The 68,341-nt window shown below is 33.7% G+C and overlaps 4 protein-coding genes across 12 annotated transcripts; 1 reads left to right on the top strand and 3 right to left on the bottom strand.

Moving 5' to 3' along the window:
- Positions 1 to 14,232: 14,232 nt before the first annotated feature.
- LOC114175941 lies at positions 14,233 to 19,371 on the top strand. The gene is made up of 7 exons (XM_028060796.1): positions 14,233 to 14,512; positions 14,604 to 14,736; positions 14,891 to 14,994; positions 15,871 to 16,042; positions 16,148 to 16,288; positions 16,386 to 16,608; positions 16,697 to 19,371. Exons 1-7 carry the CDS (start codon positions 14,481 to 14,483, stop codon positions 19,063 to 19,065), a joined length of 3,174 nt encoding a protein of 1,057 aa, XP_027916597.1. The 5' UTR covers positions 14,233 to 14,480; the 3' UTR covers positions 19,066 to 19,371.
- Positions 19,372 to 20,359: 988 nt separating this feature from the next.
- Positions 20,360 to 31,336, bottom strand: LOC114177843 (DEAD-box ATP-dependent RNA helicase 1). 3 transcript variants are annotated; one of them, XM_028063420.1, is made up of 9 exons: positions 31,097 to 31,336; positions 30,155 to 30,342; positions 29,583 to 30,072; positions 29,176 to 29,339; positions 28,071 to 28,242; positions 27,678 to 27,865; positions 27,183 to 27,387; positions 23,735 to 23,840; positions 20,360 to 20,589 (listed from the first exon to the last, which is right to left on the bottom strand). In XM_028063420.1, exons 2-9 carry the CDS (start codon positions 30,265 to 30,267, stop codon positions 20,525 to 20,527), a joined length of 1,503 nt encoding a protein of 500 aa, XP_027919221.1. In that variant the 5' UTR covers positions 30,268 to 30,342; positions 31,097 to 31,336; the 3' UTR covers positions 20,360 to 20,524. The 3 variants fall into 3 exon arrangements, with proteins under 3 accessions (XP_027919221.1, XP_027919220.1, XP_027919219.1); XM_028063419.1 differs by having other exon boundaries at positions 28,071 to 28,245; positions 31,073 to 31,332; XM_028063418.1 differs by having other exon boundaries at positions 28,071 to 28,245; positions 31,097 to 31,331.
- Positions 31,337 to 32,393: 1,057 nt separating this feature from the next.
- On the bottom strand, positions 32,394 to 35,291 carry LOC114176764. The gene is made up of 3 exons (XM_028061912.1): positions 34,924 to 35,291; positions 34,366 to 34,431; positions 32,394 to 33,000 (listed from the first exon to the last, which is right to left on the bottom strand). The coding sequence occupies exons 1-3, from the start codon at positions 35,134 to 35,136 to the stop codon at positions 32,503 to 32,505; spliced, it is 777 nt and encodes a 258-aa protein (XP_027917713.1). The 5' UTR covers positions 35,137 to 35,291; the 3' UTR covers positions 32,394 to 32,502.
- A 4,055-nt stretch (positions 35,292 to 39,346) lies between these two features.
- Positions 39,347 to 47,177, bottom strand: LOC114175055 (putative hydrolase C777.06c). Of its 7 annotated transcripts, XM_028059810.1 has the most exons (9): positions 46,861 to 47,177; positions 46,539 to 46,677; positions 46,223 to 46,350; positions 43,287 to 43,434; positions 43,092 to 43,197; positions 42,296 to 42,354; positions 40,924 to 40,959; positions 39,829 to 39,938; positions 39,347 to 39,630 (listed from the first exon to the last, which is right to left on the bottom strand). In XM_028059810.1, exons 1-9 carry the CDS (start codon positions 47,013 to 47,015, stop codon positions 39,573 to 39,575), a joined length of 939 nt encoding a protein of 312 aa, XP_027915611.1. In that variant the 5' UTR covers positions 47,016 to 47,177; the 3' UTR covers positions 39,347 to 39,572. The 7 variants fall into 7 exon arrangements, with proteins under 7 accessions (XP_027915611.1, XP_027915612.1, XP_027915613.1 ...); XM_028059811.1 differs by lacking the exons at positions 39,347 to 39,630; positions 39,829 to 39,938 and adding an exon at positions 40,436 to 40,734; XM_028059812.1 differs by lacking the exons at positions 39,347 to 39,630; positions 39,829 to 39,938 and adding an exon at positions 40,436 to 40,716.
- Between the last annotated feature and the right edge of the window lie 21,164 nt (positions 47,178 to 68,341).

The raw sequence follows: 68,341 nt of genomic DNA, 5'->3' as shown, positions 1-68,341 counted from the left end.
CGAACGGGTGTCTACGGTTTCTTCGAGAAGTAAAAAAACTATAGTTGACACCTGTTGTGTGACCTGTGGGCTTTACTCGCTCTCCTCCTTAATGGTGGTGGGGATGTCCACCCTGGAGGGGTTGGGACCAGGCCCTCCAACTGCCTTGTCCGCTTCGATTTTCATTTTAAGCCAAGAGTTCTCTTTCCTCAAGGCCTCCATTTAATATATGTTCCTCTTCTTATACTCTACGAACTCCTGTTGCATTATGGCTTGGGCTTCCAGGATGCGATATGTCTGATGAGGGACCTGCATCTCCAACTTCAGTTGTTGGGACTCTGGTAGGTACCTTTGCTGCTCTGCTTCTTGTGGATACCACTCTGTCTTAGTAAGGTCGGGCTGTGAACTTGCGAAATACTTTTCGACCCCACGGTGGGCGCCAATTGTTCTTATAGGAGCAAATTGTACTCCACATATCTGTTGAATTGCTCTAGTGCTAAGTTGCTGGCTTGATGGCTTCCTAATCTGTTAAAGCTCCAATGACGACGTAGGGACGTCCGCAAAAGACACTTCGATGCTTAAGTTAACATTGGTGATGTCAAGGGTTCAGAGAATATTTAATGCGTGATAGGTTTGGAATAGTTTATAAAAGGAGGGAAAAGAGGAATAACTGACTATGACAGTTATAACCTCTGTAGAGTAATTCTGTTTTCGTTTTTTTAAAACTGTCATATAACTGATTATTATAAATAATCAGAGGTTATAGGAAAAAGGCAATTTTTGGTTTTTTCCTGAAAGGATTGGTAGGAGAGTGAGGATCTCTCAAAGCTTCCTCAGTTGTAATCTTGAGTTCTGGCTTCTTCTCTTTTGGCACAAGCAGTGTTGTTCAATAAAAGTAATCAAGAATTAATCTTGATTGTTCTGTATTACTAATTGTCCCTATCAATTGGTATTCAGAGCGCCTTCTGGGTTCTGTGGGAAGGGTTCGTTAGAGCATGGTCCATACCAGAATGGAGTCATGCATGGATGGGGTTGAACGCATGATCCAAGAAATGGCTCAAGATCGGGACAGACAGGAAAATGAGGCTCATCAACGGTTCCAACGTTTAGAAGACATGATTCGTGGTCTTATCGTGGTGGTGGAGAAAATATCGTCAACAGGAAAATCGGATAGTGATGACATTTCAGTCACAAATGGAGTACATTCTTCTTCTTCGTCCAGATGGAGAAAACTGGATATTCCAGTTTTTATAGGAGAGGATGCTTATGGCTGGACCAATAGGTTGGAGCGCTATTTTCGTTTAAAAGAGGTAACAGAGGACGAAAGGATGCAGGCAGTTCTTATTGCTTTGGAAGGAAAGGCTTTGAATTGGTTCCAATGGTGGGAAACGTGTAATCCCAAGCCTACATGGGATGCTTTCAAGATTGCAGTGATGCGTAGGTTTCAACCGACCATGTTGGATAATCCGTTTGAGATTTTGCTTGGCTTAAAACAAACAGGTCAGGTTGAAGAGTATATTGAAAATTTTGAACAATATGCTGGGTTTTTGAAAAACGTGGAGCAAGATTATTTGGTAGGCATTTTCTTGAACGGGTTAACAGAAGGTATCAAGGCGGAAGTGAAGCTACATGAACCAAAATGTCTTGCTGAACTAATGATGAAAGCTAAAATGGTGGAGGAAAAAATTAGAGTCATGGTAATGGGGGATCCTGCTTTATCCACTACTGCAACTTCATTTAAAAAGTTGATACATGAATTGCAGCAAGGGGACCAGGGGTTTTTGGTGGATATGGTTCAGAATCATGACGTTGTGGATTCCACGGCTTGTACAAAGGAAGTGGAGCAAGTGTTGGCATCCTATGGTGTGGTTTTTCAAGAGTTCTAGGAATTACCTCCTACCCGAAAACAAGATCATGCTATTCATCTCAAGGAGGGAGCATCCATTCCAAACTTAAGACCATATAAGTATTCGCACTCACAAAAGAATGAGATTGAAAGATTGATTGGTGATATGCTGAATGTTGGTATTATTCGGCCTAGTATTAGTCCTTATTCCAGCCCTATTATCTTGGTGAAAAAGAAAGATGGTGGATGGAGGTTTTGTGTAGATTACAGGGCTCTTAACAAGGTAACCATTCCAAATAAATTTCCTATTCCAGTCATAGATGAATTATTGGATGAACTGGCTGGTGCAACTATCTTTTCTAAGCTAGATCTCAAGTCTGGTTACCACCAGATTCGTATGAAAGAAAGTGATATTGAGAAGACAGCTTTTCGAACCCATGAGGGCCACTATTAATTTCTAGTCATGCCTTTTGGTTTGACAAATGCGCCAGCAACATTCCAATCTCTAATGAATGAAGTTCTCAAGCCTTTTTTGCGAAAATTTGTGTTGGTGTTTTTTGATGATATCTTGGTTTACAGCACTTCTATGGATCTGCACCTCCAACATTTATCACAAGTTCTTCAACTACTATGTGATCATCACTTAAAAGTTAATAAAAAGAAATGCAGCTTTGGCCAAGACAGCATTGAATACTTGGGCCATGTGATCTCGAGAAATGGGGTATCTGCTGACCCTAAGAAGGTAGAAGCTATGTCTAAATGGCCTAGACCGAAGGACGTCACTGCTTTAAGAGGTTTTCTTGGTCTCACGGGCTACTATAGAAGGTTTGTTCGAGATTATGGTAAAATTGCGCAACCTCTAACACAATTGCTTAAAAAGGAAGGTTTTGTTTGGTCTAATGAAGCACAACACGCCTTCGAAGCATTGAAGACTGCTGTCTCCCAATTATCCATACTAGGGGTGCCCGATTTTTCCAAATCTTTTGTGGTTGAGACTGATGCTTCCAGTAAAGGGTTAGGAGCTGTGTTATTACAAGAGGGCAGACCCTTGGCCTTTTGGAGCCAAGCCTTGACAGAAAGGGGTCAAAGAAAATCAGTTTATGAACGAGAACTCATGGCTATCGTCCAAGCTGTGCAAAAATGGAAACATTACTTGATGGGTACTCACTTTACCATTGTCACTGATCAAAAAAGCTTAAAGTTTTTGAATGATCAGAAATTGTTGACAGAGGAACAATTTAAATGGGCTTCGAAGCTCATTGGGTTGGATTTTGACATCAAGTATCGACTTGGGAAGGAAAATATGGTTGCTGATGCATTATCCCGACAAGTCTTCTTTAACATTTATGTCCTACAACCTCAAGAGTGGGACGATTGGGATACAAAAATCCAAAAGGATGTGAAAATGAGCAGCATTATGCAGAATTTGTTAGTGGATCCTACTGCTCATGCACAGTTTCAACTAAAAAAGGGGAAATTGTACTATCAAGGCAAACTTGTTTTGCCTAAACATTATAGTCGAATCCCTACTATCATTAAAGAGCTTCATGAATCTCCATTAGGTGGTCATAGTGGGTACTTTTGCACTCTTAAACAAATTGCAGGTGTTCTATATTGGGAGGGCATGAGAGGAGATATTAAGAATTTTGTGATGTAATGTGACACTTGCCAGAGGAATAAAACTGAGACTCTAGCTCCTGCTGGTTTACTACAACCTTTGCCAATTCCAACTCAAGTTTGGAGTGATATCTCCATGGATTTTATTGGGGGTCTACCTAAAGCATAGGGGATGGACACTATTCTTGTAGTGGTCGATCGCCTCACTAAGTATGCCCATTTTTTTGCTTTAGCACATCCTTATACTGCTGCAGATGTGGCTGCCATTTTTGTTAAAGAAGTGGTTCGGTTACATGGGTTTCCTTCAACAATTGTTTCAGATAGGGACAAACTGTTTTTAAGTCAATTTTGGAAGGAATTGTTCAAAACAGCAGGTACAAAGCTCAAATACAGTACAACATACCATCCCCAAACGGATGGTCAAACGGAGGTGGTTAATCGTTGTTTGAAAACTTATCTAAGGTGTATGACAGGATCTCAACCTAAGTTATGGCCTAGCGGGTTACCTTGGGCCGAATTCTGGTTTAACACTAATACCATGCTTCCTCAAAAATGACACCATTTAAAGCTTTATATGGTCGCGACCCACCCTTGCTTTTGAAAGGGACAACCATTCCTTCTAAAATAGAGAGTGTCAACCAGTTCCAAGATGAACGTGATGCGATTTTGAAAGCATTAATGTCCAATCTCTGTTGAGCTCAAGAGCAGAATCGACTTCAAGCCAACAAGCATAGAACAGATGTTACATATCAAATTGGTGATTGGGTGTTCCTTAAAATACAACCTTATAGGTTTAAATCTTTGGCCAGACGACCTAATGAAAAACTGAGTCCTCGTTTCTACGGGCCATATCAGATTTTGGAAAGTATTGGTCCAGTGGCATACAAACTACTCCTTCCAGCCCACAGTCGTATTCACCCAGTTTTTCATGTATCCTTACTAAAGTCTGCTGCCACTGCTATCCCCACATCACAACTTTTACCCCCCATGCTTTCTGAAGATTATATATTGGAGGTGACACCTGAGAAAGTGTTGGATACTCGCTAGGATGCTAAAGGAGATTTGGAGGTTCTTCTAAAGTGGAGGCATCTTCCAGATTTGGAAAACAGCTGGGAGTCTGCCACAACCATCCAGCAAGAGTTTCCAGACTTTCACCTTGAGGACAAGGTGAATCTGCAGGGGCGGAGTAATGATAGGTTTGGAATAGTTTATAAAAGGAGGGAAAAGAGGAATAACTGACTATGACAGTTATAACCTCTGTAGAGTAATTCTGTTTTCGTTTTTTTAAAACTGTCATATAACTGATTATTATAAATAATCAGAGGTTATAGGAAAAAGACAATTTTTTGTTTTTTCCTGAAAGGATTGGTAGGAGAGTGAGGATCTCTCAAAGCTTCCTCAGTTGTAATCTTTAGTTCTGGCTTCTTCTCTTTTGGCACAAGCAGTGTTGTTCAATAAAAGTAATCAAGAATTAATCTTGATTGTTCTGTATTCCTAATTGTCCCTATCAATGCGTAATCAATGCATAGAACAGTGTGCTATTTATATCTTTTTTACCTCTGGGTCCTACCTGGAGTGCACTTTTGGGCCCAAAATACCTCCTTTAACTATTTTTGGATCTAGTGGCAATGGGTGAAATTACAAGAAGAACCTTTAATAGTTACCGATAGGCAGCTTATGAGTAAATATGGTTGGATACCGCATATTTCGTGGAGGATTCTAAACATACAGTATCTAGTAAACGAACATGTGGGATTTGAGTGCTAGATACTTTTGGGTCGCGTAGTTAGCTAAGTGGATAGGGATGATTACCTCTTACTCGTACAACTTCATAGTGTATTATTTATGGAAGTTTCCTTATTGCATGTCAGTTGGACGCTTAGGGCCACCTACTGCGTACTGGTGTATTCCTCAATGTAGGGTAAACAACATAAGTGTTAATGGCTGCTTACTGTGTACTAAGGGGTTCCTTAGTACAGAGTAAGTGACCTTGAAGGTTACTGGTGACTGCTTACTGTGTACTACAGAGTAAACAGCCTTGAAAGTTGTTGATGGTTGCTTATTGTGTACTAAGGGGTTCCTTAGTGTGGAGTAATCGACCTTGAAGGTTGTTGGTGGCTACTTACTATGTACTACAGAGTAAGCGACCTTGAAGGTTGTTGGTAGTTGTTTACCGTGTACTACATAGTAAGCAGCCTTGAATAGGGATGGCAACGGGTCAGGTACGGATAGTACCTCCCCACAACCCAACTCACAAAAAAAAATTCGCCCTCTACTCGCTCTTTTACCTACATACCCGCAAATATTTAAAAAATACATATTATAAATTTTTAATATAAAATTATAAAAATAAAATAAAGTATAATTAAATTCAATTCAATTTTAATTTTATTTAAATATAACCTAATAAAATATAATTTTAATCTTAATGTTAATTAAATTTAAGTTAATAAAATATAAATTAAATTTTAATTTTAATGTTTTACGGATAACGAGTACCCGCGAGTACAAATAGTATGATACCAGTACCTAATCTGTTTATAAGCAGGTATTAAATTTACCCACTACCCGCATGTACTAACTACCTGTCGTTGATTTTATCCACGAATATTTGCGGGCGCGAGTATTTTTGCCATCCCTAGCCTTGAAGGTTGTTGGTTGTTGCTTACTGTGTACTAAGGGGTTCCTTAGTACTGAGTAAGCGACTTTGAAGGTTGTTGGTAGTTGTTTACCGTGTACTACAGAGTAAGCAGCCTTGAAGGTTGTTGGTGATTGTTTACTATGTACTACAGAGTAAGCAATCTTAAAGGTTGTTGGTGACTGCTTACTGTGTACTAAGGGTTTTTTAGTATAGAGTATGCGACCTTGAAGGTTGTTGGTGGATGTCTACTGTGTACTAAGGGTTCCTTAGTACAGAGTATGTGGCCTTGAAGGTTGTTGGTGACTGTCTACTGTGTACTACAGAGTAAGTAGCTTTGAAGGTTGTTGGTGGTTTCTTACTGTGTGCTAAGAGGTTCCTTAGTATACTTGTACCTGGTTCATGATATAGTTGGAACATCAGACATAACTGCATATATTGTTAAATAGTCAAAATGGTTAAATAGTCAAAAGTTGAAAACTTGAGTAAAAATGGAAAAGACTAATCACTTATAGATGAGAGGAATATCAATTTTTTTTTTCATTGAGAAATTGCAGGAATTGATAGCCATCCATCACTGGCATTAGTCGTTCAATGAAGATCAAATGAAATTTTAATTCTCTTTTCAGCACAAGATTGACAACAGTTGAAGAATTAGAGCATGTTGTAACTACACAGAAGTCAAAAGCATAAGAAAAGAACACAAATACGGGCTGCATGATTATGAATAGAATGCGGGCTACATGGTTTCTTGATTACTTGAAGAACACTGGTGTCACTTTCAATTATAAGGAGATTAAGAATCGATGGAAATTCTGGAGAAGAATTTCCGGCCATCTCTCCACTATCACCTTAGACTATAAAGGGAGAATAATAAAAGGCATCAAAAATTTGTCTCAATTGTCAGTGTCTCGATCCATGATAGTCTTAACTACATGAAATTTCTATCACCATTGATTCCATCTCGCCATAACTTACAAAAGAAAAGAACTAAAGACAAAAAACTGTAGACATTAATTTTAATCCTCATTGAAAGATGCCACGAAAGCGAGTCCGCAATCATATATAGAAGGCATATATCGTATAATAGATCCTCAAATTTTCAAGTAGTTGAAATGAACACTAATCTTGTCGGAGGTACGCTCGATTCCTTTTTTCTACCGTCGATCGCCGTCTATTTGTGACAAGGAGAACTTTAGAAAAAAATTTGCAGATTATAAAAGTTCTTGAATAAATAAAAGGGGCTAAACCGAAGCGAGGCTTTGTAGGCTGGGCCTATCTTTGATTACGTCAGAGATGACCATGGGCCGGAAGTTAAAATCACAGGGCTGATTCTTTTTGTACCTCCAACAACTTTGGCACTCTCAAATTTTCCAAAAATATCAAAAATAATTTTTTAACTTTTTATCCACTCATAATCTCAATTCTTAAAAATAAAGATACTGCACGTCAAAATCTGATTAAAAAAATTATATAACTGAATTTCGACATCCAAAATATAAATATATAACAACTCTTTTATGTTTCTAATAATTTATTTTCACATTAAGACAACATTCTAAGTGTTCACCATGTAAAACAAATGTCATAAGTGTTTTCTTTTGAACTAAGTATTCAGAATATTGATTTGGACTTTTCATTACACAAGTCTTTTTCACAAATAAACAAAAAAAAATCTCAAGCAACATATTCAAATAATTCATAACAACTTTGTCAACTCTTTATTAGACAATTTTACAATTTTATCTAATAAATATGATAGCAAGGTTGAATCTCCCCTGAAGCAAGCATGCGAATTTCTTGTTTTTGCGAATAAAGATAACGATATGGACGAACTTTAATAGGAGCAGAATTAGGCAACAAAGTAATAGCATGATCAATAGGACGCTCCAGAGGTAAGGTTGAAGGCTCCTCAAATAAGAACTGGAAACGTTGCAGTAAGTCAGATAATTCCATATTATCAGTGGGTATCACACAAAACAGCTCAACCGAGGAAGGCACGATTGGTAGCATAATGAGATGAAAACATTCGACAATCTGCCCCCATTTGGACAATCGACGTAAATGATGAACCGAAATGGGTAAAGATGTTGTATTAATATCACCTATCAATTTGACCATTTGGCCGGACCACATAAACTACATCGTAAGCTTCTCATAGTCCGTTAAAACAGGACCCAAACTGCGAAGCCATTGTACCCCAAGCACGACTTCAGGTCCACAAGGATCAATTAAATGAAAATCAACCAAAAAGGCGTGATCCTGGATTACGAGCGGAACTTGAGTGCACACCTAAGAGCAAGTTAGAGCATGGCCATTATCAACCAATACTAACAGTGGGGTGGTGGTACTGCAAGGAAGACCCAATGCATGGGCGCGCTTAGATTGAAGGAAATTATGTGAACTTCCGCTATCAATCAAAACGCGAACACAATGCTTTAAGATTTGTCCAATAACACGAAACATTTTCGAGTTAAAATGATACGACAATGCATTTAGACTTAACTGAGCGGAGTCAGGTAGAGGTGAAGCAGTATTTTCGGTTACAGGGGAATCAAAAGGTATCTTCTCTTCATCGTCGTGCACTAGAAGGAAAAACGAGATTTGCAACGGTGACCAAGACTGTATTTTTCATCACAGTTGTAACATAAACCACGATCACGTCGATTTTGCATTTCCGTAGCGGACAAACGTTTAAATGGGATAGCTAGCGTAACCGGTTGGGAAAGCAAAGGTGGTTGTTGAGACGGCAGTAAGGAACGAGACATCGATAGGGGACGAGACACCGATACAGTGGGATTCCGAGGAGGAGGTACCATGGAATTGAATTTATCCTCCTGAAGTTTGGCCAACTCCGCCGCTTCCGAAAAAGACACCGGTTGGAAGGCGAGAACCTCACGTTGATTGTCCAGACGAAGTCCAGAAATGAAGCACTCAAGAAGAAACGAAGGGGGAACATCCATGATCATGTTTGCCAGTCCTTCAAAGTCGTTTAGATACTGCAAAACTGACCCAGTTTGAGTAAGCTTACAAAGACGCCCTTTAACATTGTGAAAGCGCGATGGGGCAAAGCGCGTTTCAAGAGACTGTAAGAAATCTGGCCAAGAACGAAGGAGGTGATTCCGCTCCAACCACTGAAACCAACTAAGGGCGGGACCATCCATGTAAAAGGAAATGATCTGGAGACGCTCGAGGTCTGGAATTTGATGATAGTCGAAGAAACGAGTGACTGAAAAAATCCAATTGAAGGCATTGGAACCATCAAAACGAGGGCAGTCCAACCGAACTTTAGGGGTTTGCTTCGAAAACGATGCGTGGGGGGTTGGTTTGTTTTGGAGAGACGCAACCTCTGAAGAAAGGTCGTCAATGCGCTTTGTCAAACGTGAGACCTGCTCAATCAATAGGTCGATGGCAGAAGGCTGAGGTGTCGTCATTGAAAGCACCAAATGATAGCAAAAGGGAAAGAAATCTAGTATTCGAGGTACCAGGCCTCTAGAGAGAAAAGAGAATTTCAGTGTAAAAATATTCTTCCCATTCAAAGGTTCATTACATTGCTTTTATCTCATGCATAATGGTTTCCGCATATCACGGTAACCATGTAACAGAAAAGATTCATATTTCATAAAAGACAAAATAACAATTTAACTCTCTCAATGCACGTAATCCTCCCAATTTGATGGTCTCATAATACGTCTTTTGGGCCTAGTGCTGACACTTGGATTATTAGCTTCAATTGGCCCATTCTCTTCCTCAGTGACTGTTGTATCAAAATATTACACACCTAAAAAAAATATAAAATAGATCAACATTTAGGAAGAGCTTGTTTGAACTTATAAATGTTACTTCTTTCGGGTATAGGGACTTAGCACCTATCTAAAATACTCAAATTGATCTTGGTTCTCTCTTCTTCGTAACTTCGTCCGTTCGATCTCTTTTCTATCTTTCGTTTGGTTGTCTAGACGATCAACTACTTGTGGATAAGATGCTTAAGTCACTTCAAGTTCGTTTAGGTGAAGGCAATTAACGTTGTAATAAATGCGAAGTAAAAGTCCCTACCAACTTACCTTGAGCTCTTATTTATAGTTTTTTTATATGGGTATGTGATTATGGTTCTCTTACTCATGGCCCAATTGCTTTTTAAACTTGATTACTGACTTGTTTTATTTTAATCTTTAGGTTTTATCTTTTGGTGCATCTGGTTGACCGATCGGCCATGTCGTTGTTCCCCTCATAGTTGGACTAGAATGACAAATTATGGTCTTTGTTCGTCGACATTTACATTGAAAAGGGTCTCAATGTAATTTTCAATTAACTATGACCGCCTGACCAAAGGTCTGGCTGGGGATGTTGATAAGTCATACAGTACATTACTAATACACTTATAAACATTTAAATACTTTTATTTCATTTCAATATAATTGGTAAAACAAGTTGAGAAAACAGGTTTTTCGTAATTTATTCATTAAAATTAACAATCAAATTTACGAACAAGATGCCATTTGTGAGTTCGGCTTGTTTCATTTCTGATTAGAAATGATCACATCATTAGGAATTTGGTCTAGGAAAAGAAATTGTAAAACGCATTCATATATTATGTTAATTATAAGTTGTCTTAAAAAAAAGTCATTCGCTAAATCCATCAATAAAATACAGAGAGGATTTTAAACCGAATTTTTTTACTTGTCTTATTTGAGATATTTAGGTTATTAGTTCAGCTACACAAACTAAAACAATGAAATGAGTCGTGTCATGTGAATATTAATTTTTCTAATTTTTATTCCAATTTTTTTTTTATTAACAAACATTAATCTTATTTCTATGTTATTTTATCATTCAGAAGTAATTTTTGCTTCTATTTTTTTCACGGCTTAATTATTCTCTGAGTAAGAATGTTACTATAAAAAAAACTTGTTTTTAATAAATGCTCAACACAAAATAGTATATAATCAATAGTATTTTAAAAAATAAGAGGAAAGGCGCAATTAATAAAAATGTCGTTTTCTTATTTTTTTATTGAAATATATTTTTGGTGTATATATGAAATTACAAATTTATATACATTTCATTCATCCAGAAACTTGAGTATTTTCTAGCCTTTAAAATATAATTAAGGCTCAAAGTTAGGTTTGAATAAAATTGAATTCTGGGGCTAATAAATGGCAACATTATATAACATTTATTTCATATTATTATTTTTAAGTTTTGAATTGGACTTCTTAATTATAATTTATAAATAAGTTGTTGTTTGTTTAAGCGTACGCATCGGGATTAATGAAGAGATTTTCAAAATTCCAATCTCACTTGAGATTGAGATTAGTTCCTCGAAGATTAATAATATTTTTGTCAAGAGGTTCAGAGACTTTGTCGTTGCGGAGAAGTTATGTTTTCTTAACTTCAATAACCTTGTAGAATCCTCATACACGATTATAAATGAAAATATAACAATTAAATTTTTAGAATATAGGATTAAAATATTTATAAAGGGCATTTATTGAAAATATAAAATTAGATAAAAAAATGAGTGTTTTATCATTAAAAAGATAAAAACTATGCATGCCATTTATTGAAAATATAATAAAAATATACATCTATCTATCTAAAAGATATAAAAAGGTTTAATGCCCTTGGTTCCTATTTTGGAATCAAAATCTCAATTTGGTATCGAATTTTTAAAAGTCTCAATTTGATCCCTTTTTTGTTAAAATATCTCAAGTTTGTCCTTCCTGTTAAGTTTGGCTAAACGCCGTTTGTGGTTGCTGAGGTGAATTTTTGTTATTGAAACGTGTCAATTACACATGGAATGACGTGCAAAAATATTTTTATTTAAGCCAATAACAATGTTGGATTTGGAATCCCTAAATTTCTTTTCATCTTCTGCTATCTTCCCTCATGAATCCAACCAATTGTGGGTCATGTTCAAGTTCAAATGTTGGAGGAAAGCACAAGTGTAGCGTCAATTTTTGCAATGGTGGTGGGTGTAGGCATCAATGTGACACCCATTTGCTATTGTGGTGATAAGGCTGTGTTAAGAACTACAAAAATAGCCAAGAACAAAGGAAAAATATTTTGGGGTTGTCCAAACTTCAAGGTAATGTTAATTTGTAATTTGTGTATTGTTTTTGTTTAATGTTTTTGTGTTTTTTGATAAAGACAAACGTTAATGATATATTTGCATCAGAGTGGAGGTGAAGAGTGTGGTGGGTGCAATTACTTCAGCTGGTTTGCTGAGTATGGGATCAGAGAAGGGGGTTTTGCAAGCACGGTTGTGATTGAAAATAAATGTTGTGGGGATGTGAAGAATGAAGAAAAGGTTGGTGGCAATGTGAAGATTAAAGAAAATGTTGTTGGGAGTGGCACAAATGAAGCGTCAGCTGGTGGCAGTTTCAATTCCCAAGAAATGAGCTCTAACATAGCAATGTTTACCATGTGCATGGCACCATGATCATCACTTAAAAGCTCTAACCTATCCTCCAAAATTGAACCACCTCCCACACATTACCACAAATCATTCCCTTTAACATATCACATCTCCCTCAAGATACTTAACACCTCAAAATAACTCCAGTGATCCAGGTCACAAGACAGGATGAAAGTTTCCCATTATCATATATAAGTCTCCCCTCATTCACAAACTTCCCTTCGTGATGGAACACTACATCAAACTTTTCGTCCTCCATTTATAATATTCACAAACTACACCTATATAATATTCAAATACCGACAAACATTAAAAAAAATTTAAAATACAAAGTACACTAACACACAATATCACTTTCAAATGGGGGGACCACAATGAAAAAAGAAATGAGCACATGCCATGACACAAACCCATACTGAAATAAGCACAATATTCCATAATACACTACTATTGACCGACAAAACTAACATTTGCTTTCCAAAAAGCACAGTTTGCAACATCATCACCAAACAGCACTGAACAAAAGCACCAAACAAAAACACTGAACCAAAAAAGGGAAAGCGACTAACCTGAGAATGATCCACTGATTGAAATCAATGCGCAATCTAATGACACAGCAATCCAATACGTGATGACTATGGGAACCAAACAGAGAAGTGCACTCGAAAAACCTTCCAATCGCACAATCCCCAAATTTTCCCAACCTTTCTAATTTTAAAACCCTAAACCTAATTTCAGTAATCTAATATTTAAAAAAAAAAAATTCCCTACGTAAATTACAAACCTAATTTAACTTACCTATTAATTTTAAAAAATAAAAATTACCCCTACCATTCCACGTCACTGTTTTTCCTGTCTTGTCGCTATTCCACACTGATCAACCTTGTCATGTCACTATTCACCTAACGCCAGTCAGACTTAATAAAAAAGGACAAATTTGAGACTTTTTACAAAAAGGGATCAAATTGAGACTTTTAAAAATTTAGGGACCAAATTGAGATTTTGACTTCAACGGAACATATTATAAAAAACATACAAATATCATTTTATTAAAAATACAAAAAGTAAACATTTATTTTAAATCTAAAGAACACGTAAGAGATATTTAATGAAATGTTCTAAAAGGCGATTACAAATTTCTTGAAACGATGGATCAACTATTTTACCGGTCAAACAAGGAAAATGAAACACTTTTTTATCACATTACTTCTCATCCATAGTTGACTTTTTTAAATTTCTCAATGAAAAATGGTTTCAATTCAGTAATGTCGTGTTTAACTCACTCGTGAGTACGAATGAAAAGACGTGTTTTTTTCTTATAACTTTTTGTTACACGACATCGTGGTCGGAACCTACCAAAACTCAATTAATTATAAGGTTTTCTACTGTATGCTTTTCTTAATATTTTAAAACTATTTCTTAAAATAAAATATATATATTATTCATGTAAAATAATTTAATACTGTTAGAATAAGTTTATTCCTTTTTATTGTAATTATCTTAAAAATATAAATAATAGTCATGGCTGAATAAATTTTAATATTGTATCAATAAATCGTAGTCACTAAAATAAAAAATAAATATATTTTGCATCTTAGAAAGATAAAAAAAAAAACTTTTGAGTATTTTCCGTAAAAAAAATAAAAGTACTTGAAGAAAACAAAAAAAAAAAAGAATTGAGGTCCATTATTGATTTGGATGCGGCTTCCCGTAGGTAATTATTCATTCCCTCCCTATGGCGTAGAAAGTAGGTTTCTTCCCCTCGTATTCGTTTGTCAGGTTTCGACGAAAGTTCAATTGCAATAAAATTTTCACTCGTTTTCCCTCGTTCTTCGCCTGCAAGATCCTTTTCCCTTCTTCTTCCTCTTCTGCTCAATTACTTCTTATTTTCTTTCCACCGCCAAACCAAACCTCATCACTGTTAATCTTTCACTAATAAACAAACAGAAGAATCTTTCATTTTTCACTTTCTTGCGCAAATTATGTTGCATCGAAGCTTCAAGCCCGCAAAGTGGTACGTCTTTGATCGATTGTGATTTCAATAAGTATTGTTTTGATTGAAGAGAGTGAGAGCCATAGATGATTTTGTTGAATTGAACCTGCAGCAAAACGCAATTGAAGCTCGCCGTTTCACGCATAAAGCTTTTGAAGAATAAGAGAGAAACACAGGTGAGGCAACTCAAGAGAGAGTTGGCTCAATTGCTCGAGTCTGGTCAGGACCGAACTGCTAGAATTCGGGTGAGGATAACAGCATAACGCCTTTTTCCTTTTTCATCGAGTTTATGTTGTTTTTTTCCCTCTGTTTTCTGTTTGATGTCACGATTGAGGTTTTTGATTGCTTTCATTTTTGGGGATTCTGATTGTGTTGACTTTTCGTCTGGCTTGTGTTTAGGTTGAACATGTCGTCAGGGAGGAGAAGACGATGGCAGCTTATGATCTCGTTGAGATATACTGTGAACTTATCGCTGCACGTTTGCCCATGATCGAATCGCAAAAGTATTTTAACATAGCTAAATTATCAGTTTCTTTTTAGCACATTTTCACTTTGGTTACTTTATTGATTTCACTTTGCTGAACAGTTTGTGTGTGCTGATATAGGTGGAGGGGACACAAACTTTTCCTCTTCCCTTTTGTAGATTTAACTGCACTGAAGTTATGTTACGTGATTTAGGCAATACTACTGAGTATTTTTCATGTTATTATTTTGTTATGGTTTTTCAACCGTAGGTGCGATCACGTTAGGAAAAACTATTTCTTTTATACTTGTAACTTAGAGAGCTTAATTATAGAGAATATGGTATTTGTTAGTTGAGTTCATGTCAGACTTTCATAGATCTGGCAGAATAAAATTAGCTAAATAAAGGGAAAGGACCCTTGGGTTTAGAATAACATGTCACTATTTCTGTCATGGTAAGTATGATTTCGGATGAAAACTGTAGCATTTATATCTAGATATAGGTTTGATCAATGAGTGTCTTTTTCCTTTTTTTTTATCTTTATGCTGTGAGGTAGTATGGATGAAAATGAACAATGCATTTGGTACAGATACAGTAGCAAAGCCCCTCAGTGGAGAATCGTCCTCAACTAATTATGTAACATGCCAGTGCCACATGTTAGCTTCATTACCAATGACTTTAGGCATGACTTACACAATTTGCGGTGTTTTTGCTGTTAAAATCATGTCTTATATCAGTCATTCATGTAAACGTTTGAATGCCCACATATATGTCTTTATGTCTATTGCTTTGACATTAATGTGGGTATCTGAAGCCATTATTGCGTGCGGTTTTCGGATTCTGAAAATATAAGTTTGTTCATTATGATTGAGCACTCTCATTGCATTGATGTTATTATCATTTTTAAACTTTTCAGAACCTGCCCCATTGACTTGAAGGAAGCGGTTTCAAGTTTAATATTTGCATCTCCAAGATGTTCAGACATACCAGAGCTCGTAGATGTGAAGAAGCAATTAACGTCCAAGTACGGAAAAGAATTTGTCTCTGCAGCTGTAGAACTACGCCCTGACTGTGGTGTAAGTCGCATGGTAAGTATTTCTACCTGCTTGAAGTTGGATGAGATAAGATCATTTTAAGTTGGATGAGATAAGATCATTTTAAAGCTTATTCCTAATTTAATTCTGTCTTTTCAGTTGGTTGAGAAATTGTCTGCCAAAGCACCTGATGGTCCAACCAAGATGAAAATATTGGCCGCAATTGCTGAGGAGCATAATATCAAATGGGACCCCAAGTCATTTGAAGAAAATGATGTAAAGTCTTCTCAAGACTTGTTGGTAGGCACTACTCATTGTTTTTTGTTTTTGATTTATTTTGATATAAAACGTTTGTTGGATTATTTAGTTTGATTTATATGTGTATATGTATATTAAGGTTGGGCCAAGTACTTCTGAGAAGGCTGCTTATGCTGAACTTTCTCAAATCCACGTTCCACCTGTCCATGATGAAATGGGTCCTTCCAATGTACGTGCTTCCTCACAAGTTAAACCAATGGGTCATGTATCTACAAATTCATATGAGCAGACTGCAAGTGCTGCTGCTAGGAAGGATCAGTCGACAACATCACGTGTTTCTGATCAAGAAATCAGATCTTCAGGTATTTTTTTGTGAAAATGATGCTTACACCTTGTTTTCTGGGCTTTTGTTTTGTCTGGTACTTGAATATTTGGGATTCTTTCTTGCAGGAACTGGAAGTCAAGAAACTGATTTTGTAGATTCATACTCTGACAACAGGAGTGCTTTTCCTATGAGTAGGCATAATTGGAACATGGAATTCAAGGATGCTGCCTCTGCTGCTCAAGCAGCTGCAGAATCTGCTGAACGTGCTAGCATGGCTGCAAGGGCAGCTGCTGAACTTTCAAACCGTGAAAACATGGCAAGGCAGTATTCAGGTGGATCGCATAGTTCTTCTGGCAACGGGTTGAGAGATGAAAGACCCCAAGGATACGCTTTTCATGATGACAAAAATATTTCTACAAGTTCTGTTCATGGTAGCTTCCATAGAAGCAGTTCTGAGACACACAATGAACAGATTTCTACTAGAGAACAAGATGATATGGTAGGAGGACACAGCGAATATTTCAGGACCAGTAACGAGAATGTGGTAAAACATTCCCAGTCAGCTTCATTAATGTCTGGTGGTGCTTTTGGTAACGATAAACCTTTTACAGATGGTTCTCAAATGGCTGATATATATCATCATAGGAACTCATTTGAGCAAAAGAATAGTGTCTTACATGAAACGAGTTTAAGAATGCAACCAGGTAGAAATGAAGAAGATTTTGTGGCTGACCTATATGATGACAGTGATTTGAATACTGAAAATAATTATCACTTTGGAGATGCAAGGACAAATAAACCATCTAGAAAGGCTTCCGCTTCTCATCTCGTTACTCCCAGTGATGATCACAGTGATAATTTGGACTTGAATGGCTGGAAGACTGGGAACAAAGCTGTGGAAGACCTTTTTGTTGATGATGAAGCAAACACTCAGAGAAACTTTACAGGAACAAGTTCTTATAATGATACCTCTGTTCTGTTCGATGATTCTGAACCAGAGGATGATGATGACTATAAGTTTGATGTTGATAAGAAGTACAATAGGGAAGGATCTAGTTTGTTTCTCTCATCCCCTAGTAGCAGATCACAAGTTGATTCTTGGAGGCATGAACAAAACATCGATGAAAAAGTGACTAGTTTTAGTACACAGTCACATTTTAATGAGGTTCCTGAAAGATTGACATCTGCAGTTTCTTCTGAAAAAGAAGACTTGTTGCCCGTCACTTTTGATGATTCAGATGACCCAGGTTCAGATAGCGATGTCGGTTTGGTCGAGTCTAAGGCTTCTGGGCTCTCTGATTATGGAAATTCTTCCCTTAATGCAGTTGCAAGCCATGGGAATCTAGGGTCCTCATCAAGAAATGATAAAAATATGGGCAATGACAGAAAGTCTTGGTTGTCACCTTCAGTTGGTTCAGATACCATCGAAGAGCATTTTGAAACAAGGGTAGACACCACTACTGTGTCAGAAAAGAATTTGGGCTATGATGACTTTTCAGCCAGTCTGCCATCTACAAAGGAAAGAAGCTCTACATCGGGTTTGGATCATGAGACAAATAATGGTACTGAAACTATGGAGGAATTTCACACAGAAAGGGGCGAGGAATTTGGCTTTGGTACCTTGACGGGTGGTCTTCGCAATAAAGGTTTCAAGCGGCCACCTTATATTAATAATACGTTGGATGGTGTTTCATCGTCATTGGGGAACACTTCAATCCGAAATGAAAGATCTTTGCTTACTGGGAGTGCTTCAATCGGTTTTGATACTCCTGTTCAGGACAAGTACACGAGGGAACTGAGCAGAGGACACAAGAATGCGTCCTCGGAAGTGCACAACATATCTTCTGATCCTGATAGTTATCGCGTAGTTGCAAATTCACAGGAGACTCCCGCTACTACTACTAAACCTCGCATTCAGAAAGAGCAAAGTGAAGCAAAAAATAAATCAAGCTCAAGGGTCTCTGTTACATACTTTGATTCTGATAATAGTGTTTTTGAAGATGAACTTCCTAAAGAAAATTCACCTGGTTTTGCCCGTCCTGTCAGTGGAATGTCTCGGAGGACATCAACTTCTCCTAAAGCCAGCACAGGTTTAAGTTCAAGGGATGCTCCTTTATCCAAGGCATCTGTGCCTCCTGCTGCAACACTTGGATGGAAATCTTCAAGAACTTCTTATGAGAATACTGATCAAAATGCTTCATCCATGACGAGAAGCTCTGAAAATTGGACAGGATCGAAGCCTACATCAGCCAAAAGCAAAGCAACTGAGCCAGTTTCAGAACCGAAAAGATCCTTGCATGGGGAAGTTTCGAAATCGCCTGCAAAGTTACAACCTGCCAGTTCTCGTAAAACAATGATACAAGATAATAAAGAGGACCAAGATGATTCAAATGGAGATGCTTCTAATCCGAAGGTTGGGCACGTTCATCCAAAGTTACCCGATTACGATTCTTTTGCTGCCCACTTCTTGTCTCTTAAGAAGGGTCGTCCTTAAATTCTACTTGCCTCAATATAGCAACATAACTACTGGTACATAATCTTGATGGCTTATCTTTCTTTTGCAGCCTGTATTGTTAAACTTAGATGCGTGATTTAATAGTCAAATTATTTGAGGAATAAGGATGGGATTTATATTTTTTTAGAATAAATTGAGTCAGAGTGTATAGGTTTCACTATCTCATATTTGTTACATCACAATTTGAGGACTACTGCACATAGTTGAATATTTCACTGTAGATGTTTACCTTATGCATTGGATGTTCATTCAATTTAGCTGATTAAATGCCACATTCATTTATGCACTTCTGTTTATTAACTCTGTTCACTTCCGACTTAATAAAAATTAGTTTTACTAAATTGAATAAATTATGGTTTCGCCAATACAAATTTAATTTCTTTGTCAGGTATATAAACTATATTTTTTCAGAATTAATTTTTTAAAATGTTTGTAAGTTTGTATATTATAACATTTTTTTATCCGTGAAGTAATACATTACCATCAAACTAAGTACTTTTAATTTATATTTTTGTATAGTTTAACTAATATTAAAAATATTCACGTGATACATTTGGTTAGAACTCTATAAATGGAATGTCTTTATCAAAAAATCTAGGTGTGATATTATTCTACTAATTTTTTTTTATTTAATATGTTTAATCATCACTACCCCTTTGAAGTTAAAAATTTTGATGGATACCGAAACAAACATACTACAAGATTAAAAAAAACTCAAAATAAAGATATAAAACATTTAAGGTATCAAGTTATTTTGGATAAACGGAAAGCATAAAAGGAATTATTAATCAAATCACACGGGAAATCATTTTTTTCACGCACTTAATCAATTAAGATTAAACCATATCTTCTTCTACCAATCATCTTTTCTATAGAGAATAAAAATTAATTTTCAAATTTATTTAATTTTATTTTTGAATTAATTGAAGAACTTTTTTTAAAAAAAACTGAAGTAAAACTTAAATAACCTAATTTGAGAAAGAGAAGAAACACAACACACTACTACCGAGTGGAAAGCATAACACGGGATTAAGTTCACTTGTGAAAAGAGCTGACTGTGAACATCCTGTCCTTGTACTCTTTCTAGGTGACTGTTCCAACTTTTTTACTTTGTAATTTTCATCCTTTGTTTGTTTTGTACAGAGGACTCGATGAAGGGTTGACTATACGCATACCCAAACCGGTATAAATTATTGTGTAAATTTCTTCTTTCCTTTAGCAAAAAAATGTGTCTTCTTACTATTATTATTATTATTATTATTATTATTTTAAATTTAAATGAAAATAGTAAGGTTATAATAAATAAAACAATAATAAATATCATTCTACATGAATCCTAAAATATATTAATTCTAGTAAAGTAGTGAAATAAATTAGCTTTACTATCTATATAAATCATTGGCAGTCATCCCGTAAAATACTTTTCTCTCATTCTGATCTATGCCTTGGGCTTCTTGGGCTTCATGCGACTCTCCAATATTATCTCCTTCAATTTTGATAGTGCTGCCAACAATGGAACATGTAAGAGACTTAGTGCATGTCTAGTTTGACATCTAATTAAGTTAAACCAGAATTTGTAATCTACATCCAACACATTTAAGTGAAAAATGTATTGTAAATAAAAAATAGCGTAAAGAAAAGTTATTAAGAAGTGTTTGGGTTCACCCAAGTCCTGTGTTGCTACACATAAAACAGTTTCTTTCTGCACCTCCATATGTTTCTTTATGCACACCCATTGAAATAAATTTTCCATTTTTTCCTTTCTAGTTTGTGTAATTCGAATGACAAAAATGACATTTAGATTAATCCAAAAATCATTTTTGTCTTTTCAATTATGTAATCTAGAATTCTTTTCAAAGAAAAAATGTTCTAAATTGTATAATCTATGAGTTATTTTTTTATTTTCGGACTACACTATCTAAAAAAAAGGACAAATTGAGAATTTTTGAGGTACAGGAAGAACTATATGGAAGTGTAAGAAATAGCTGCGGAGCTGACCATGATGGAATCGTGACACTGACATCCAAGTAACTTTTAAATAGCAAAAAGATAAAAGAAATCATGCATTAAGCTAGTCCAGGTCCATGCGCAATAAAATTATCATATTTTAGAAATCATATCATAGGACAAGTGTAATATTATATATTCATTCCTTTTCTGGGTATCAAAAATCATCTCAGAAGATTAATAGTAGGGAAATCAATTAACAATTTAAAATACAATAACCTATGGTATTTTTTTATCATGAAGACTACACAGACACAAAAAAACCAGTCCTATTGGGTCACTTAGAAATTTTAAAACGTTTCTTATATGTTGGTGGTATTTTCCCTCGATTTTATTTTTAAATTTTTAATGATCTTATATATATTGTATTTTCTTTTGTCCACAATACTTTTCCATAACCCATCATGGCTTTCGATTCTTTCCCAACATTTTGGGGCTGTATATATTTTCTGTTATCCCATATCAATATTACGACTTCTCAAAATCTTCTTATCACTTCTTCTCATCCAGTGTTCTATATTGTAACAATCAAAGCACTTTTCACATAGTTACCATTTATGAACGAACTAAATATCTAAACATTGATTGTCATATATTTCGGCAGAAGACTCAATAAGGATTAATGCATGTGCTCCCAATCTCATCCTCTAACAAATTAGCATACATTTTCTCTAAAGGTCTCCCACCTAAACATTTTGCCAAGAAAAGGACGATTCACTGCTAATAAGACAAAGTTCATACATGAGAATCTTACCTAAAGCTACCAATAATTTTTTAAGAGAACAAATAATACCAATTTTTTGTTATTTAATGAAGTTTGCTAGTGTAAAACAAAAGATTAAAATCCATAACACAATATGGCTAAAGGAAGTCCAACAAAAGCTCTGGACGAAATCTAAAGAAATGCTAGACACAAGCTATTAAGTCAGACGAGTCTCAAGATGTGCTAGAAGGCTATCAAGATTAGACGAGTCTCCAAATGTGCTAGACGCAAACTATTAGAATCAAATGAGTTCCAAGGTGCGTTGTATGCAAGCTACAAGACCAAGACGCTTCTAACTTAATAAGATGACATTCAAACATAAACTTTTTAGACACATTCTGCATGCATGATTGTCTTATCCCAAGACAAAAGTCTCACTCTCCAAAGAAGATTTTGACTCATGCACACCCTAACCTGAACTTGCATACTCATTTTGGTGTTGAGAGTATAGCAGAAATAGCAACAAAGAAAAAGGTTGTCCCTCACCAAACAAAACGTTCAACAATAAAAGTTGTCAACGTAAAGTCATGTACATTTAGAGAAGACTTTGATATAAAGGACAAAGAAAAAGCACTTAGTGCCAATAGTTCTTTTTGTGATGCTAATAAATAGAAGAAACCCAATGGAAATCAAAGTTGTTGAGAACTTTGAGTGTTGTTGAAGTTGTTAAACATTATGGAAAACAAATGTGAAACAATCTATACATGCCTTACGTGATTCATATTTATAGCTTTCAAGTGCTTTTGTAAAGGTTCATCTTCTAGAGTGAGAGTGTTCTTTGTAAATCCTTCACAGTTGTGAAGTTTAGACTCTAAAAGCAAGGAGAGTTATCATTTTACATCCTTTGTTAAGAGTTAACCTTGTATTCAAAACAAATTTTGTTACATAATCTAGAGAGGTTGTGTACTCTGCTTGAAGGGGCATTGCGTACTCGGTGTTGAATCTTAAGCATAGATTAGATGATAGTTAGATCGGCATGGTGTACTCATTGTAAGTCAATAGTGGCTTGGTGCACTCATTGTAAGTTAGGAGTTTCTCGTTGTAAGATAATGAAAGCTCTGCTCTAAATCTAAAGAGTATTAATGTTTGTCTTAGTGTACTAATTGTAAGTCAAGAGTGGAACACCTTGAAGTTGGCAAAGGAAAACTAAATGTAGTCCAAGTTTGTGGAGAACCAAAACGTTTTGTTGACTCTTTCTATTACACGGGTTTTCAACTCTGTCATCTTTAAGATGTTTAAGAAAGTCTTTGTAAGCTTGTTTGAAAAACTGTTTGAGGACCCCCTACAATATCTAATAGCCCTTATTGCAAAAAACTTCTAAGTAGATTTTGAGCTCTATTCAAAACCCCATTTCTAAAGCTAAACCTTTTATATCAAATTTATCCAAGCTAGAGCTGGCTGATAACTTCTTATCTCTACCTTGTAAGGGGTATAAGAAAAAAGCCCAAGTTATAAAATCAGCCCATAGACGATCAATGGGCCCAAGATCAAATCCAAGTTTCCAAAATAGTCTAGGAATTTCTTTTGTTATGTTTTTAGTGAGCTGCATTAGACTGTCATTTTTGTCTCCTAGATTCCCCTCTTATCCTTTTGATGAGCTGCAATAAATCTAGGCTGTATATCTTTCTTTTTTATTGCAATGGTGACTCAATTAAAAATAGAAGCTTTCACCAATACTGTGCCTGGCTTTTTGTCCCTTTATCCCATGTATGCATATTTGTCATAGCACATGAAGCTACAACAATGTCAATGGCCTATTGAAATGATGTCCAGTCTATCCACCCATGGCAATGGTTGAGAAAGGTGCTTGTGCATTACATGGTTGAGAGAAAGGTGTTTGTGCATTACACACCAAAAGTGGAATTTTAAAATATTTACCTGATTGGTAGGTACTATGAAGTTCTTCAATCAAATGGGATGGAACAGTATGCTCAAGACATGCACTAGCCTCAGCCTTTTTCATCAACTTCTTAAACCGTCCAACCTGGAATAGGACAAGTGTTGACAAGAATGATTTAAGAAAAACAATATTCAGACTCTAATAATGAGAAATTATATTAGTGAGTCATTGGGATGAAATGAAAGAGTATCAACATAAACTGAACTAAAGAATGATAATTATTTATTCAAGCCAAATTAGCAAGTGCTTGTATCCTTTTGATAATTCAAGACAACACAAATTAAGTTCAATCTTTTTGTTAAAAGAAATCCAAAAAGATAGTGAAGATACAAAGAGCCAACCAGCCAAGATATCTTTCTTAATTCATTTACAAGAAACAAACAACACAACAGAAAGAAAACATCAATGAAGCATCCAATGATAACAACAGTCCTAATCCACTAAGTGAGTTTGGCTACTTGAAACGCACCATGCAATTGAACTAGGTTAAAAATTCAATTCTCAGGAATGTAATTCTGCATCTTTGAGAAAAACAACATATACATACATACATACATATATATATATATATATATATATATATATATATATATATATATATATATACACACACACATACACACACACCATGTACATAGCACCAAGCATAAGTCACTCACCTAATCAAAATTAGTGATCAGCTTAGTTGATTAGTGAGTAAAAATAGTTACTAGAAAAAGAAAGAAATTGTTGAATTTATTTGTAAAAAGAACAACTATTAAAATATATATGTATATATCATGAGCATAGTACCGAGCATAAGCTATTCAACTATCAACCTAATCTATATTAGAGATCAACTTAGTTGCTTGGTGATTAAAAAAACCTACTGGAAAAAGAAAGTAATTGTTGAATCTACTTAGTATCATTATGAAGTCGCAATTTAGCCTCTTTCATGGCTCAAATTCAAAATTTGGAACAATTGTCTGAAACAACCTTGCTATTTACCAAGCTTTGAGCATGCGTGAGTTATGCTTCACGACTCATGTTTGACAAAATGTCAGACAGAAAAATAGTATTTTTCTTTCCAACGAAACATAGACAGTGTGTTTGTAGTGCAGACAGAAGGGAAGAGTCATAAGAAAAAGGATGAAGACATGCTCTATGGATTTTCACAACAAAGATATGGACATAAGTTTCTATGTTTTCAAGCCAACTGTGGTAATTATTGACCATCTTGTTTGGCTTAAGTAGTTGCTCAAAGAGTTACAGTTTGGAGATGTTAATCAAATGACACTTATATGTCACCATCAAGTTCCTCTTCATATCAGTTCTAATCCTATCTTTCATGAGAAGACTAAACACATTGAGATTGACTGTCATTTCATTTGAGAAAAGATAATGTCTGGAGACATCAAGATTGAGTTAGTTAACTTAAGTGATCAGTTAGCAGATATTTTCACTAAGTCTTTACGGGACACTAGAATTAGTTATATTTGTAACAAGTTTGGTACATATGTACTAGCTTGAGGAGGAGTGTTAAGATATCTTTAATATCTTATTTTGTGTTTCTATTGTTATTATTCTTCATCTGTATTTTATGCTTAGCCCATATGTTCTTTATTATAAATACAACCCCTATGTGTATTTTCTACACAAAGGAGATTAATCTCAAACCATATTTTCTCTATATTCAACAACATAATATCCATGGACTCAGTAGTGACAACTACTAGGGACCTTAATGACCTTTCTTGTGCAGCACTAGCAATTTTTAGGTCCCGTTTTCCCAAAATAGGTGGCATAATTTCTGGCCTTTGCAAGAAAGGCCAATGCTTACCATGTGTGGTATGCATTCATGTGTGGCAGTCCCAATGCTTACAATTTTGTTACTCATGGATTCTCCACCCAGACCATAGAAAGTGGATGATGCCATATCTTAAACGATAATGAAGTATGATATTTTTCGAGTAGTTTATGTTAGTGCTGACAATGTAATGAATCTTCCCTCTAATTTTCCTCATAGGATCTTAGAAGATGAAGAAGAGAACACACGATACCTGATGCAACAATGAGAACACATCATATGTTGCAAGGATTTGTATATTGTTGTATCCTTTAAGGTAAAATGAGTTCAATGATATTGAAAACTTGACTATGCATAACTGTTGAGCTCATGTTTAAGCTAAGCAAAATTGATTTTATATGTTAATGTAGATTAAAATTGATTTTGGAGTTATATGACTTTTGTTTATAAATGTTATTATAAAAACAAGTTAATAAAACTCAATACAAAATATGTTATGAACACATCCACCTTTTTCTACTAGGGGTGACACCTGAATGGAAGTTTCAGGCCATCCACGTTACTCTTCTAGCATTTTTATCGTGGAAGTTCCAATAATGGAGGTAAATCCTGTCATGGTCATGACCGTTACCTAAGGTGGGAAGAAGCGAAAAACTTCTTCTCTAGAGGGCATTGACATAGTGATACTTAAAACTCTCAAAGGAAAACAAAAAAGATAAAATTTCTCCCATCTTAAATCCCGAGTATAAGGGAGTAGTTTGTGGAGTTTATTTGTATGAATTGGAGTATACATCAAAGAACATCATTGAAAAGTTTTTTAAATCCTTCAGCATATGCTTGTCTTTTCCTTTTCTTTTTTTATCAGTCCATCAATGATGATGATTTCACATATTTGTATGAATACTTCTTTCAAGAGTTTGATGCTTTTGTTTTCCTTTGTCTATTTTGAGTGTAGGATGTGGACCAGAATAAATGTGGTTGTCAGCCAATTTCGTGTGAATAGGTAGTTTTCTTATAAATATTTCATATTTTGTGTAAATAACTTCAAGTTGTCCTCATAATAAGTACGTTTATATATTTATTTCAACTAAGCATGTTACCCAAGTTGAATGTGTTGAATACACCTTGAATCTACTCTCCGGTCATTTAAAATCAATTTAGTTGATTGTCTGATATACTACATCTACTTGGAGTGTATCTTGTGTAGCTTAATCACTGTCATTTTCATAATCAAAGACTTGAGATTAAAACAGAAAAAGATATGCTTGAGGGCTTAATCAGACCCCTCTACTGTTCCTGATATTTATTAGATGATAAAGGAGATACAAGGGAAGTTAAAACATTAAAGGCTACAACTAGGTGCTAGGTGCAGAGGTTATCCAACACTCAACCTCTTAACTTACACATAATGATTGCCTAGATATACTAACTATTTCTACACAAAGTAAAGATTAAACATCCAATTTAATAATCAATCGTTCAACAAGAGATTAGACCATCTAACAAGAGATCATCCAATATTGTTGAATCTAGTTAGTAGTCAATATGAAATCGCAATTTAGCCTCTTTCATGGCTCAAATGTCATAAAACTCGATCTAGCACAAGAAACGACCATGAATGAGACAAGAGAACTTCATACCTCATCATTTGACATCAATGTAAAGCAACGCCCAGTCTGGCCAGCTCTTGCAGTCCTGCCAGCTCGATGAACATAAGTCTTTATGTATTTGGGCATGTGATAATTAATAACATTTCTTACCCCTTCTACATCCATTCCACGAGTCATTGCATCAGAAGATACAAGCACTTGAAACTGCCCTTTTCTGAACTCATTCAGTGTCTTGCTGTAGAGAAGTAGCATTTTTTTGTCAAAACACTGGGCCTGTATAGTTTTCAATAAATTTGGGATATATCGCTACTATTTCAAAAGTACTCTTTAGTAAGCCTTTTAATATAAGTTGTTTCAAACATATTGAGCTAATCTAAAGTCCAAACTGTAAACACACTACTCATCCAAAAAGATGGAAAGGTCTTTCAGAACAAGTTTTGCATAATGTCTAGTCTACATGGAGCGCATTTAGCTCAAAGTGTAAAACATCAACTAATTGTTTAGAGCGAGTTAATCAAAACTTACCTTCTTACACGTTGATGTTGATGACCAGAATACTCCTTGATGTCGATTTGCAGATCTCCAAAACAATTCAGCAATTTGCATAGACGATGTGTTGAGTCCACAGATCTTGTAAAAACTATGCATTTTTCTTCTCCTAGGGATTTCAAAAGGGCAACCAAGTACAGGGGTTTGACCTTTCTTTCACAGATCTGCAATACGTCAAAATATAAAAAGTACAAAGGGAACTTTTTCATTATAACCTACAAATTTTAAATTCATGAAAAATTAAATCTAGTAATTAGCTAGATGTAATACATGCCAAATTTATGGTGACAAAGACTCAAAATGATCCCAATCACACCCTCTAGAAATTTAAAAAAAAACAAAAACAAAAACTCCTAGGAAATGTCATACCACTTTGAATGATTCCAAATTTTCTGGGAGCCTATACCGCATTTTGCCAGCATTGAGGAACAAAGGGTGATGCAAATTAAGCTGAACAAGCCTTCCTGGATCTCGAGTTAATGTCGCAGACAAAACCACCTTTGCCAGCCTAGAGTAAGGCTTGGACCCTCTCTCAACACCACTACTACAGAAAAAAATCAGTCAAGCAAAAGTACGATGAGCATTCATTCGTCTATTAAATGAAAAGATAACAAAGACAATAGGAACTATAAAAACAACTAAAGATCAATTTAAGTTTTAATACTATAGTTTGACTATTAACACAGTAAAATTGTTGAATTTAAAAATCAAATATGCAAATTACACTATTAGTCTTCCAATAATTTTTTTAAAAATTGAAAGTGTTGGTGACTAAGGCAATTAATGCAACAATACAAAGTATAAAACTTCATAGCTAAAAAACTACACATATATCATAATTAAGTTATTTTATAAATATTTTGACATAGAATTTAGGTCGAAAGGTGAAAGATACAGAAAGACTCGGTGAGGAAAGGGGAATAGGGAATTACAGAATCAAGAGGATAGAAAGAAGAGGAGAGATAGAGAAAGGTCAAAGATTCTATGCACTGTTGACTATCATTTCCATCTGTCTACATTCAGCTATCTAGAATAGAACAACCAACCATATTTATACACAAAACATCTATGAGCTAACAATAGCTGACTGACCAACTTTAATCATTGTCTTATTATATTCATGTATCAAATTTTAAATTTCATCATTTGAAAAAGTTAACCAACAATTAAATGCTATTTTTAGTTCCATCATTTAAGTAAAACAACAAACACTTGAAGGCTACTATATTAATATGGATAAGAAACCAAAAAAGCACAGCTACATCTAGTAGAAGAATAAAACCATGCTTCTTTAATATATTCTTTAAGTTTCTTCAAATCAACATAGTTACTAGCACTATCAGAACTTAGACAACGAGAGAGAAACGGTTGTTCACTTAAGCAACTATATCTATCCACTAGGCAACACACAATGTTTTCCATTTTTCATTGATACGAACATTTTAAGGGAGATTCAAATGAATTTTAAACCCACCATGTTCTTCTACTCCAGGGAGAATAAGGGAACCCCAATTGGAAAACATCATCACCACCATCACCACCACCATCATCATTGTTGCTAGATTGGGTCGATTTAAGTACAGTGGGTAACCAGGACTGGTAGTCCTCCCGGAGCAACCGATCAGCTTCATCAACCACCTAACACCATTTAACTGGTCAACACACATACAAAAGAAGAAAAGCAAAAAGGTTAAGGGCCAAAACGGTTTCCATTGAGTTGAATTTCCACACAAGAAAATATTCATTTTTCCGATAAATTAAAAATCACGCCAAGTAGTACTCGTGAAAGTCAATAATATAACCACATACTTTTTTATGCGAAACATGCGATACAACAATCATTCAATTAAAGAGTGTGAAGTAACTAATTTCTCTACTCACAAGATAATGAAGATGCTTCAATGTGAAACCCCTTGACAAGTTGACATGGTCCACAAGCCTTCCGGGGGTTGCCACCAATATGTCCACCTTACTTTGAAACCAGAACGGAGACAAAAACCCAGGATCTACACCCTCCTCTTCCCCCGGTAGGTAAATGAGACTAGAAATCTCATCAGCAACCGAAGATTGACCAACAGCCAAGCCCACACGCAGGCCCAATGGCAATGCAATAGCATCGAAAACCTGTTTAACCTGCAAGGCAAGGTCGCGGGTGGGAACCACAACCAAAGCACGAAGGCACTTGACAGTGGAAGTAGGCAACAACTTTTGCACGATGGGAAGAGCATAGGCCAAGGTTTTTCCACTTCCTGTGGGCGAGTTTATACAAAGGTCTCGCTCAAAGTTACCTGGTCCAATGGTTTCTTGCCATAGCGCGACTTGAACAGAGAACAGCTCCGAGATCTCCATGTTCTCAAGCGCCAACTTTAACCTGGTGAAATTGACAATTGTGAGTGGAATTAATTCGAAAAATTGGAGTGAAATCAAAATCAATGGATTGTCGGAGGAGGTACCTGCGGTCCAGAAAAGGAATCCTGCGGAGGGAGAGTTGTTCACAACGAGTGACGTCGACGGGGTGGCGCATCCATGGTAGAACCGGCACACTTTGTTGCTTTTTATCGTCCATTGTTTCAGAAAAACCCTAAACCCTCCCTTTCGTTGTAAGGTAAGGCAGGGTCGACGGAGGGGTAGGTAGTTTAAACTGAAAATGAGTAAGAAGGCATGTCTCAGGCAATGGTCTGGAAATGTGATATTCGAATGGTCTAAAGGCACCAATGTTTTGAACACCAATAACATCAATAATTAATTCCCGGATATTCAAACATTCACACAAATCATATAATTCTTTACCAAGACCTGTAATCACAGTAATTGCAAGCACAAACACACGAGCAATCTCCTAACCAAATAAAACGAAGATCACTCACTCAAGCAGATTCGAGCATCCTGACAAACCCAAAACTCCGCCAAGCATCAATACAAGCTGAACCCAAACGAGAAACAAATAGAACCATCCAGAATATCAATTGAATCTCATATAAACATTACAACCTGATCATGAACCGAAAACTCCAATACTAACTCCAAACAGAATCGACTTAAAACCAAAATCATACACACCAAGATTATCGAACTCGCGGGTTGACTCGTAAACCCGTTCGAGTCTGCGAGTCATGACACTGTTGACGAGATAACTCGCATATAAACTCGTTATTTGTCAAACTCGGAGTTAACTCGCTGACTCGTACCAGACTCGTGAGTTTGAGAACGAGTTACCGAGTTCAAAAAACGGGATGAAATGACAGAAAAATATGTCGTTGGCATTCAGATTTTAAGCCCAAATTAAAACCCCAACGACTCAAATCGAAAATCCAATTGTAAGCAGAGATGAGGCCCAAATCCCAAACGGAAAACCCTAATCGAACGTTGACCTATTTGAGTTTGATCTTCATCACCTTCGACGCCGTAGCTCCGCTCGTCCACGTCGCAGTTCCGATCGCTTCGCGTCGCAGCTCCGTCGGGTCTCTGGTTCAGCGGCGTCACTGCTCCCTTTTCTTTTCCCTCTTTCGTTGTTCCCTCATGCGTACGTATTCACTTCTTCTCTTTCTCCTTTTACTAAACATTATATCTTGCTTTTATTTTTCCATTTCATTTTTTTTATTTTTCTGACTTTCGTTTTGCTGCTGTTACGCGTATATATATCGATATCATTTATAAAAAGAGTGAGGTAGTGTGAGGGTTTATTTGTGTGTGTTAGCGTGAATTAAGTGAGGTGTGTGGATTTAGTGTGCGAGTGAATTAGGTGAGGTGTGGGCCCCGTGAGAGAGAAAAGAGAGGGTGCAGTGAGAAAACGTGAATGTTAGTGAGGTTGAGTGAGTAGGAGAAAAAGGATGTGAATAGAAAAGTGAGTAATGGGTATGGGGTTTCTGAAAATCAAAGAAAAAGGGTAGTGAGAAAAGAAGAATAGGGTGTGATAATAGAAAAAAAAAGGCTTCTATTTTACTTAAATTAAAATACCTTTTTCGTGAAAGTCACAACAAAATCTTAATTTTGGTTAATTTTGATTTTGTGTTCAATAAATCTCAATTTTCATTAATTTTGTTCAAATTAATAAATAATTAATTTTTTTTTCAAATCTTTAATTCTCTTTTATAAACTTCATTTCATCTATTTTTAACTCTTTTTTTTGAATTAATATTTTTCTATTTACTATTTTTTTTAAAATACAATTTATTTACTCGGACGAAATACGGTGTTAACATATATGAAATGGGCTGTTAACATGTATCAACCCGGAAGGCTTGTGGAGCATGTCAACTTGTGCAGGGGTTTCACATCGAGCATCTTCATTGTCTTGTGAGTAGTGAAATCAGTTACTTCACACTCTTTAATAGAATGATTGTTGTATCTTATGTTTCGAATAAAAAAATATGTGGTTATATTATTGACTTTCACGAGTACTACTTGGCGTGATTTTTAATTTATCGAAAAAATGAAAATTTTCTTGTGTGGAAATTCAACTCAATGGAAACCAATTTTGGCCCTTAACCTTTTTGTTTTTCTTCTTTTGTATGTGTTTCAGTTAAATGGTGTCAAGTGGTTGATGAAGTTCATCGGTTGCTCCGAGAGGACTACCAATCTTGGTTACCCACTGTACTTAAATCGAGCCAATCTATAATAACATTTATAAACAAAAATCATATAACTCCAAAATCAATTTTAATCTACATTAACATATAAAATCAATTTTGCTTAGCTTTAAATGAGCTCGACAGTTATGTTTAGTCAAGTTTTATCATTGAACTCATTTTACCTAAAAGGATACAACAATATACAAATCCTTGCAACATATGTTGTGTTCTCATTGTTGCATCAGGTGTCGTGTGTTCTCTTCTTCATCTTCTAACATCCTATGAGGAAAATCAGAGGGAAGATTCATTACATTGTCACCACTAACATAAACTACTCGAAAAATATCATACTTCATTTCAGTAGAGAATCGTTCAAGATATGGCATCATCCACTTTCTATGGTCTGGGTGGAGAATCCATGAGTAACAAAATTGTAGGGACTGCCACACATGAATGCATACCACACATGGTAAGCATTGGCCTTTCATGCAAAGGCCAGAAATTATGCCATCTATTTTGGGAAAACGGGACCTAAAAATTGCTAGTGCTGCATAGGAAAGGTCATTAAGGTCCCTAGTAGTTGTCACTACTGAGTCCATGGAGATTATGTCACCAGTGCTGAACTTTACAGTTAAAGAACCATCTCTTGATTCTCCAGCATATGCATCAAGGAAATTATGTTCAACTAACACTGCCATTCTTGTTACAGTATTGGCTAGCATTGATTGCTGCAGAGGGAATTGCAAAAAGAAAGAAAAGAGAAGCAGAAGTTGAGAACATTTTATCACAGATCTCTTATTAACTAGTAATAGGGACAAAACAATGTATATAATTGAGACACAACTTTTGCACCATGTACAAAGTTCAAATCTAAATTGTAAAACATGTGTGCTGTTAATCAGATAACAAATATATACTTCTACGGTCTAACTCAAGTATTATCATACATCTTCATTTCTGTGTAAAATAATTAACCCCACATGAACTTTGAATGGTGGAATGCTTACTGCAAAAATGAAACATTGACTCACTACAGCTACATAATTAGTTTTATTTACTGTCGTGCAAAGAAAGTAGAAAACCATTCCATAACATTAATTTTCCATCACGCCTCTAATGCATGACATTAAGTAGAAAAGGCATGTTCAGAAGAACTTTTTCATCTGTAAACTAATTTTTTACAGTTCTTATATGATTTTATTTTTTTTAACTTATGTAGAAGGTAATTTTAATTTATGAAAAACAATATTTTATTTTTTATTATTTTCTTCCCTGGAAATACTTACAGAGAGCTTTTTTAAAACAAGATCAAGACATGTGAGTCGATATCTAGACTTCTTGTCCCAAAAATAATATTAGTTTGGTTATTTGAAAACAAATATTTAAATAAGCCTTGGAGGAAGTTTGATGATTATAAACATATACTTTTTTTATCTAACATTTTATTCCAGAATTTCCTCATGTGAAGAGTGTGCTAATCCTAACCAAACAGTATAATGTTGATTTTCATCTCAAAATAGTGTGGAAAAGAATTTGTCAAACACAAAATTTAACAGTATTCATCCACTAATATACACCTTTTCCATTACTGTTAACCACAATCTCCAGACGTGGGTGTTTGTGTCATAGCTGAGAAGCTGCTAGTACTGTTTATGCATTGTGCATTATGATCAGACAGCTTTTTAGATTACTTGGTGACCATTGCTTTGTAGTAGTATTTATTTTTTGTTCCAATAATTTTTTCTTTTATAAACATATACACACTTAATTGTGGTTCAGATATATAATTACTCTTTTGTTCAGCAACATAATTCTGTAGCTTCTATATAGATTACTATAGAACAAAGCTTACATAATGTAGTAGCACATAATTAGTGTTTTTCTCTAATTAAATTTGGAGTTTTACTTCAACAGTACACATTTCATTAAATGCATTACACATGGTATGTTGAAAGTGAAACTCTACACATGATTGAATAATACTAACAACACTTATTCTGTCTCTGTCCTATTTGAAGTACTTTAAAGTCTATTTCAGTATTCCAAAAAAAGGAAACAATGAAATCAGTTCAAGAGATAGGGATCAAACTTACAAGATTTTCTGTTAGCTTGTCCTTTTCATCACTTGACCCTTTCTTCCATGCTCCATACCATATGATCTGATTTCAGAACATGACTTTTTAACACAGTGCAGAAAAAGAAAAGAAACAGTGAAGAATGATATGCTTGGTGGGGGGCAAGAACTAGCACTAACACGTAATAGAGTAATTTAAAGTGACACATTAACTAAAAAAAGGACAGTAGTTTTTATTATTGAAACTGAAATGAATAATCATAATCTGAAAAGGTTTACTGGGTTAGTCATCTTGGTTCCAAGAAAAACTTTCTGCTAAACAATATCAGGATTTAGAGTGTTGTGCTTCTAACTTTAGGATTCCTGATGAATCTCACATGATAAAATACTTTAACATAAGATTTCAATCTATATATCAGCATATGTGTACCAGCTTTTTTTCACAGGTTAATCAACATAACTTCCAGTGTATATATAGAATTCAGAAACGATAAAGAAAGTACACAATAGAGAATTGAAAGATAATTGAAACTGAGTTGAGAAAATATAAAATTAGAGAAAGGTAAGAAGAACTTACCATATTTCCATGTATGCTCCTAAATATGGAGCTTTGTACACAACCAAGATTCTGAGTGAGTAAGGAAAACTGTTGGAGTCCGTGAACAAGATGGTCAACAATTACCACAGTTGGCTTGAAAACATAGAAACTTATGTCCAAATCTTTGTTGTGAAAATCCATAGAGCATGTCTTCATCCTTTTTCTTATAACTCTCTTCCCTTCTGTCTGCATTACAAAAACACTGTCTATGTTTCGTTGCAAAGAAAGGATACAAATACTATTTTTCTGTCTGACATTTTGTCAAACATGAGTCGTGAAGCACAACACACGCATGCTCAAAACTTGGTAAATAGCAAGGTTGTTTCCGAGAATTGTTCCAAATTTTGAATTTTGGAGAAGCAATTCACCTGGCAATTTCCTTTTGCTTTGCCAGAAACGACTGAATATATTTAAATAAAGGTGACTTGGAACTTGGAATTTTACATTCACAAATGTTTGACTCATTCATATGTTTGTTTGCATTATTGTACCAAAACACATGTTTTAGCCTCTAACTTTAATCACGTTAAATATTTAAGAAAAGTTTCTTATCTATAATAATCTTATTCAAATTAAATGGAATTATCTCTTGTAAAAGATATATGGGATATGTACAAATTTTTTTCCAATTTATTAAACAGTATTATTTGGTTAGTGTACCTCACTTTAAATAAAATGAAATTTCTCTTGATCTAGAAAAATAATTGAAATGAGTAACACCTTTATGAATAAACATTTAGGTTTCTATTTTTATTCTTTAGTAATAAGTATTTCTATTTATATTGACTGGTTTTAAACATATGTCAATACATAATTTGTTGACAGCGTGAAATATTTTTAATTACCAACAAATTTAAATTATAGCTTTCCAATTTTAAACTTAAAAATGGTCGTTTTTAATATATATATATATATATATATATATATATATATATATATATATATATATATATATATATATATATTTCATAAAAAAAAAGGTTAGACACGTTTAGCATTTAAAAAATAATTCAACATTTCCTGTTTTCATTAATTAAAAAATAATATTAATAATTGAAAAGGAAACCCAAGCAAAAGAAAGTCCATGGAAGAGAAGAATCCGAAGACCATAAACAGCTTTGAAAGGAATGTAAAGTTGATACACGTTCAGCAATGTAGACCCACAACAGTTACTCACGTGTTAACGTCATGGACAGGGCTTCATAAAATAGGTCACAGGCATGCCATTCAATATCAGTCAACACGCATGCAAGAAACGTTTATTCTGATACTTGAAAAACCAAAAATACGATTAAACCTATTTATGACAAATAAAAATGGAACTCGAATCCTGTTGTGCTCATGATGAACACGGAAAATTTCTATTATCTTGTGTTTTTGGATCAGAGATTTTAATAATTTTAAAAAATTAAAATATCTAATAATTAATTTGGATAAATTAGTTGAAATATTTGACATTTTTATTTTATGCTAAACTCAACTCTACATTTAAGTTTAATTTAACTTGGTTCAATTTCATATGGTTCGACCTGATTTGAATCGATTTAACACTGATACAATCTGAATCTGTTCAAACTTAACCAAATCAAATTGATCCGACTTTTGGTTTGGACCTAACTCGACTCGATCTTTTGTCCATAACCAGCTCAACTCGACCTTAGACCAGCTTCGACCTTTGACCCGAGCCAACTCAATCCGACCTTTGACTCGATGCTCAACCTTTGGCCCAATTCGACTCGACTTTTTGTATTTGTGAACTTCTTTTGTTCTAAGCAATAAGCAATTTTACAACTTGGAAATTTCAATTTTCTTCTTTTTGGAATGAATTTCAAATTTTACTACTTTAATCATTTGAAATACCTTATTATAATTTTCTAATTTCAATTTCTTTTTAATTTTCTCGTCCAAACATCACATTCTCCTTATTCAAATTTTTTAAATAAAAGAATTACTCTTTTAAATTGTGTCATCTAAACACACCATTAGAAAATTTAAAGTGATTTTTAATTACCTTAATCTATTTAAAATAAAAGCTAATCAATTTATTATTTTGTCAAATTAGACATTTACAATCTTCATTGTTTCAATTCATTTTACTTTAATAGATTTATTTTATTGTGATTGTATTCATTAGATTTATTTTGTTCTAATGATAAATATAATGAATACTTAAATCCTAAATTCTAAACACATTCAACTTATTATTGTCATATAAACTCATAAATGTTAAATTGAAAGTAATTATCAACTGTTCCCTTACCGTTGATCTCACACTACAAAGATTGACAATGAAATTGAAACGCCTCTGCCATCAAGATTCACATGTTTATATACAGATTAAATAACATTATTATTAAGATTATTTTTTTTCAACTTATTCTACTATTTTAAATTATCTTAATAACATCTAATTTTTCAATGAATAATTATAATTTCTTCTATCAAATTTATGATGATTAGGATGTCAACGGGACAAATAAAATACGGGTAGTAGCTCCCCATGCCTTACCTTAGATAAATATATGTCCCGTACTCATATTCGTCGGATATCCGTTATACGGATACTCGTATACTTTTTTAATATTCACAAATATCCACGAATATTTACAAAAAAATAAAAATAAATATTTAACAACATATTTTAATCGTAAATTCAAATAAAATACAATAGATAACATTCATAAATTTTAAATAAAATCCAAATAATCCATTTAAACAATGTTGAATGACAATTTACAAAGAAATGATTTTTTTTAACTAATGGATAAAAAAATAATTCATTGAAAATTAATATGTTAATATTTTAATCATGTTTCTTTTTTATTTTTTATTTAATTTAAATTAGAGTACAGCGGCTACGGATATCCACAGATACAGATACATGATATTCGTACTCGCCCCCGTTAACATGTGAGTATTAAAAATATCCGTACCCATTACCCGTAAATATCCATATACAATTAGGGATGGCAAAAATATTCGTGCCCGCAGATATTCGCGGATAAAATCCGCGACAGATAGTTACTACCCGCGGGTATTTATTACCCGCTGGTAGCGGGTAACGGGTATTTTAATACCCGGTTATAAACGAGTCGGGTACGGGTATCATACTATCCGTACCCGCGGGTACTCGTTACCCGCAAAAAATTAAAATTAATATTTAATTTATATTTTATTAAGTTAAATTTAATTAAAATTAGAAGTAACAGTATATTTTATTATGTTAAATTTAATTATAATTATAATTTAATTTAATTTATATTTTATTTTTATAATTTTATATTAAAAAATTTATAAAATTCATATTTTTTTAAATATTTGCGGGTATCGGATATCCACGGGTACCCGCAGGTTTTAAAAATATCCGCGGGTATTTTTTAAGCGGATACCCCCGACGGGTAAACGGGCAGATAACGGACGAATTTTTTTTTAGCGGGTCGAGTACGAATATCATATTATCCATGTCCGACCCGTTGCCATCCCTATATACAATATATATTTCCTACCCGTTGTGGAGTTTTTTATTCGCAAATACCTATAAGTATAGATTTGTTTGACATCCCTAATGATATAGTAATTATAGCAATATCTCATTTTCGTTAATAAGTTATAATATATAAATTATTCGTTATTTGTTTTCGGCCTACCGAATATTTCATTCTTCTATACAATTTCACCAAAATTTTAGAAAAATAGGAAATCCATCACAACAGTTCATCGTCCATTCCACTGTACAAAAACTAAAACATCCATTCTTTGATATGGTACAGGCACAATATAATCTTTAAAAAATTAATACGGGAATCAATTTTCATTGAAATACAAATAATATCCATTGGAAAAGGTATTTGGGGGAGGACACATTTCTCTTTGCTTCCTCCAATATATATGACAGTAATTTTAGATTCTTTCACACATACAAAGAAGAATAATAAATACGCCACTTTTTAAAATAGTTTAACTAACATAGTTTCACTTTTTCTATAAATGTATTCTTTGACTAAAGACAAAGTAATTGATTTGAAGAAAAATTGGGAAGAAACAAATTAACGTTTGAACGGAAGATATCTGTCAATTTAGAATTTTTCTATTTTTAGATGACTAAAACTACGGTCATTATGGTAAAGAGGGAGTACATTTCTATAACTAAGTATGGAAAAAGTTGAGCTTGTTTAAGGAGAATAGGGAAGTTTAAAATAGAAGTTATCAATGATATATCACTTTAAACAAATCTTAATTAAAAGTCAAATAACTTCCCATAAAAAAAACAGGTAAGGATCCGAGAACAATATTGCTTTATACGACTTTCTTTACACTATGCGATCTCACAAGACTCTTCTTCTACGCACATTATTAATCTCCCAAGACACACACATATGTAATGGTGAAAAACAGTGAAGAATCACTCACAAGTCACAATTCTCACAAATTCTCAAGAAGATCTAATAACATGTTAACCATCACTATCTGAAAGAATTGTATACTTGACAGAATGTGTTTTACAGAAAACAATATGACAGACAGACTTGCTTATATAGCTAGTAACAAACTTTTAAGCTTTGAATTTTCAACATATTTATCAATGCTACTTTTTGAGACTTAGATTCAAGTTCATGAGTATTACCTTACTATAAGTTTATGGGCATTCTCAAGCCATCATGAGCAAGTTGCACCGGTAGTCCTTCCCTAAGCACAATTATAGAACAATCAATAGTGAAATATGCTAGTGTCCATAACATACAACCACCAAGTACAAACAACGGAGGTAAATAGTTAGACGATATTCCCATGGTATTGTTGATGAGTGTTATGAATCAAAATATCAGTAGTTACATTTTTATTAGTTTCTTTTGCAATTTTGACAAATGGGAAGAAGTACACTACCTTTTGGACCACTCCATTAAAAACTCATTGTCCTTGTAGTAATCAAACTCGTGAGTCATTCCTATCAATAAGGTTTGCTTTGGACACAACCTCTTCACAGTTTCAAGGGCCTGTAAAATTACAAACAATGACATTTCTCCATAGGGGACATAATTGTCAAATTTCAACTTAACTAATTGGCATTTGTCAAAATGATCTCAAACTCGTGTGCCAAACCGACTCACTCTAGGTTTAAACTAGATTGAGTTGGAAATTTATATGTGAGCTAAATTGAACTTAACTTTAATTTGATGGTTAAACGAGTTTGAGTTTGAGTCAAGTTCGAGATGGATTGAAACATGACCTACCAATAACTATAATTGTTTTCATCATTTTTTCATTATGATTATTTACCACTTTTAGTTATGTAGGTTGACACCTTGCTTTTTTAAGACTAAAATGTTTTTCAATAGCATTTGAATGAATTAGATGCTTAATTTATTTGTTTGTCCAATTATATAAATTAACACTTTGATTTTTACTTACTATATTTATATTATCACTTTCTAATGGTTAATGTTTCGTGAAATAAATGAACATCCTGATTGTAATGCTATAAACAGGTGAGTCGAGCCAATCCAAATTGATTGTACTATAATAAATATATGAAACAAGTTAAGAGAGCAAAATATGCTTCAATGAGCCAATACATTTAACCCACCAACCCATGGTTGAACCAAGTTACAAAATATCTAGCACATCAAAAAGGGAGTCGGGTTTAGTTTGAGTTAGATTAACGCTCTTTGACACCCTTGATTAGCATTAAGTAAAATTTCCCAACAAAATGAGCCACACTCCAGGAATTTGAGGTAGGCGATGTAAGACATCCCAACACCCCCTTCCACATGTCTGCCAAAACAGGCGAGCCTATCAAATCTAACAATTAGCAAGATGAGTTATATATTCCAATACCATGTTAGATTTCATCTTAAAATCAATTGATAATAGGTGTCCATCAAATATATCAGTGATCCTCCAAAAATTGAGACAGAAGATGTGAGACTTCTCAATAATAACAAGTCTAAACATAATTTTCTTTTAAAAAGCCAAACTAACCTGTGGAAGGCAAAAGTGAACATTGTGTGATCCAGTCTGTAGTAACAAAGAGGAAATATCAAGAAGGACACCATTATTTTTGAGAAAATAAACAAATAAAAAACTGAAAAATGAAATTGAAAAATATGTATCAGAAAATGCAAGACAGTACAATCCATCAAATAAGGTGAAGCAAAACAATCAAGCTTACTTGCGAACATTAAAATATGAACCACAAAAAACAAGTTCAAATGAAGTCAACCAGATGAGCATTGTTGAGAAAATTACAGAAAAGGAAATCCTAACATTATTTGTCAAAAAGGAACTAGCAAGTTGGTGGACCCATAGAATCAGATGTGAGGAATAAGTTGCTTGATCCAGGCCAAATTTGGTCCACAATGTGAAGAGTATATTCTAGGAGGAAGAAACCTCACACAGCCAGCATTGCGTTTAGACAGGTGATGATAATAATTCTGGTGGTAGTGTGTAGTAGAGAATAACTGAAGTAGGAGATTAAACTTACACGAGGAGCATTCAGTCAATGGACTTGTGCAGTGTTGGTAATCGGTGTCTTTAAAAGGAGTACCAATGGGCTGGTAGAGGGTTTTGACCAACAAGAAAGTTGAACAAAGTCTTGTAAACCAAAAGCCAAAGTGTTGTAAACTAAAAACCACAAAAACACTTGTTCGCAAATGATAACACGATAGGAACTTAGGTACTATTGGATGCCTAGGTCTCGTATCGATCAATATAATTTTGAGAGGATATTTAAGTGTTTGATTCTAATCCCATATTATATAGCTTATAAGGGTGGCTTCCCAAGTCCTTGGTGCTTATCATGTACCCATTATTTCATTCTTGAATAATACAATTCATTCTTTCATTTGTTCTTCCTTCTCTCTTAGCAAATCCCATTCCAGTTTTAACACTTTGGTATTCATGTGCTTCAAACAAGAGTTCTATTTCTTTGCATTTCTCTCTTAAAGCATTTTCCCTCCATGAATCTAAAGGTGATTACAGCGATGATAAGGATCAAAATCAAGTTTGTCCAAAGGTACAAGTACTAAAACACTTTTTTACCAAAATTTTCATTGTTACATCCAGTAGATTTTGTCACTGAAAAAATTCACAATAGATAGAAACAGGGTTTTATTTTAAAATTACGGAGATCCTCATGCGATCACAAATTTCAATGCATTTATTTAGTCCAGTAAATGTGTTTAGTAATATATTAATGTTCTTCATAGATCAAGTTATTATACTAGTTTGCTTGTCTTATATTAGAAAATCAATGGAAAAGTTTGCTCTAGGAGAAAAGACAGGTAAATTTTTTGTAGAACAGTAACACAGACAAAATGAGAGATCAACAACAATTGAAAACGCAAGCTCTGACCTTTTTCAATGAATCCAAAATAAGAAGATCCAACTGTCCAGCCCCATTTTTTGAAATGACTGTAGAAAAATGACATTTTTGCTGTCAGAAAGCATACATCTGCATAGGGTTTTATAATGATGTATGAATATTTCAAAAGCTTCTAGATGTCTCAGCTGTCTTCCTATTGTTTCAATGAAGAGACAAGGCTACAAATTCATGAACTTACTGCTTCTTCTGGATGATATACCATGATAAAGACATCGAGGTTAATATTTTAGGTCAGGAAACTCAATTCTAGCTGACCTTTGATGAGATCTAAATCATATTGAAATACTTTCTTGACACTAGTTTGGTATTTTCTTTAACTTTGTCGTTAATATCAAACTTTCCCTCTAATGGAGAACATTGAGTATAGAAGGTAGAAATAGTTGGTGATACAGAGAACATTAAGTTCCTCAATGAAGGAGAGCAGAAGCTTCCTTATCAACGAATAGCGGGGGAATAATCATCATAAAAGAATACGAATTAAAGTATTTATCAGAAGTCTTTAAAGGACAGTTGGAAATGTTCTTAGCTTCTCATTTGAAACTAATTAACAGAAAGATAATAACTCATCTTATTGCACATGAATGATCCAAATTTAAAGTTTGTTCAGAGAGAAGAAAAGAAGAAATGATTTTATTTTTTTTATATTGGAAAAGTGAGACTAATGTAATAGCATAAAATGACCTATATACCAAGTGATGTTTATGAGAGATAGCACTAATGAAGTAGCACATATGACCAAGGAGGAAGAAATGACATCAAAACTCACCATACTCGGTACTAGCTGGAATCCGTGAAACATCAGAAATATAAGCCACCCTATCTTTATTACCAAAAAGGAAACCCAGACAGATATAATCCTCTCCATGCATTACCTAAATCCAGAAATGTAGTCCATAAGTCCATGTAATTTAAAAGTGCTATTGCATTCCTACCATCAATGACAAAGTTCGCTGTGATTAACTGGCAAAGGAATCAATTTTAAGCCTGATGCAAAAAAAGGTTGGTTACAATCTTCAGCAACTATGTTCCAGCAAAACTGGGCCACCCTTCGTATTTCTTGCCCTTCTTTCTGTTTTTTCCGAACCAAATAAGGAAAGACCTTTTCCATTCTGTTGCAAATGTGCAAACAAGAAATCAACTATCTAGAAAAAAATGCATCCACAAAATCAAGTGAAAGATGAATAATGCTGACATAAGACTTGTACTGCAATCAGAAATATTTTCAAAGCAAAAACTGTGTCTATCAATATTCTGTAACAAAACTAAAAGCTTATCGGGTGTGAGTGCTTCCTTAGAGCTCCTACTTTCTCAAGTGTAAAGCAAAATATAATTTCATGCCACCAATGTTCCCACTTGGGATTTTAGTAAGCCAATTTTCTCACAAACCTAGGATATTTGACCAGCTCACATTATTAAAAAGGAAAGGTATAAAATAATTCATTGAATCAAATTTATCATTTATAGAAAAGTAAAAGTTATATACAATAGCAAACATACTAACGGGCTAAACAAAAAAGGAAACAAAATAATGGATTATACATAATATCTATAATATCTAGAAACTAAATATCTTATTATATATAACATTTGTAAGAGCTAAATATGTTTTTAGTCGCTAAACTTAGACGTGAAATTGGAAGTCGTCCCTGTCCCAATCTTTGATACATTTTGATCTCCAAACTTCAAAAGTAAATGGATATAATCCTTTTAACACAAGACGTTAACATTCTTTTACGTGTTAAATAGTGTTCTTGGATTGCATTTGAGTTGGAACGTGTTGGAGATCTCACATCGACTAGAAATAAGACAAGTTTATAGTATATAAGTGGGTGTAAACCTCACCTTACAAGTCGGTTTTATAGGATTGAGTTAGGTTTAAAGTTTACTTCTTAACAAAACATATCAAATGGTGTAAACAGCTCAAACGCCAACCTGAAATGTTGTTTAACATGTTAACACAGTTGGGCTAGAAGGATATATCTATTCATTTCTAATGTTTGAGGACCAAAGTTTAGGACATGGACCAATTCCAATTTTGCATCCAAGTTTAAGGACTAAAAACATATTTAATCCTATTTAAAATACCTAAAAACTAAATATTTGATCATATATAATATATACAACATCTAACTATATTTTATTGTAATATCCCCCTCAAATTGGAGAATAAATGTTGATGATTCCCAATTTCCCAATGAAATGGTTGAAGGCAATAGCAAGAAGGCCTTTGTGAACATATCAACTATTTAATGCTCGATTCTAACATGAATGAGAGTCATGAGTTGCTTTTTAACAAGTACCTGAAGAAATTGATAGTGAATATCTATATGTTTAGACCTCTCATGATGAGAAGGATTAGAAACAAGGTGCATAACAGATTTGTTATCACAAAAGAGCATAGTTGTGTCTATTGAAACTTAAAAGATGTTTGAGTAATCTTTGAAGCTAAAATACATCACTAGCTACTGAAGATAAAGCACGATATTTTGGTTCTACTAAAGACTTGGACGTACATTATTTGACAAAATTCTGGAAAATTAGAGAATCACCAAAAGAACACAAAATCCAATAGTTGATTTTCTCTAGTATCTAAATATTTGCCTCAGTCTACATCAGCATATGCTAAAACATGAAATGAAATTTGAGAAAAAGAGACCTTGACCTAAAGTGGACTTCAAGTACTGAAGTATGTGTAAGATTGAAAATATGACAAAGAATGAGTTACATGAGTACTAACACCTGAATCAATGATCCAACTACCTTTAACCGAATGATTAATAGAAATGGCAGAAAAAATTGGAAAAGGTTTAGCCTTGAGAGTAGACATAATCATACCACTATGAGCAATTGACTATGTGAGATTTGGTGTTTGACCTTGGAGGAGATTCAACAATTGTTGTATTGTTGTGTTGTAAGTTGAAAAAAGGAAGAATCCTTTCTAGTGTCCTAAGAGACGGTCTAACTAGAATCTTGATAAACGAATGCTAACTTTTGTAGTTGGGTGGTGGATAATCAACCAACCTATAGCACTGATTTTTGCTATGACCGGTGATCCCATAGTGAGCACACACCGGTCTACCATTCTTGTTCATAAAATAAAAACCATTCTTGATTGTGAAAGCATGGGAAGATTCACTTTTGGCTGACTACGAATGTCCTTTTGGTTCTCTTCTTGAATAACCAAAGAAAATGTCTTGGTGATAAAGGGAAAAGGATCCATTGAAAGAATTTGACCTCTGATCGAAGAATAAGCTTCATTAAGACCCACGAGAAAGTGCAAAACATACTCCATTTGTTCATAGGCACACCACAGTTGGATGTAGTTGCAGGTACACGTATGAGTAGGTTTTGGTTGAATCAAAGATTCCCAAATTGATCCTAACTTTGCTTGCATAATAAGATGAGACTGACATGGATCATTATTTCTCATCTTTAATATCCATTAGTAATTAACTCCCACTAATATTGCCTTTAACTTTCTTTATATGGATAATTTTTTTCCATGGTTAACTACAAAGAAAACTCAAAATTACATTGACCCCTCGAGATCATATCATAAGTCAGGATTATCGGAAGAGTGAATGCAAAAAAGAATAGATTCATCCATGGTATCCAGGGAAAAAACCAAAAAAGTTATGAGAGTAAATGCGGAAAAATCACTATTGATACCATATTAATGAAAGAAAGGTAGAAAAGGTGAAATCTATGTATAATAACAAACACACTAACAGACCGAATAGAAAAAGAAACAAAATAACTTATTATCTATAATATCTAGAAACTAAATAAGTCACTATATATAATATATATAATGTCTGGAAACTAAATAACTGATTATATATTATATCTAATTATATTTTATTCTAATATACATCACAGAGAAAGTTACTAGTTTACCTCTCCATTGAGCGTTGAGTTAAGTAAACTGGGGTGGGATCAATATCATTTGTGGGACTAAATGGCTGCACAGCACGAATATCATCCAATCCAAGGGTTGCATCAGCATGGTCATGAGTCAAAACAATCTACAATTCAAGCAAGAGTTAACTAATGTATTACACTAGGTAACAAACACCAAAAAAAAGCTCCATCTGGAACAAAATAAGACACCTGACTGAACACATACAAAGTTAGATTCATATTGAATCAAATATTTAGAAAGTTTAACCAAAAACAAGCATAGTAAACAAAGAAAGGAAGTTGAGCGACTGACAGAATCTACTCTGGGAATGCGATGGAAAACAAACCACCTAAGTACAGACTCCCTGAAGGTCTTGCCAGCATCAATCAATATATATTTGTGAGTGGCATCGGTTTGAGAGTAATATTTGATTAACAGAGAGGTATTGCACCTGCAAAGCCAAGTCCATAATACAAACAATGAAAGAGCACGATTCAATTATGGAATTGAGCTTAATTTCTACGAATTGCTAAAGTAAAAAGTTCTACTCCGTCTACCAAGGTTGAGATAACTTAGAATTTACGGTAAACTCAACAAACTTACAATGATTGATGAAGTGTAAACAAAATGGTACCTGTAGTTAGGGTTGGATTGAGGTGGGAGAGAAAGGGATTGAGTGCAAACAGAACACGGAGGATCTGAAGGTTCAATGAGGCAACTCATGGAGGGAACCGATCCCGAACTTCCCGTTCCCAGAAATATCAATGCCGATTCAATTTCCGTCGCCATTTGCCACAAGAGAATGCAAACGGAAGAATGAAACGTGTGGAGAAAAACTAGCCAAGAAGAGTTTACTAATGTGTAGTGTAGGAGGGAAAGTCTACTCCACCTTCCTAAACTTTCTGTTTTTCCACTAAGATTTTAAAATCAAAATGGAAAGGGATTTCTGTATGTAGAAAAAGTGAGAGAAACTTAGGAACTTCATTATTTGCTAAGATAATTTTAGGAGGGAGATAATGACTTATTTTATAAATAATTTTTAAATTATAAAGTAAATTTGAAATAAAAAATAAAAATAAATTCCATCATAAAATAAAATTTAAGTAGAAGTAAAACTAAGATTTTGCAAATAAATTAAAAGAATTTGTTCTGAAAATAACTACATATAAGTTAATTATGTTTACTTTTAACTAATTGATATAGTTATATTGCTTGAAATAATAAATTTAAATTGATATAACCATCAGCATAAAAGTAAATGTACATAAAAGCATTACGATTGATACAAATTATTAATCATAACTAAATTAAATAAGTTATCACATCTAGAAACAAAATAAGAAGCATGTTATAATCAACAAAAAAGGGAAAAATACGAGGTAAAGATAATTTAAAGTAATGTAATAATAATTAAATGAAACTTTGAAAACAAAAGGAATCGTGTTTATTTGAGGGATTTTAAAATTTCTTCAGGCCTTTGCTCAATCCTCATAAATATCAAATATTGATATTGATCTTAATTTGGTTCGGTTTAGGTGCATATTATTTTCTTTACGTTGTCTTTAAGTAGATTTGGGTTTAACTTTAAGGTTAAGGTTAAATATGTTTTTTTTCTTTAACTTTCAGTAAATTTTGGAATTAGTCGATTTTAAAATTTTGAACCAATTTAGTCCTTCATCTTTTAAAATACGTGGATTAAGTTTTTTTAATAAAATTATGTTAAATTTATTTGATGTTTCGTATGCATTTCAGGATTGTATTTGAGTTTTTTTATATTGTTTGGCACATTTTTGCTTTAATGTTAAGTCAAATACTATTATGAAATATACTTGAAATGTCAAATAAACTTAACAAATATTTATTAAAAGGATTAAATTCACGTATTTCGGAAAATGAAGGACTAAATTGGTCCAAAGTTTCAAAATGGACTAATTCCAAAATTGAATAAAAGTTAAGGACTAAAAACATATTTAACCCTAACTTTTTTACTGCTTTTTTTATTCTATTTTTTATTTTTCAGATGGTAAAATGATTCTTGTTTAATCGAAATTTAGAATATTTTAACGAGATCTACTAAAGTCTACACAAAGAGACTCGCCACAATAATTGAAAAATGAAGGTTTAGTGTTTAGTTTTCTTTGTATGTTATGTATTGATCTTGAAGAAAATCTTCAAAATTCCAAGAGAGATGAACATATTTTGATTATATTTTAAGGTGTTAATGATGAACTTCAAGTTTTAGAGTTTAGTTTTTTTTACGATTGGGTTTTTCGCACTAGGTATTCATTGTAACTTTTAATTAAGCACACAACCTATTATTAAAAGATAAAATATTTTTACATAGTTAAACAAAAAGCACTTTTTAACATTTTTAGTCAATTATTTTTATCTGTAATCGGTTGATCTATCCTTGAGACATTTCAAAACAAAATAATCGACTACCTAGTGTGATAATTGATTGATCTAGAGTGTTTTAAGTGTTTTTCAAACTCTGATTGTTTTAATCAATTAAGATATTTTATGATCGATTAAATTAGTTTTGATTAGTTAATGACGCGTAAGTATGTAAGAATCAATTATATAAAAGAGCTGTTGTAACTATTTTTCAAAATTTTGTTACAGTGCTTGATTAAGAGCTTCATTTAACCGATGAAATATAACATTTAATCTTTTATGTGTGAAATGTCAAATAAACTTAACAAATGTTTCTTAGAAGGATTAAATTCATGTATTTCGGGAAATGAAGGACTAAATTGGTCCAAAGTTTCAAAATGAACTAATTTCAAAATTGAATAAAAGTTAAGGAACTAAAAACATATTTAACCCTAACTTTAATTGTTCTTATTAAGATTTTACTGCTTTTTTTATTCTATTTTTTATTTTTCAGATGGTAAAATGATTCTTGTTTAATCGAAATTTAGAATATTTTAGCAAGACTAACTAAAGTCTTCAATTGCACAAAGAGACTCGCCACAATGATTGAAAAATGAAGGTTTAGTGTTTAGTTTTCTTTGTATGCTATGTATTGAAACACACTTGAAATGTCAAATAAACTTAAGAGATGTTTATTAAAATGACTAAATTCACGTATTTCGGAAGATGAAGGACTAAATTGATCCAAAGTTGCAAAATGAACTAATTCCAAAATTGAATGAAAGTTAAGGGACTAAAAACATATTTAAGCCTAACTTTAATTGTTCTTATTAAGAGTTTACTCCTTTTTTTATTCTATTTTTTATTTTTTAGATGGTAAAATGATTATTGTTTAATCGAAATTTAGAATATTTTAGCAAGACTGATTGTAAGACTCGTGGAATTTAATTAATTAATTAAATAAATAATTAATAAAGGCTGGTAGTGGGAGCCTTTATGGCATTTAATACTGACATGTATGACATGGAAAAATATTAGCTCAAGTGGTTGAGAGTACTTCATTATATAAGAGGAGGACTTAGGTTTAAGTCTTATGTATGTCATTTGTGTGTTATTTAATTATTATTATTTTTATTAGTATACTTGATCATGTTGAGTGATAATATAATCATAGAATTATATTAATTTTCATGAAACATGAATTGGTTAAAAGGTTGTGAATTGGTTTGACAAGGGCATGGTTAGAGGTTCAAACCTTGTTTAACTCAAACTAAGCGGAAAGGAGCGAATTTCTGGAAAATTTCCAAAAACCGCCTAGAGGGTTGTAACCCATTTCTAGGTTCTCTGATGAAGGGCCTGGCGGAGGTGTTTGAATTGTTAGGCGACGCGAACCAAATTTTGGGAATATTATCTTAGGGTTGATGAATTAGGAATTTCTATAGTGGCAACAATCTAAGGGGAAAATGTGAATGAATTCATGAATGAGAAGTGTTAGGGATGAACTGTAATCCCAATAATTGGGATCGTATCCTATGGAGTCAGAAATTGATAGAAATCAGAGTTGTTGTGAAGGGGGTAAGGTTTGCAGGTGCAGGAACCGCCTGGCGGCACCCATTTGGCCGCTAGGCGCTATACCAGAGTTGCATGGTGTTCTGATTCACGAAAAATGTTTTTTTTTCATACTTTTCGCACAACAGGAACCGTCGGGCGGTAGTTTAGTCCCGCTAGGCGCCACTTTCCTCACTTTTGGGTGCTAGGCGCCACCATTTTTCAGTTTTTGTAAAACTGCATTTCCCAATTCATTAACCGTTTGATTTAGGTGAAATTTTGACAGGTGGTCTATAACATGTGGTTCTTCACTTTGAACGGTGGATATTTGATTTAGAGGTCAGTAGCTAGAGATATACGTTACTCAATATTGCTGATTTTGGAGTCTTTAAAATGCATGAATAACCTCTTGACAATTCCTAGTAACTTCTAATGAAGCATGATTGGGTTATGTAGTAAGTCTCTATCAATTTGTTAGTCACATATGGAGAATTGGTTTGGTGAAGGCATGGGTGTCAATATTAAATTGCATTGGTGCATAAGATCATGTGCTTAAAATTGTTAGAGTGTTGCTGCTTATATTTTGTTTGAGCATGCTTGGGATGGTCTATATGACTAGGGGATGAATGTACATGTGAGGTGCTATAAGGCCTGGAACATTATAGATGGCAATGCTTTTCATTAGGGGTACTTTAGAATGTGAGCAACCGGTGTGAAGTGTGCTTGAACCTGAACTAAAACTAGTACTGTGCAAGTACTGGTGCAGCGTCTAGCGGTGGTGATCTACTCCCCAAGCGACAACGTAGAAACAGGGGGTTCTGGATCACGGTGGCGCCTAGCGGTAAGAAGGGGTGTGTCAGGCGAAGTCTGCAGTTTAGTAAATACTAAGGCACATGGCGCCTGGCGGGACAAAGGAAGTCCCGCCAGGCGATAGTTGTAGTGGCAGTGAAGACTAAGGCGCTCAGCGCTTGGCGGTACGTGTCCCCCTCCAGGCGATCTGGAAGCGGCAGCGCCTGGCGGTACATGTCCCACATCAGGCAATTTTGCTGCAACAGATTGGTGTTATGCTTGCTATGATGTGCGTGATCTATAAGGCTTATAGGATATCTTAAAGGTCGGCTTGCTGGTATTCCTTGAGTTGAGCTCGGGATAGGGGTTAAACACATGGCATTCCTCGAGTTGAGCTCGGGTTGGCGAGTGTTGCCGGTGTGAGTGTGTTGGTTGTGGCCAGTACGGATGGGTCCAGATAGATTGCTCTCGTCAGTAGTTGACTGACGAGTTTGGTAGTCTTGAGACGTTACGAATTATGTTCGTATATGGGAACTCCACCTGGTGTTACAATGTATGATCCGTAGCATGGTTTCCCGCACGTGCTCTATCGGTTGTGGCCGATACGTATGACAGCAAGACACCTTGAGGTACTCACTAGAAGATGTAGAACACGAATAACATGGTTGTGGCCATGTGATGTGATATCAAAGGATGAAATTCCTTTGGTGTGATTGTGTGATTGGTATATTTGTGCCATATATATATATATATGTTTATTATTGTTAGCTCACCCTATTTGCTTGTGTTTGGCGATGATCGTGTACGTGGTACACGGGAGCAAATGATGTTGCAGGTGGATCTGGTGAGGCTTAGCAGCGGAGCGGGGAAAACTCATGGGAACAGTTTTATAGAGTTTTATCATTTATGGTTTTAGAATAAAGATGTAATCTATTATGAGACTGTGTTGGTATTTCATTGAATTTTGAAAGATTTGAACTTAGAGTTATCTTTATTATGAAATAAATTATTTGAAATTTTCTGCGTTTTTGGGAAATGGGTTTATAATATATGTGATTTTTATTTTCTTATTTTATATTATTATTTAAACTCGTAATATCCGGTCAGGATGTTACACTGACTAAAGTCTTCAATTGCACAAAGAGACTCGCCACAATGAAGTAAAAATTCTCATCTGTGAGTGATACTCCTTTGGATAGATAGCTTAAAGAATGATGTTGGACTTGAAGTGAAGCCTAAAGTTTGAAGAGAAGATATTTCAATGATGATTGAGAAATGAAGGTTTAGTGTTTAGTTTTCTTTGTATACAAAGAGACTTATGAAAACACATTTGGGGGGTTTAGGAACCCTTTGAGAGGCTTAATTTCGTTCTCTCTCGCATCTTTTACGTTCTCCCCTCTATTCTCTTCTATTTCTATGTTATTTTTACATTCCATGGAGTGCTAAGCCTTAGGATTTTGTCTCTTAATCAAGTAAAAGTTATGATTTTTACATTGTAACAAGTTAGCAAAGTGTTAAATCTACATAACGTAATAGTCATATGAGTTAAAGAGTTTTCAATTTTAATTGAGAAGTTAATTTGGTCAAAGTTAGAAACTTTCATATGATTGAATAAGCTTTTGCTAATAATTGAAAAGTTACTTTGATTAAAGGTGAAAACTTTGGCTAGAAATAATCAAAAAGTTACTTTGGCTAATTAGTTTTTATACGGTATATAAGCGATAAAATAATAGACATAATTAGGCATAATAATATTTATTCAAAAAGTTACTTTGGTTAAATTTACTATGATTAATCTATGTTCTTTATTATTGTGTTTATCTTTTCACAATTTTATCATTTATTATTTCACTATTTAATCTTTTAAGTATTTTATTTATCTTTATCTTTTTTATTTGAATAATCCATTTAGTGTGTAGATTTTATAAGAACTTTAAGGCACACTTTATTTTTCTGCCCTAATTTTAAAGGCCTGCCCCAATCAGTTGGGCCTAAGATTGGTCCATGGGGTGTCCAAAGCCTATAAACCAGTGTAACACTCTCATTTCCTGCTCACTTTCAGAAAAATAGTTTCTCAAATACTCTATTTTCCTCTCAATAGAAGCTCTGCTAGGGTTTAGTCCCCTTCTTGGTCATGCTAGCTCAAAGCTCACTACCGCCTCATGTAAGTTAGTTCTTGAACCGTACTTCTCCTTTCTAAGCTTTGTTTTCGTGGTCCCAGCTAGGGTTCCTCTAGGTAACCTAGTGTTGTTCTGGTGTTGCTATTTCTCAGCTCACTAAACTGTTCTAGGAGTTGTGGTGCTTCTCTACTCGTACCAAAACCCCTCACAGTAGCTATTCCAGGTAAGGGAAGCTAGGGTTTCATGTTTAAATGTATTTCAAATTATTTTTCAGCTCTGTCTTGTGCTTTTGATTATTGAATGATGTGTAAATTTATATGAACATGTTATGTGCTCTCGCCTAGATGAAAGGAGCTCGCCTGAGCGAGGGAACCTTCTCGCCTAAGCGAGGCCTTTCAGCCTGAGCGAGAACTGGGCGAGAATGTGCTCAGGTCCTAATTTCCCCTATGTTCTTGGATGATTGTCACTTGTTTGGTTGGATTACTATGTTAAAGCATGAAATGAGTGACTTTGCATGTATTGTATGATCTTGGCATGGAACATGAATGGATAGTTGGTTATAAATGTTGGCATGGAATTTGTATGCATGATAACGTTATGCTTGGTTGGTGAGACATGATTTTGGTGTGGTTTAGGACGTAATTCCATGAATCTCTAGGTGAGATCTCATGGTGGTACCTCATTGGTCAGGATGTAATTCCACGATGGTTGCGTGGTGGTGCCTCATTGGTCAGGACGTAATTCCATGACCCATGTTAGTGGGAGCTCATGGTGGTGCCTCATGATTAGGATGTAATTCCACAAAATTTTGTGGTGGTGCCTCATTATATAATTTAGTAAGGATTCAAGTAAGGATTGCATCCTGACACTCTAAAGAGTCAGTTAGTCTCACGTAGAGCGTACTGACTCAAATGGGAAGAGTAGCAGGAGGCCCTAGTCTTTGGCAAGATAATGGCCTTAGATGTTTGAAGGCTAACCTTGTGAGTGGTAGGGTGAAACCCATTGGCAAGTGGCTCTACAGAGCAGTAGAGGCCACCATAAGTGCAAGCATCCGACAAATCCGACTAATTATATGTATCTGGATAATCATGTTTGAGTCTTAGTGTCTTGTTTGCGAGTCATCACATGCTTGATTGATGTATGTATCTTTGGCTATAAAATTGTATGCAATGGTATGATAAATCATTTCTCTACTCTAGCTTACCTTTTCTGCTTGTTTGTATGTCTATGTGTGGTTTTTCTCCTTTTGCGATGATCATCAATTTATTGATGTGAGCAGATACGAGAACTCCTCGTGGTCATCAGGGTGATGGAGATTCCGTTACATAGCTTATCTCGGGTCGGACCCGCTTCTTCGAGTCATTTTAGGGTTGTAGCCTATGTATTACCTTGCTCTGTGAGTATTTATTTTTGAATACTGTTGAACTTTTATTCTGACTTATTAATGGCATCTTGGTGTTCCTTAGTTTTCCTCTAAGTATTCTTGGATAACTGTAAGGAGTGACATTAGTACTTCGTAACTTTGCTCTTTATATTATACTATGTGATGTTTCATTTAATTATGTCATTATTTAAATGGGACATTACAAAAACTAGTTTGTTAGGAATCAATTCTATGTTTGTTTAGAGACAACTTAAGACTAACTTTATTAGCTACTGAAACTGATATAATTTAATAATATTAATTTAATCGTGTCAACGACAACTTTATAAAATTTTTATTGTCTTAAACATAAATGTTGAGTTTTACGTCAAATCCCCAATAGTCAAAGTGCAAATAAGTTCCAATTGTATATTTACAAAATATATCATCTCGTATATTTTTGTCATTTTTTCTTGAAATTTGTTGTGAATTGCGTGATGTGAAAAACTAGCTTTCACCTGTGTCTCTTGGTGGTATTTTTTCGTATATTTTTGTCATTTTTTCTTGAAATTTGTTGTGAATTGCGTGATGTGAAAAACTAGTTTTCACCTGTGTCTCTTGGTGGTATTTTTTTTTTCTCACCAAAGACATTGATATTTCTGTCTATGTATTTCTCTCCTTTACAATCTCATATAAAGAGATGTATTATTTTACATAATAGATTGGTAACTAATAAATTTGTTATTGTAATTACGTGTATGTAAACCAGTAAATTGGTAACTGACATGATATGACAAACAAATAAATAAGTGTATAAAAAAGAAAAAAATTGTAAATGCACGTGGAAAATGTGAAAGGAGAAATATTGATGTTGCTACGAAATTATAATGTTTTCCATGCAATATTGCGTTGTCGGTGGCCTCATCATATTCCCAATATAGTCGGAAGAGATAACTAATGAAGAAACACCATACGGAAGCTCACACCAATAGAACATGAACCATAATATCATATCCACCAAATGACGATAGCTATTTGCTCAAAGATCCCTGTCATGTTGTTGTCTGAAAAAAATGACAGGGAGCGCATATGCTGCCAAAGAAGCATATAAATCAAAATTTTGTTGATAAATTCATGACATTATAGAAAAGAAAAAGATGGAAGATTTACAGTTTAAATAAGATATTAATTAAAGTAAAAATTATAAAATAGTCTAAAAAATAATGTCATATAATAGAATATAAAAAATTAAATTCAAATTAATACAATGATTCCAATTCTAAAGATACTCCATATTAATTCTCATATATGAGTATACACCCTTCTATATACTAATAATTAGCTATTTTATATTTTATTTCATAATACATAATAGGATAAATCATTATAATTGTTCTCATTGATTTTGAATTTTGTTGAAGAGTTTCAACGGCATACTTAGTGAGAAAGTAAAAATCTTTATATTAAAATAATGATTAAATTACTTTTTGTTCTTCTATTTGTTAAGTAATATTAGTTTGATCCTTAAGTTTTTTTTTGTCTCAATTTTATCCTCATTTTCTTAAAATATTTAATTTAGTCCTTACCGTTAATTTGACCATACTGTGTTAAAGTCAATGTCACATGTCAATTTCTAGTTTTTTTGAATTTTTTACACATGTCACTTCACAGTTGTGTCATGTGTCAAAATGATTCAATTCGGTTCTTATATTTGGTTTTAGTTTCAATTTAGTCCCAATTTTTGTAAAAATGAAGCAATATTATCCCTTCTTAAATTGACGCTTAATTTACATTTTTATAAATCTTATGCTGATATTCTTACTAAAATTAACGTTTTTATTAAATATTTCTAGAAATATTTTAAATTAACTTTAAATTCTATACAAAATATTAAACTTTGGTTTTGTTTTAAACTTGAAATTTAGTTTCTAAACTTATGTGTGACAAGTTATTTGATTTTTAATCTTCATTAAGTTTGTATAATATGATACACTTGATGTTTTTATGTATGATGACAAAAATGTTAATTGTTGAAATTAAGTTTTGGGTTTAACTTTGTTTAATAATAAAACTATAAAAAAAAACTTGTTTAAAAATATTTCTACAAATATTTAAGAAAAGTGTCAATTTTAGTAAGAATATCATCATAAGATTTATACAAAACTAAATTGAGTATCAATTTAAGAAGAGACAATATTGCTTCATTTTTACATAAATTGGGACTAAATTGAAACTAAAAAAAATATAGGGATCAAATTGAACCATTTTGACAAGTGGCACAATGGTGGAGTGACACGTGTAAAAAATTAAAAAAATATTTCTTTTTAAAACTAGAAATTGACAAGTGGCGTTGACTTTAAAACTGTTTGGTCAAAATTAACGGCAAGGACCAAATTGAATCATTTTTAAGAAAATGATGACCAAATTAAGACAAAAAAAAAACTTGAGGACCAAATTGATATTACTTGATAAATAGAAGGACCAAAAGAGTAATTTAACCTAAAATAATAGTAAATGAGATATATTAATATAATAGTTTAGTATTCATTCTCTGTAATGAGATGTTATATTTCTATAACTTTTCTTTGTTAACCGTAGGATTCGTTGGTTGAGTAGAGCTCCCAAGGAGGATTCACTTTAGAAGGTCGTCATGACATACTTGTTATTGTAATTGGACACCTGAGCACCCTAGACGTGTGCGTGGTGCTGGATCAGGAGTCAACATACGTCAAGTTTTTGGTTCCTCCTCTCGTTAGTCTTCATGCAGACACAATGCTGATTATGAAGAGAGACTAACAGAAGAAATCACTAGGAATGTGACTAAAATATTTATGTGCCAATTCGAGAATTATGGCATCCATCCGCACTTGGATCCTCCACCAAAACTAGAACCATTTGTGTCTCTCACGGGTAAAATTAACAATTTTGTTTCTATAAGTTATGAATTGAATAAAGGATATTTAATCAAATAATTGAATAACATTAATAAATCATTAAATCTAACAGGTAGAAGCGGAAATGGGAGTTGTTCAGCTCCACCCATATTAGGGGATGACATGGACGACACTCATCCATGTCAGCCATATATTTGGGATGGTACAAGAAAAACACAGTGACTCATGGAAAAGTATTTGAGGCATCCACAATTCTTCATGGCATGGAGTTATTACAGGATGAGGTTAAAGTCATGGTAGAGGAGGTTCTCGTACCATTTGCTTTAGTTCTTGTGCCAACAAATGAGGTATATATTGTGGCACAAGCATTCCAATGTTTCCTCGCTTAGTCTATAGATTTGGTTGATTTTGACCCTCCGATACAGACTCTCAAACCCACCATATACTAAATTTTTAAGTTTACATGTTTATTATATTCAACCTTAAATTGTATTCCATTTTAACTCAAATTGCATCTATAGAAAAATCTTCGACCAAAAGAGATTCCTCTATCTTTGGATGATCCTCTTGGTGCATTATTCCAACTTGCTGAAATCATAAATGATAGGCCAATGTAGGTTCCTTGGGATTCTAAAATTTTTAGGAAAGACCTTGAGATCCCACTTTACTTGCATTCCCAAGATGTCTTGGAGCTTACACGAGGACAAAAGGAACTGAATATTACCATTATTCAATTATGGATGATGTAAGTGTTTCGTCATTATATATAGTTATTTGATTTATTTATCTATTTATTTATATCAAATCAATTTTATGTTTAGGTATATGTCTGATGTCACTAAAAATATGGGGTTGAATGATCCATATCCAACTCACTTATGAAGGCAACATGTTTGATGACACCCAATCTTATGTGAACAATTTCTCTCAACACGGAAAAGAAATTTATTTTGTCCCTTATGTCGTTGGGTAAGCCATCATTGTTAACTTGTGTCATTGGCAACCCAATCATAATCTATTATTTTAACACATAACAATGAATTTATTTTCTTTCCAAGCGTCATTGGCAATTACTTGTGGTTTCTTTGAGGGAGAACCTTGCTGTGTGGTTTTGCTCTTTGCACCGCCTTCCTCCCGACCATCTTAGACAAGTGATAGATTGGTAAGAACCTCAATGTCAATCTTATGAATATTCTTTGTTATATATAAGTATCCTAACACATTCCCTTTATCATAGTTTAATTGTTGAACATAACATGTTGTTAGAGAGATCAACGACTAAGGCAAAATGTCTAGCATGGTGGTCCCTCCAATTTTGGTATTTTTATCCATATATTTATAGTTGTTTGATTTAATTTTCTTCCTTAATTAATTGTAATGTTGTTGATATAATTTAATGTAATAGACAAACCAACTCTTATGAGTGCATTAACTATATAATGTAATGGATAACATCCATTGTGCGTGCTCGTATTACAACTAATTGGGAAACGATAATATACATTTGAATTGAAACAAATACTTTGCAATATTGTCTTTCTATATACTAACTTAAGTTAATGTATTATTTTGCAGACATTCAAGAGTATTGCACCAATTTCCACAAAGTCCATAAAGTTTGGTAGGATAACATGTGTCAAATTTATAATTCAGATGTACAATAATATTGATTAAGATATTGACTTTTTGTTACAAGACACTTTTAAATGTATTTGGCTTGTGGATGATGTTATGTTTCATAAAATGTATAGTTTTGTTTCTATTCTGTTCCAGTCTGGTCTGGTTTTCTGGAAAAATATGCAGGTTAAAAACTGTGGGAATAACTAAAAACGAAAAATTTTATTTGAAAAGTTAACAAGACATACAACCTCGGTTTATGCTCCAACCTAAGTAGAAAGCATCCTATGGCCTCGATTCAATCCTCAACCAATGCCAAAAAGTAGACTATATGGCCTTGGTCATGCCCCAACCGAAGCCAAAACTTATTCGAATTTTAAAAATTATATTTGATTTTCTAGACTATTGCTCCGGTTCTTGTAAAATCGAGGGAGAAAGGGGAAGTATATTGTAAGACCCGGAAACAAAATTAAATAAAGAAATAAATAAATATATATTTAAGAAAAAGGAGAGTAAATGTCTCTCTATATTAATTAATGCAGAGAGTTATGACAAAGAGTAATGATAGCTCAAGTGGTTCAATGTGTGGATGGTATTGGGAGGACTTGGGTTCATATCCTATTTAAGTTATTAGTGTGTTAATTTAATTATTTAATTGTTTTGCATGTGTGCATGACCATGGAGGGTGATAATATAATTATAAATGTGCATGAATTGTTAAGAATCTTGTGATGGTGTGTTAGTTTGTGCATATGCTTGGTAAAGGTGTGGATGTGAGTTCAAACCTTAGCTAGCATGAAATAGTTTTTTTTTTTTTTTTTTTTTTTACATTTAGATTATTTTGGCCACGTTGGGAGATGCTCAGAAAACCCTAGCAGTCATAGAGAGAAACTAGAAAGGCTGAGAAACCACCATGTTAATGGCATTTGATGGCCATTAACCTTTTGTTTTAATTTTCATATTTTAATTTTAATAAATTATTTTAACAGCTGAAAAATGAAATTTAGGAGAGTTAGTAAGAATTGGATGGTTTTGGTACAACTACTAATGAAGAATGTGAGATCACTGAAAACGGAGCCAAAGAGAGATTGAAAAGGTTAGAAAGAGTACCAAGTGGAAGAAGTTAAGGATAGATCAATTTTGCAAAAAGAGGGACATTAGGAGCGTAATTGGAACGGGCTAGGTAAGCGCAATTGGCAAAATAAAAGTCATGAATGCTCATGTAATTTTGCTTTAGTGTGTGACAAAATTATTGACCTAGATGATAACTTTAGAGTTATCAACTTCCTATACCTTTGAAGTAGTAGCATAATCATCGGTTTTGGTGTCAATCGATTTTGCCTTAACACCTGGAATATAACACCACATGGACTTTCCACAAAGAAAGTTTTTCTTAACATAACTCCAGTAGGAATAATTCTTACCATCCAATTGCACACTAATAGACTAAAGAGAATCATTTTTACAAGTCGCCATAACAAATCAAATACAAAACAGAAATGTGAACCAAACAGTAGAAGCAACGAACAAAACATAATACAATCTCAATATTAAAGGATTGCAAATACTTTAAAATGGCATAAAGAACATGGTGCAAAACCTCAAAAAATACCTCAAACCAAACTATAAAATTGCGGTCGATTTAAACCTAAAAAATTGCAAAAAAAGCTTAGGGCTTAGAGCTTGTGACGGGTTTATAAAAGAGAAACTATTACAAGAATCTTTTTTCAATCGTAGATCATTTGAGACTTTTGTTACCATGTAAAAAAAACAAAGAAATATACAAAGGAGATTATGTAATATTGATCGTGTATACAATATTACAAGAGACAAATTATATACACACAAAACTAACTTTAAACACCATAAAATAAATAGACCTAAAATATAAGTATATGCTAATAATCATAACAAATAATATCTTCTTAAAAAATAATTTTTCTATGCTGTTTCATTACGATATAAGAAATTTTAACTTTTTATATGATCTCTATCTATGTTAAAAAAAAAATCATTTTAACCGTTATAAGAAATTCCTATTACATTTTGTGTCAGTTTTATACGGAACTTTAAGCTCGGGCTAACTTTAGGTTATGTTAAAACAAGACTTTTATCTATCAAAAATATTTAAAAAATATAATAATTACTGAGCATATTAAGGGTAATTAACTTTTTTTTCTTAAAAGGCTTCTGATTCTAATTATATGATTTTTTTTTTCTTAATTTATAAAGGGCCCTATTAATTCTTCATCCATGCATTCTTCGGATTGATCTATAATTGAAAAGTGAGAAATATAATTTTTAAATAAAACCATTGTTTTATTAATGATTTGAAACATGTAAAACGTCGCTTTAAAATTAAAAGAATTGAGTCCGTAGAAGGAGCGGTGCTGGAACTGTACCCGTAAAATCCTTCTGGTAAGATTAAGCAATTAGTAAAGAGTAATATTGATGACTATATTATATGGCTGGTTTAAATTATGAATTGATTCTTGTTTTTTTCAAAAATTATAATTAAGTTTTTATATTTTAAGTCGTTTCTGCATCCTCATATTTGAAAATGTGATGCAATTTGTTTTTTTTCATCAATATACTATTAACGACGTTAACTCATATATTCCGTGCTAATTGTTAATTTTTCAATTTTTTAATTATTATTTTTTAAATTAAAAAATAATTGTCAGGTGTCAAATTAGAATTCCGTCACGGGATAGAATATGATGTGATCATGTCTGTCACGTATAAATGTTGAGATGAAAAATCTCAATTTAGTCCTTGTATTTTTTATTTTGTTTTACTTTAATCATAATTTCTTTTTAAAAGAGAACAATTTCATTCCTTCCAAATTAAGAATAAATTTAACTTTTATATAAATGTTACAATGATATTTTTATTATAATTGATATTTAATCAAATTAAATTTATTTAAATTTAAATTTTGCATTTGCATTGAACTTTTTTAAATTCTATTTTATATATTTATATATCAATACTTTTTAGACAAATATTAAATATTAGAGTTTTTTTAAAATAACAACTTTATAGATTTAATTGTAAAATTTTAAAACAATTTTATAACAATTTAAAATAAATATATTTATTTAAAATTTTATTTAACAATTTATAACATTTTAAATTGTTATAAAACTGTTTTAAAATTTTACATTTGAATTTATCAAGTTGTTATTTTTAAACCAACTCTAATATTTGTCTAGAAATCATTGATATATAAATATTTGAAACAAAATTTAAATAAATTTTAATGTAAAATATAAATTTAAATAAATTTAATGTTGTTAAAAAAATATCATTGTAACATTTATATAAAAATTAATTTTTTTCTCAATTTAGATAAAAATGAAATTGCTCCAGTCTAAAAAAATAATTGGGACTAAATTGACACAAAATCACTACTACAATGATTAAATTGAGAATTTTCATATGAAAAGTAATATGTGACACTCTCATTGTCAGGTTATATTGTCTCTGTCACGTGACAAGATCCTAATTTGACACATGACACATCATGAGCTTACATGTGATACATAAATTAAGTCGTTATTATTATAAAAAAGATCAAATTACAACACATTTTAAATAATGAGAATTCAATTGGGATGATTGAAAATTTAAGGACCTAATTAAGATTTCGAACGGAGATAATTCGAGAGTTTAAACCTCTATATCGTTAACAGTGGTGAATTTGTTCATTGTTATCTTTCTTAAAAAGTTTCTGAAGAAGTATATATGAAATGGAAAGATCGAAATGGGGTCATGGTCTGAGGTAGCTTTTGGTGATTGAATTAGATGACGTTGAATGTTAGGTGGTGGGGTCAATTAACAATGTGCTTCCTACCCCAAATGTTTGGTTTGCCATGCAGCTAGCTACTTTCACTACGTTAGTTGCAACTAAAAAGAAAAGGAAAAATCCAAAGGGAAGAAAGGTGTGGAAGACTAATGATTTTTATATTTTGCACAGAGGACATGATGAAGATGTTTTTACTTTTCACATGCAAAGCCAACAACAAAATAGTCTCTGTTTGCTTAAGGATGAACGTCAATGATTTTGTTTCTTACTTTTTCACACTGTAGTTTAAATCATATCGATTTAGCTCTACCTTGTTGTTTCAGAATTTCTATATTTTTCTTTTTCGTCTAACTCATCACATATTTGCTCATTGCTTCAGAAATAAGAGCTCTGCGTATTACATTCCATTCCATGTACACTTTTTATTATTAACTATGAATTATATAACTCATGTTGATATTGTTTTTAAAATAGTTTATCACCTTAGGGCAAGTATATGTAATGTCTATCGTATCTTTCTGTTATTAGTCTTATATGAAAAAATTTGTTCGGTTATTTGCTGAGCATTTCGTGAAAAAATATTTGTACCGCTTGTGCTCATGAATACTTGCTGTAAAATATATATATATATATATATATATATATATATATATATATATATATTAATTTTAAATAAAATCATTTAAGAAAAATCTCTAAAAAAATAATTTAGTTTAAAAAATTAATTTTTAAATACAATTTAAATTGAATTACTTAATAAAATGTTAATACAAATGAATTTGGTCAGTAACTGTTAATAAGTTGGGTGAAGATATACTTGACTGACTTATTTTATATAAGTTTCAACTTGTTTGGTCTTACTTGACTTTATCTGGTTTGGTCAATATGACTCGTCTAGTCAAAAAGTTTGACTTCCACATGTCAAGTCTTATATTGACTCGTTTACTCAACAAATTTGACTCGTTTGGTCTAGAGAAGCTTTTCACTTTATCTATTCTACTCTTATATGTATTTATGTGTGTATGCATACATACATACATATAATCACAATTTAGAATTGGTGTGTCCTAGATAACTTCTAACTAGTTTATAATGTAGTATGAGTATATTCTATTTTTTTCTTTGGCTAATATAGGACTTAAATAATTGAATCATCCTAATAATATATATATATATATATATATATATATATATATATATATATATTCATTTAGAACTAATTGTATAAATGGGAAAGGAAAAGTTCTAAGAAAATAATTAGATGCTAAAGAGTAATAGATGTTAGATGTAGTTACACAAAGTAGACACCGTGTAATTGAACAATGTAGACAATATGTGAGGTGAAAAGGGTTAGACAAGTGGTATAACCAAGTGCGTTTGATTGAAACAAGCTAAGTGTGGAGTAGGTGAGATGTATGCTAGATGATGTGGGAGTATACGAGTGTGGTAAACGAGGCATATTAGACATTGCGTTGTCAAGCATTTGATAGTAATACACATTGTGTAGAAAAACATCGAAGTGTCGTGAATGTTATGCTAAAATGAGTAGAGTAGACAAGGGAAGGCAAACGATATTTGATTTAGCAAGATTGTGTAGACAAGTGTTAGGGGAACTTAATTATTTTAATATTGTGAGTGAAGCTTGATAAATGCCCAAATTGTGTGAATTTTAAAGATAATTTTGGCTCTTATCTTGTTTTGATTTTGTTATGTTCCTACTAAATTCACCCAAATTTAGTTTGTTTTGCAGTTTTAAGCATTAAAAGGGAGTCAAAGTGTAAAAATAGAGAAATTGGATAAGAATCATGCAATTGTGGACAAACTGTGACTAACGTGGCTAAGCGACAAAAATAAGGCTAAGCCACAAAGAGAAAATCCCTTGGAAGAGCAAATCGCAAGCATTAAACCTACAACCGAGGTAGAAAGACTCCTTCCCAAAGAAGTTAACTTAGGAGCTGAGTATCAGAGGATGAGGTTAAGCCATAAAAGAAAACCCATATAAGAAGAAAACCTATTTTGCTGAGCCACAAATGCACCGTTGGGCACTACCCTAGATAGTTTATAAAAGCAGAGTTACACTTTTGTTTTAGATAACTTTTACGGAGAGACTTTTGGAGAGGTTTTGTAGAGAGCTCTTTATGAACCTTCTCTCTATACTTTGTGAATATCTTTAGAGATAATAAGGAAATTACTTAATTAAATAAAAATAAAATAAAATAAATAAGAGTTGAAATTCAAACGTCATGATTTATATTATTCCCAAACGCGGGAAAATTTAAAATAAAATCTAGTGCGCCAAAATTTAAATGAAACTAGAATATAATGTATTACAATTTCCAAAGTTTGATAAACAAATGAAAACACAATAAAAATCCCTAGCTCATAGTATCCCAAGCTAGCCCTCTCTCCGCATCTACGCATCAATAACATAACCTGTAGCATCATCTACTCCCGTGTGACAAATCACACGATCATCGCCAATCACGAACAGAAAGGGTGACCTTATACACAAAATAACATATAAATTAACAAAATAAAAGCAATAAACCCATCTTATTCCTCCTAGTTAGTTCTTGGCCAAGACCTTATCCTCAAGGCTTTTCAACCTTCACAACACACAAATAGTAGAGAGCTCACACGAACCTACCCGCTCATGGCACAACATCTCATAATCCAAGTATAGCATCAGTGCTTAAAGACAATACACACAAGTCACAGATTGCAGCATTATCGCCTAGCGCAACCAAGTGAAACCTGCATAGACCGCTTGGCGGATCACCCCTTGCCGCCAGGTGCCAGCCTCTCACAAACCCACTATTGCAAGGTCTATCGCCTGGCGGATCACACCTTGCCGCCAGGCGCCACGTAATGCAGGAACCCCACGCTAGTCCTATCGCCTAGTGGCCACACCCGTGCCGCCAGGCGCTATACTAGTAGCGTATCTGCTACTGTTTTAGCACCCTAAACCAGATTATCCTGCATTCCACTAACACCTCCAAAGGTATCAATACACTCCCATCCATTAGAGTCTTATTCTTGGTTCCCTGGTACTCTACAAGTGATTCCATTACCTATAATTCCCATTCCCAATTTCCATATTCAAGACCTAGGATTTACCAAGTTTTTCATCATTATCCAATGACTCAATCTAACATAAAATGATGCCACATAGTACAGTACCTCATAGTCTCACAACCTGCCTAATCACATTCTAGTAGTAATACGCATCCCACTCAATCAGCTTCCAACCCGTACCACACCGTTCATGATTTAATACCTTAACTCACTAAGGCATGACTATCTCTTGTCCCAATTGTACACCCCCAAGCAAACCTATGCTTTCCAGAATCTGAAACTTTTAATTAGAATTAACATTCTTCCTTTCTTTCATTAACGTCCCTACAACCACATATTGATATAAACATAATATCAAACCTCTTAACTATTCTCATTCTCAATTACTATATGTATATTGTTCCTTCCTTTTTCATCACCTAATTTCTATTACCACTCACTCCCATAGGTCTCTCCCTCATTTCCCACCACTTAAATTCACAAATCAGTACTTACACCTCGTCATCGCCTGGCGACAAGCAGGGCGCCGCCAAACGGTGTATCAGTACCAAGCCAAAAACTAAGTTTCTCCATACCTGTGAGTAATTCAGCCCCTTTCTAGTATGTATCCCTGTTGCTAAATGAACCAAAATACAAAAATTTGCATATACTAGACTGGACTTCCCTTCCCAATTCAATTCTTAATATTCACTTGACCCTTACTCTCTGGAATCAACTCCAATTCACTCCCTTCCAAAATTTGAACATGTGATCATGAATTATCATGCACCAATGTTTCCAAAATTTTTGCCACGCCCACAATTTTCATTAAGTTTCATAGTAGTAAGGCACCCGATAGGGTTTACACAAATCAATTCCAGAAATCACATTGACTTCCGTACAAATAGCATAAAAAACAACCAAGAAAATGCGAACAGTGTCGCGCCGCCTAGAGGATATTCATCCCTGCCAGGCGAATCATGTCAGAATGCAAAAAATCTAGGCACAGACTGATGCGTCGCCTGGCGGCTCAGGCTTTACCACCAAGCAGTTTCTGGGCAAAAACCCAAAAACTACGAAAACAATGTATTTAGGGAGGGTGTTCATGCAATATGGTTCATTCAAGATACAATACATTGTATATGATTTAAAAAATGCGAAAGCAACTCCTCTTACCTGGATTCCTTACTCCAAATTCGAATTTGGTGTGTGTGTCTCTAACCCAAAAGCTCTGTTAACCTTTGCTCCCCCTCCAACAATGGCTTCCACTCTCAATTCTCTCTGCAACCAGCACCAATTCGCTAGAATTCCTCTGCCTAGTGACGCACACAAAAATACAATCCTTTCCTCTCCTCTAATTCCCTTCTCTATGTGTTAATACTCCCTTAATCACCCTTTACTCCACTAAAACGAAAATTAACTTAAAATTGGTTTAATGGTTATTCAATGATTATTAACAGAATGTTTTCAGCCCTCTAAGCTGCCTCTCTTGGCAGCTAGGGTTTCCACTGCCTTTTCATCTCCATGCCAAAGAAAATTTTGGCAAAAAGAAAGTTAATTTCGTACTAAGCAAGATTCAAACCCACAATCACTCAATTACAAAGCCAATGCACAACCTTTCAACCAATTCATGTTTCGTGATAATTCCTATAATTTTAGGATTACATTATTACCAATCACATTCACACATAACATTAAAATTATAGTCATATTAAAATAACATACAATTGGCATACATAGGACTCAAACACAAGTCCTCTCACACATTAAAGTACTCTTAACCATTTAAGCTAGTACTTTTCCACATCATAGCAATCTGCATTAAATAGCTTAAAGGCTCCTACTACCCGCATTTATTAAATAATTATTTAAATTTTTTGGGTTTTACATTTAGCAAAACTGTAGCTTTATAGAGCAATGTATCACTTGATGATGATGAAGGTGGAGACTATATTACATGTACATCTTCAAGATTAGATTTAATACTCATGCATTGTTGAAGGTGTGATGTGTGGAAAGCTACATGTTATTACTTATTTATTAGTGTAATATGGTTCTAGAAGGGGTGAATAGAGACTGAAAACAAATTCAAAAACTACGCAATTACAAACGAATTTACTAATCAAAATAAAAGAGTAGGGATAGAAAATGTACACAACAAATTTATAATGGTTCACCTCCACTTGAGGTTACGTCTAGTCTTTTAAGAAACATGCTTAAGAAATACCACTAATTAACACCTTGGACTAGTGACAAGTATCACCCCTTCCAAATTACATGAGTTTCAACTGGTACACGACTACAAACCCTTCCAGGCTACACCGAGTATCGAACTTTCCAGGTATTCTTCTCAATCTTCCTTTGAGATCAAGAACTTTCAATTACAATGAATAATCAGATAACACTCTCACAATAAGAGTGTACAATATAATTCACAAGTTCCAACTTCACTCAATGAAGGATATACAATATGTAAACTTACATCCCAATTCACTAAGCATTGACAATTTCTTGACTCTTTGATTTTTTTTTCTATTCTCTTTGCTTTT

This window comes from Vigna unguiculata, chromosome 3 (genome assembly GCF_004118075.2).
Source record: "Vigna unguiculata cultivar IT97K-499-35 chromosome 3, ASM411807v1, whole genome shotgun sequence".
In the NCBI taxonomy this organism is placed as follows: domain Eukaryota; kingdom Viridiplantae; phylum Streptophyta; class Magnoliopsida; order Fabales; family Fabaceae; genus Vigna; species Vigna unguiculata.
The sequence above is the reverse complement of the archived record's forward strand: the minus strand, read 5'-3'. Positions and strand labels throughout refer to the sequence as shown.

Excerpts from the sequence above, each read along its gene's own strand:
- LOC114175055 (XM_028059810.1), bottom strand. The coding sequence starts at position 47,015 with ATGGCGACGGAAATTGAATCGGCATTGATATTTCTGGGAACGGGAAGT. Across the intron at positions 43,435-46,222 it reads ACTCAACGCTCAATGGAGAG|AATGGAAAAGGTCTTTCCTT; the intron begins GTAAACTAGTAA and ends CATTTGCAACAG. Across the intron at positions 40,960-42,295 it reads TTTTGGATTCATTGAAAAAG|ACTGGATCACACAATGTTCA; the intron begins GTCAGAGCTTGC and ends TTGTTACTACAG.
- LOC114176764 (XM_028061912.1), bottom strand. The coding sequence starts at position 35,136 with ATGCAGACAGAAGGGAAGAGAGTTATAAGAAAAAGGATGAAGACATGC. Across the intron at positions 34,432-34,923 it reads GGAGCATACATGGAAATATG|ATCATATGGTATGGAGCATG; the intron begins GTAAGTTCTTCT and ends TTCTGAAATCAG. Across the intron at positions 33,001-34,365 it reads ACAAGCTAACAGAAAATCTT|CAATCAATGCTAGCCAATAC; the intron begins GTAAGTTTGATC and ends TTCCCTCTGCAG.
- LOC114175941 (XM_028060796.1), top strand. The coding sequence starts at position 14,481 with ATGTTGCATCGAAGCTTCAAGCCCGCAAAGTG. Across the intron at positions 14,995-15,870 it reads CCCATGATCGAATCGCAAAA|AACCTGCCCCATTGACTTGA; the intron begins GTATTTTAACAT and ends TAAACTTTTCAG. Across the intron at positions 16,289-16,385 it reads AGTCTTCTCAAGACTTGTTG|GTTGGGCCAAGTACTTCTGA; the intron begins GTAGGCACTACT and ends ATGTATATTAAG.
- LOC114177843 (XM_028063419.1), bottom strand. The coding sequence starts at position 30,267 with ATGGACGATAAAAAGCAACAAAGTGTGCCGGTTCTACCATGGATGCGC. Across the intron at positions 27,866-28,070 it reads ATTTGGAATCATTCAAAGTG|ATCTGTGAAAGAAAGGTCAA; the intron begins GTATGACATTTC and ends GACGTATTGCAG. Across the intron at positions 20,590-23,734 it reads TCATAGTACCTACCAATCAG|CACTATCAAAATTGAAGGAG; the intron begins GTAAATATTTTA and ends CATTGTTGGCAG.